The following is a 72089-nucleotide window of genomic DNA, read 5'->3' on the forward strand; positions in this document are numbered from 1 at the left end:
CTCCCACTAAACACTTTAAATCCAAGAAAAAGCCTTTCTCAATGCTTGTGGCATTCGCACTCCGAGATTTGGCGGGCAATCCTTTTCTTACCTCACCCCTTTCCAATGGAATGAACTATTCCTTCACGTTCGGTCCTGCACATACTTTGTTCAATTTTAAAAATCTCCTGAAGACCTGACTGTTCTAATGAGTATTTTTTGTTCTGTGTCAGATAGGCACCAAGATACATCTTCAAGTGTGAGTTGTAGCACTATATTAAGTTTTGTTGTCATAACACAACATGTGCGTAGTGTCCACCTGGATTAATGCTACATCACTCAAGCTGATTGTTAAAAAAAACTGAAGTTCTTATGCTTAACAATAACTTCAAAATCTATAGATCTGCCTGGTGGCCTCTGGCATTGGACCCTACACCCAGTCTAACCACTTCAGCAGTAATGTGCATATTCATTTTGATTCTTTACTTTCTTATACAAATCATGCCAATAAAATTAATGTGATCTTCTTTTCCACTATAAAATACTTTAGGAAAGTCATTCCATTTCTTCCTACCAATCTCAATTACCAGGTTGTGCAATCTTTTATACCCGCTAGGCTCTTTTCCTGTAACTCCCTTCTTTTAGGCTGGCCTGATTTCATTCATGTACATTTTAAATTGGTCTTACATTCCAGAGCTCATCTCCTCTTCAACCTCCCTTTAAAGTCCTTCAGCCTTTTCACTTTGGACTCCTTCCTGGCTTCCTACTTCTAAATCTATTATTTTTAAGACTCTCTGCATCCCCATCCTGGACTTCACAGAATAGCTCCTTTTTCTCTTCAGGACAGGCTTATATCCTATGTTCCCAACAAGTAGTTACATTCTAGCAAATCATTTTTGCTTCTGCTCTTTTGTAAGCTCATGAACCTTCAAGGGAGTATGGCCCTTTTACTATCTGGCAACTAAACATTAGAATGCCCTACCTTTTTTTTAACTCTGTTCCTGATCATCTTACATTTTGTCATCAAATTGAAACTTTTCTGTCCCAACCTGTCATCTGTTAATTTATTGACAATCACATTAACTTGATCCCTCAGAGCTAGCACACCCTAAGTGGTAACAATGCACCTTAGAAATGTCTAAACAAATGCAAATATGTAAACAGTCTACTGGGCTTCAACATCAGTGAGGGCTCGGTGGGACCAGTCATGATACCTTCACTACTCATCCTTCTTCCCATTAGAATACTTTTTTATATCTGTGAGTGTGTGGTGGTCTGTATCATGATGCCACTCATCAGCTCCCAAGCCTCTTTTAACCTCCTTAAAACCACCACCCACCTCTTTCCTCTCTGCATGATCCCTGACCTGTCACCCTTCTGTGTTTCACCCTACCCTATCACTTCAGCCCCTGTCTGTTCCCCATCCCATCTGAATTCTCCCCCGCCCCTTTGTGCCAGCTTTCCAGCTCCTTCAGCACAGTGCATTATGTTATATGCTGTCCCACCCCAGCAGCCCATCTGTGTAACCCCTGCCACTCCTGAATTCCTGTCTGAAATGCATATGTTTTTCCAGTTTGTAGGTCTAACAGCGAGAAAAGGCTGTTATTTTTCCTACAGAAAAAAACATTATGAGACAAACAGCCCAGACGACTTTGGGTGGCTAAACTGGAAGCTTTGTCGCTCTGTTCTCTGGAATGTTATCGAAATCCCTATATCTCCCAGGTTAATAGCTACAATATACATTCTATATTGTTTTTTGTGGGCAAAATAAACTTTGTGATCGTGACGTAAGGAGAGAGAGAGATAACATAAGCATTTCCTGGCAAGTTCATATTAAAGTCTAAACTTGTTATACTTTTCTCGTAGGCACTAGCTTTTCCAACAACACATGAATTTTTAAACTGGAGGCAAAATACCAAAAACGAATACATGTAACGTACATTGTTCTACAATAAATAAATAGACGCCGCAGGTATTGCAAATTAATGTCACCTTACATGGCCTAAGCAATTGCACAATATGTGGGAGGCTAAAAGACATATTATGAAACATATGCAACAGTACTGTTTTTTTGAAATCCATTAAAAAAGTTTTTTGTGTCCATATGTGGTAATTTTCAGTGTAAGAAATATGTGAAATAATTGCAAACAAGTTTTGAAAGGCATACCGAAAAGCGCCTATTTATTCAGTATGGAAATAGATGTACTTCTGCACATCTTTCGTGATCATACGATAGGGAGTATCTATAAGATTCACACAGTGTATAGATAACATCTATATGATGCACACTTCAACAGAGAAAAGTATGTTATTGCAACATGGGCAGGGTCAGACTGGCAATCAGTTTCTACCTGATGGGCAGCTCTACCAGGTCAGTGTGTGGGTCATTTTTAGGTCGAGCCTAGGCAGCGCTTCGAGACATGCTGTATTCACTTTATGGGATTACAGCCCGCCCATTGCTTTTTTATTCGGACCTTCAATTGTTGTTTAAAAATGTTTGCTTGCTAGTGGTTAATCCTTCGTCTTTGTCCCTCCGTTTTCTGTTTGGTTTCCTCCCACAGAGCACCGCCCAGTTACTGTTAACATTATGCTTTTGTGTTCATTTAGGGGACTCTTTTTTTTAAATTCCTGCTCGTGTTGTGGTTTGCCCTTTTTCAATTGCACCCGTCACTTAATCTCCCCGTCCTGTTCAAAAACCGAGATGAAATGTCAGATGCTTCAGATGCTTTTTAAAAAATTGCCTCCCTAATTTTCTCTGACTTCAAAGTATGTGGATTTCCCCCAAATCCCTCCATCTTCGCTGCGTGTTGCTTTAGCAAGCCTTTGTCACTGGACCTGCAGCAGTCCAACCTTGCATCACAGTTAAGGGCAAGACTTGGGCAACTTCCATTGCTTTTTCTCCGATACTTGTTTATATAATGTGAACTTGAGTAACCTGAAGGTGTTGGAGCACTTCTATGGGCGCTAGTTTCAGTACACAATATCCGATTCATTTTTTGGGGAATTATTATAGAGTGCAAACTCAACTGACCCAAAGGTATTGAAGAGATTTATGGCAGTGCTAGAACGTGCCTATTACATTACACAAGGTTAGATTAATTTTGTTTGTTTATAGGTGTATAGAGATTAAGAAATGCCAATGCCGCCCCTGTTCATTCATTATTTCCCCTCCACCTGACAAATAGGAGCAGAATTCATCCCTCCAAACGTCTCCTATGTGGGTGCATGCCCACCCCGCTGCCTCTTCCTGTCGTCCACCTCCTCTCAGAGCTCTAATTTTAAAGCACATTCACTGCAGCTCCCCGGGGACTATGAGGCATTTTTTAATATATAATGTGAACACAAGCAACCTGAAGGTGTTGGGGCACTTCACATGAGTGCTAGTTACATTATACAATGTTAGATTAATTTTGGGGCATTTTTATAGAGTGCAAACTTGACTGACCCAAAGGTATTGAATTGCTTCACAAAAGCGCCAGTTACATTACACAAGGTCAGGTTAATTTATTTGGTTTTTGGTGCGTGTAGGTTAAGTGATGCCGATGCCACCCCTGTTTATTTATTATTTCCCCTCTACCTGACAAATTGGAACAGCATTCGTCTCTCCCACCTCCTCCTATATTACTGCAAACCCGCCCCACTACCTCTTCTTGTTGTCCTCATCCTCTCAGAGCTCTAATTCCAAAGCACATTTACGGCAGCTTTCCAGGGACTGTGAGACATTTTTTTTATGATGTGAACTCGAGCGACCGGAAGGTGTCGGAGCTCTTTACATGAGCCCTAGTTACATTACTCAAGGTCAGATCAATTTTTGGGGCATTTTCATAGAGCATGAACTCGACTGACCCAAAGTTATTGGAGCACCTTACAAAAGTGTCAGTTAAATTACAAAAGGTCATGTTTATTGTTTTATTTTTTAGGTGCACGGAGATTAAGGGCCCGATTCACAGAACTAACTTAAATTAAGACAAAATCCTAAACTTACTACCATTTTCGTATTCACAGAAGGCACTTACTCATTTTGGTATTCACAGAAGACACTTACCCATTTTGGTATTCACAGAAGTTAGGAGTCCTAACTTTAGGACTCCTAAATGCCTTCTGTGAATACCGAAATCCTAAAGTTAGGATTTTTCTCAATTTAGTAGTAGTAAAGTTAGGACTTCTAACTTTAGGACTCCTAAATGCCTTCTGTGAATACCGAAAGTCTTAAAATTAGGATTTTTCTCAATTTAGTAGTAGTAAAGCTAGGACTCCCAACTTTAGGACTCCTAAATGCCTTCTGTGAATACCGAAAGTCTTAAAATTAGGATTTTTCTCAGTTTAGTAGTAGTAACGTTGAGAAAAATCCTAATTTTAAGACTTATGAAGGAGGTCTTAAAAGGAGGGCCATCGTCTCTTCCTGTCACAAGATGTAGCTAAAGCAACCGCTGACCGTCGGAAGAAATTCCTGGACATGCGTACCCAGTTGGGAGCTCTCAATGCCAGATATGGTCTCCTCTACCCATGTCTTTTTAAAGTCACTTACAAGGACAAGACTACCACGTTTGAAGATCCTGCAGCTTTACAAGAATTTCTTCGTCATCATGGAGCAGATGTTATGGACACCACCAGAAATGTTTAATTGGTCCATATACCATTGTGGTCTTGTTGGTTCTGCTCATTTTGTTGTTCCTGTTTTGATTTACTGTTGCCCTTATCCCTTTTCCATACCTTTGGCTCAGTAATGTCCTGATTTCATGTTTCTTCTTTTTTGTATAATACTATTTTATCTCTCTTTTTTACAGATGTTCTCTTCCCCTTCCTCTCCCGATTGTGTCACACTGTCTTTGTGATTTATTGAAGTCATTATGGCGGAGGTTTGGTGTTCGCTCTCGCTGTTGTCGCCGTCGTTTTTCAACGCCATCATCCCCTTCTTCGTTTGTCTCTCGTAAGTGTGTTTCTCAGTCGTCTGTTTTGGACATGTACTATCTTCTTATTCTTTATCTTGGTCTCTTCTTTACTTCTTTTTTCAATGACTCTTCTTTCTTTCTTCATCTATCCCCATCTTTGTTTTTATTCTACTCTTCCTTTTCTCTGTTCTCTTCTTTCACCCACTATCTCTCCTGATTTTCTTACTTACTTTATTCTTGCATTGTTTTTTATATTCTCTCCTTTCATTATTACGTAAGCGTACTATTGCTTTACATTTTTTCCTGATGCACCTTCCAGGTTACTTCTTGGAACGTTAAAGGTTTAAACAATCCAATTAAAAGGCAACGGGTGTTGTCCCATCTGGCCAGACCTAAGACTGATGTTGCCCTACTTCAAGAATCTCACCTTTCAGAGTCGTAAGCTTCGAAACTCAAACGTTGTTGGGTGGGGCATGTATTTCTTTCTCCTGCTGCGGGTAAGAAAAACGGTGTTGTGATTTTGTTTCATAAAAAGTTAAATGTTTCTAATGTTTCTCATGAATGCGATACTAATGGTCGTTGGGTAATTGTTAAATTACTTGTTGAGAAAATTCCTATCGTTATATTTAATGTTTAAGCACCCACTGGCGTTGACAAATCCTTTTGGCCTTCCATCTCCGACAAATTGACTACACTTTCTGATGACTATGTCCTTTTCGGAGGAGACTGCAACCAAATCTATGATCCTATCCTCGACAGGCACTCCAAAGTAAAATTTGCACCATCTAAAATGCATTCCCAATTCACCAACGCTGTTCAACATAATGTGTTAGTAGATATCTGGAGATTATGTAACCCCGACCTTCGAGAATATAGTTTCTACTCTCCTACCCATTACTCACAATCCTGCATTGGCTATATTTTTCTCAGCAAATCTTTAGCTCAACATGCCATACATTCTGACATTGGTTCCATTTTAATATCGGATCACGCTCCTGTCCTAGTTGATTTTGACCTTATCCCTTTTTCCCCTCATTCCGGCATATGGAGATTGAATAATTCTTTACTTCTCAACCCTAGTTTTTGCACACAATTTACCACTTTTGCCACTGAATTCGTTTTACTTAACCAAACTCCTGACACCTCTTATGTTATGGTATGGGACTCTTTTAAGTCAGCTTCTAGAGGTTTTATTATAAACTTTGTATCACAGAAAAAGAAACTTATGGAAGCTAAATCTGCTCAACTTCTTACTAAAAGTAAACAACTTGAACTCGCTTATCACTCCTCTAATACTGACTCCTCTCTTAAGGACCTCATTGAAGCCAAAATTTCCTTCAAAAAATTTACCACAAACGCCGCCTCCAATCTCTTATTAAAATGTAATTCATGGTACTACGGCGGTCAAAACGAAATGTGGAAACTACTTGCCAATTACTTGAAGATACAGAAAGAGCGTACGAAAATAGAATCGTTCCGGGCCTCTACTCTAAATGAATTTGTCCAATTTTTTAAGACTCTTTACACTCTGGAATCCATTCCTCCTTCAGCTGATCTTCTTTACTATTTTCAATCTATACCCCAACCCACTTCCGCTCATATGGATTTTGGAACTCTGGAACAGGACATTTCACTTGCGGAAATTTCCCAAGCTGTTTCGAAGTTGCGCCATGGGAAAGCCCCTGGTCCTGACGGATTCACTATTGAATTCTATCGCCATTTCACTTCCCTTCTTTTACCTAAACTTTTACTTTGTTTCAATCCTTTCTTGCCGCAGGTTTGTCGTGTGGTACGTTTCAACAAGCTTTAATTTGTTTAATTCCTACAGATGATAAAGATCACTCTTTATATAAGAACTATCGTCCTATTTCTTTGGTCAACACCGATTACAAAATACTGGCCAAAATTTTGGCTCTCAGAATGGATCCTTTCTTACCTGACTTAATTGGTCCTGAACAATCAGGATTCATTAAGGGCCTTCTTTCTTCGGATAACTCACGAGTCTTTTTCGACATTCTTAGCAGGGCATCTTCATTAGACCTCCCCTTAGCTGCTATATCCTTAGACGCTGAGAAAGCTTTTGATAGGATTAGTTGGGATTTCATGTTTCAGTCTCTTAAATGGGCAGGTTTTCCCCCAAAATGTATTTCTTTTATTTCCTTACTCTATTCTAGTCCTCAAGCATCCATTTTTATTAATGGTGCGGTTTCAGATTATTTTGAGCTTCAGAGGGGCGTTCGACAAGGCTGTCCATTATCCTCCTTATTGTTCGTCCTGGCTCTGGAACCTTTTCTTGCCAAAATTCGACAGGATAACTCTATTCCGGGTTTCCAATATGGCCCCCAACAAGTTAAACTTTTGGTTTATGCTGACGATATTCTTTTCTATTGTTTAGACCCTATTTCTTCTCTTCCTTCTTTTCTTCAACAGATTTCTTCCTTTTCCACTGTATCTGGTTATCGTCTTAACGCTGACAAATGTGAAATCCTGCCTCTAAACTCTATCTGTCAACGGCATCTTTTTGAACAATCTGGTTTTTCATGGCAACCATCTAAAATTAAATATTTAGGTGTTTGGTTTGCTCCCCTTCTATCTGACACTCTTAAAGGGAATTTTGATTCTATTTCTAAGAAATTGGATGCACCCATCACCCGATGGAATACTCTCTTCTTATCCTGTTGGGGACGCCTTAGTTCAATAAAAATGATGCTATCGCCTATTATACTATACACCATTTCCATGATCCCTATTCATATTCCTGACTACTACTTCAAAACAATTGATTCTATGTTACTGAAGTTCTTATGGAACGGCAAGCGGTCATGTATTGCGCTTTCTTCCTTACGGAAAGATAAGCCTCATGCTGGAGTCCGTTTTCCTGATTTTAGAGCTTATCACCATGCTTTTTCTCTGAAACAGGCTTCTCGTTGGCTCTCCACTGATCTTCCCTTTTATCCTCCTCTTTGGCTGCAATTGGAATCCTTTTGTATTGCTCCCTTTGATTTCCGTAAAATCCTATCTTTTTCCTCTACCCTTACTTGTCTCCGTAATCCTATTATTTCTCATTCTCGTAAACTCCTTCTTCCCTTCTTGTCCTCTTCTTATCCATCTCTTTCTTTAGCCCATGCTCAACCCATCTGGTATAATAAACAACTCAAGGTTCGTAACCGCTCCTTTTTCTGGAATACTTGGCACACCCGAGGTCTGCGCTGGATATCTCAACTCCTTTCTCATAACCAACCTCTCAGATCTTCAATTTCAATTTTCTCTACCCTCCACCTCCCGCTCTCAATATAATTTGCTACTCCCAGTACTTACTCAATACCTTCAATCTCTACCAAATTCCAATGGCATCCCTACTATTCATCAGCCTATTTCCTCTGCATTGGACTCTTCTCCCCCTGCATCTTTCTTCTATAAATCCTTTCATCTTTCCCTAGAGCGCCCTAAGACTAAGGTTGAGCTGGCTTGGGAACGAGATCTTTCACAAGATTGCTGGTCCCTTTTTGGGATAGGATTTGGCCTAAAATACATAAGACATCTAGAGCTGCTAATACCACTCAAACCCTTTATTTTATTTATAACCAAATTGTATTTACTCCATTAGCCTTGTCCACTTTTTCCTCTGACACTCCCTCCACTTGCTGGTCATGCCCTTGTCCCTCTGCAGATTTGAAACATATGTTATTTGATTGCCCTCCTATACTCCAATTTTGAAAACTAGTTTGGCTCCAAATCTAAAAGATTTTTCAATTTCGGGTTCCTTTCTCCCTTGCACACTTCTTTCTAGGTTCTCTCTCTTCCTCAACCACACTACACGCTTATTGATTTTTTAATAGCCATTGCTTTTCACCTTATTACCTTTAATTGGAAACAAGCTATCAATGTTACATTTCGTGCTTGGTGGAATGCGGTTTGCTTTCACCACCAATTGGATACTAATTCTGTTTCTCCCATCTCCCTGGCAATTAAAAGAGATCTCCTTTGGCTTCCTCTAGTAAATTATCTTTCCTCATCTGCTCCCTCAGTCACTACCTCCAATGTCAGATCTGTTGAAGTACGAAAACCTCCCTGAGTCTCTCATTGCCTTTTGCTTATTATCCCTTATCACTTGATGATTGATTTTTCATTGTTGTTTTTAATGCCTTGCATAATTTTGTTAGTTCTTCAATATTGCTATGCTTACGTTGTCTCTTCTGTCTACACATTTTGCTTGCATTTCTTATTTTATTCATATTTTATTCATGTATCTTTTGTAAAATATGATTCTTTTCATTACTGTATAATTTGATGGTTTATCACTTATTTGTTTCTTCATTTTGGGTTCTATTTTCTTCACTCATTAATAAACTAAAAAAAAAAAAAAAGATAGTATGACGAGCAGATTACGGCTGTGGAACTTGATGTTTAAGTCATCTGCAGCAGAGGATACTGGCACTATAGTAGAGGGTGAGAAATAGGTTATGTAAATTGTGTTCACCCGGCTGTCAGGTCCAGCCTGACAGCAGGCCTACCATTCCCTTCCTTCCTTTGAGGGATTGATACGCTTTGTATTGAAGGTTGTGGTATTGTGCCATGCACCCACATTATGCACGGCTCCTCCAATGCATGCTGATTCAAGTCCACTCAGCTGCCGTGAACTCTCTTGAAAATAGGCTACCTTTCACTGACAATTGAATATTTGTTTTTGACAGAAACACTGCTCCACAGAGGATCTGGCTCTGGCGTGCCTTTGATTCTTATGCGAGGTTCATTAGCATCACTGATTTCTATAGTGCTGCTAAGTCATGGACATCAATATTTACCAGATGTCATGATTAGGAGTAGACGAAATAATACTGCCAATTACAAGGGGGCGAAAGCCACCGGTTTATTTCAGTTTGCTGTTTGCGTTGTTCATGTGGTTCTCACAGAAACAAATGTTGACAGGAAAAACCACACAAACTTCACAAAAAAATACCCCAAACCCGGTTAGCTTACAGTTTGTGTTGTGACTATTAGATGGAATTTAGTTTTTTATTTCCATGGCAGGTAGAAATGAATCAGCGAAATGTAATGAATCTCCATATCGTTTGCTGATGCTCTGATAAAGAGTTTTTCTAATGGCTCACAAAAAATGCAGATCTACTTCATGCTCGAGCACAAATGAATCAACCTACAGATAAACAATAAAATCTGCAATGTGGATTCTGGAACTGCATGTAGGCAGACTCATTTGTAAAAACTCATTCACTGACAAAGGGTTTTGAATTTCATGGCAGCTGCGATTGAAAACTGAAAGGCAGTGCCTATTTCTGATGGCATGGCAGACATGTTATGATTTTGAGCTCAGCTCTTTAAGTAGTTTCTTTTGGATATGCAGCATCGTTATATTTTTTTGATGGTCTCAAAAAATGACGGGCCGTTTCACAGAACTATTCTGAGATAAAATCCTGAACTTACTTCTTTTGGTATTCACAGAAGCATTTAGTAGTAGTAAAGTTAGGACTCCCTAACTTTACTACTACTAAATTGAGACAAAATCCTAACGTTACCAATTTTTGGTATTCACAAAAGGCATTTAGGGCCATATGTATCAAAATATGATTTTGCGATTCTCAAAATGCGATTTTTAGCAAATCGCATTTTGAGAATCGCAAAACCCGATGTAAATAAAAGATCGCAACATTTTTGCGATTCCCCAAAATTTGCAGAATATTAATGCGAATACCTATTTTGCGATTCCTTGTTTGCGAAATCGCAAATAAGGAATCTCAAATCTGAGAATCGGCAATTCAGGTGCAGGTTGATGACATCACAACCAGGAAGTGTGACTGCCCATGGTGCACCTGATTGCCAGCAGCTGAGTGAGAGGCTGAAAGGAGAGTGAGAGACCCGTGCCCTGCAACTGGGAGAAGGAGAAATAGATACATAGGAGAAAGAGAAGCAGCAGGAGGAGAATGTAAGAAAGAGGAAGCAAAAGTTCAGTGAGAGGTAGCTGGAGGTGCTCATGCAGGAAATAGTAGTCAGCCATGAGCTCCTGTTTGGGAGAGCACAGTAAGAGGTGGCATGCCTCTATAAAGAAGGCAGCACTGATTGGGGCTACTCCCACTTCTCAATCCAACATTCGGGCTCCAATGATTTATTTATTAGGTTATCCTACACACCAACAGGTACACAATGAAACAACTTTATAAGTGTCCTTCAAACTAATGGTGTCCAACTGGTCAGTTCCTTGGAACTCCTTAGTTAGTTAATAATTCAATTATCAGTTATATGGCAAACCTTTCCATTGAAGCTGACATGGGTTACCATGAGATGCGAATGAGGGTCTGAACAAAGAAGACGTGATTCCAGATATTTGGCATATTGCACATTGAAAGAATCAAGTCGTTTCACACTTAGGGCCTAATTACGATGTCGGGTGGATATCATTTCAGTCCCGGTACGGATCGACGTCATGTTGGCTGTCCCAACCGACTAATTAGGATATGACCGCACACTGTTGGTTCACATTCTTTACACTGCGAGCATGCATTCTGACCGGAATGCGTGCTCTCATTGTAGAGGAGCGAGGTGCAGTTCATTCCTGCACCCCGTGGCAGGCACTTCCTGGTGCCTGCCACGGGGTACAGGGATTGACAGGGATTAACAGGGGGGCCCCAAAAGTTAACTTTCTACAGCCTTTCTAGGTTGGAAAGGCTGGCACAGAAAGTCTGTAGTAATCCAACAGTGTAATCCCTCGGGCAGAAAAAGCAGCCCTTGGCATTACTGAATTAATTCCAAATGGCGGCCAGTTGTAATGACCGGTAGGGTCCTTTCTGACCAACACCATCCTAATGGGTCGGTAGGAAAGGAATCTGACCAGCTGATTACGATTCGGTAGGAATGGCTCCGACCGATGGTCGGAGCCTTATCCTACTGCATCAAAATCAGCCCCTTAGTAGAGAATCTAGGGTCTCTTTTACTACCTTATCATGTGTATCGAAAATGTCTATTTTTTTTATTTCTGCCTCTGCTAACACAATTAAGGGAACACATTTAGCTATGATTTCTCTATTTAACACAGGAGGGAGCCTATCAAAATTAGCTTGCAACCTAAACAGACTTCTAGATTTTTGACATATCGTAGTTGTGCATGCCTTTATTACTCCATGTATAGTACCACTGCCAGCAAGTGAGTTTAAGTGCAAGATAGGTAGTGGCGGGGGGGCCTTTATAGATGGTGGTCCATGTGGGTGCACAGGTAAGGGGGTGCTGACAATAAGCACACTCTCCCTCTTGGGAAGGGTTGAATTTCACTTTATCTCTCTGGGGGACACAGGCCACGGCACCTGCTAGCCATCTCACACTCACTGTGAAGGAGAGCATCAGATCTAACAAGGACACAGATCTAAGGGAGTTGCTGGCAGTAGATGGTATTGTACCTGGCTAAACGTATCAATAAATACACATGCATCACCCGAACATTCCAAGGTAAGAGAGCAGAGGATTTACGAATACAACAAAATAGTTTTTTCCAAGACATTTCTTGCTCTTTGCTGCAACTGTCTGGTTTGTAGAAGGAATGAATGAATCAATCAATCAATCTTGACTTGTAGAGCATGGCTAATCACCACTGAGGGTATCTAGACACTGAGGATCTTGCTGCGGGGGCTCGAACAGTCCGGTCTTAAGTCTCTTCCTGAATTCCAGAAGTGAGGGTGAGGTCTGGAGGCGAAGAATGAGGATGTTCCAGAACTTGCCTGCAAGGTAGGAGAAGGCATGACCTCCAATGTGGCTTCGACAGATGCGTGGTGTGAGTGAGGTGAAGGCAGGAGGCAGAGTGAAGTTGTCTGGAGGTCTGGATCAAGTTCAGGCGGTGGTTGATGTATGCTGGTCCTTTGTTGTGCAGGACTTTGTATGTGTGGAACAGTATCTTGAAGTGGCATCTCTTCTGCAATGGGAGCCAGTGGAGCTTCCTGAGGTGGGGGATGATGTGGGTCCACTTGTGGAGGTCAAGGATGAGTCTGGCCGCAGAGTTATGTATGGTGTGTAGTCTCTTCAGGAGGTGTGACTTGATTCCTGCATAGAGTGTGCTCCTATAGTCCAGCCAGCTGGTGACTATGGCATGGGATGGTCTGTCTGGTGTTGACCAGGAGCCAATTGAAGATCTTGAGGAGCATGTGAAGAATGAAGAAGCAGGTGGAGAAGACTGCGTTGATCTTTTTTTTCATGGTTGTTTTGCTGTTCAGGATGGTGCAGAGGTTACGGTCTGTTGGCGTGGGTGAAAGACCCAGTTCGGAAGGCCACCAGGGGTCGTTCTACAGGAGGGTGTTGTTTCCGAAGATCAGTAGTTCTGTTTTCTCTGTGTTGAGTTTCAGGAAGTTGTCTTTTATTTAGTCTGCGATGATTATCATGCACCTGTGGAAGTTGGCCCTCAAGGTAGAGGGCTCTTCAGATTCAGGAGTTGGTGGTATTGGTTGAGCTATGTTTTGCAGGATGCTCGGTCTGTTGGTTACAGTTGCGTTTTGTATTCCTTAATTCTGTGGTATACCAGCTGGCCTCTTTGGAGGATCTCTTGGGTCTTGAGGGCTTGATGGGGTGACTCTGTTGGTGCAGTCCGTGACCCGGATGCAGAAGTTCTTGACAGAATGTTCTAGGTTGGTTGAAGTGTCCGGGTGGGAGTAGTTGAGAGTGTTGTCCATTTGCTCTCTGATACTTTGTTCCAGCTTTGGTGAGGGGTGCTGGGTGGTTTAGAGGTGGTGCTGATGGAACCTGTGATGCTGAAGTGGATGATAGTGTGGTCTGTCTAGGTGAGTTCAATAATGTGACTTTGTTGACTATCGCTGGCCTTGAAGATGGGGTCGAGTGTGTCTCCTTCCATGTGCATGTGGTTTGTAAATAAATGAGTGAGGCTGAGGGTGTTCATGCTTTAGAGGAGGTTAGCAGTATTGGTGTTGTCAGGGTCATCAAGGTTAAAATTGAGGTCTCCAAGGAAGATATAGTGCTTTGAGTTGATGATGAGTGATGCAATGAAATCGGGGATGGCATTGCAAAAGCTGGGGCAAGGTCCTGGGGGTCTGTAGGCAGCTGTGCCTTTGATGGTGGTTGTGCCGTTGGTGTAGATTGGAAAGTTGGGATGCTCCATGATTGAGGTGGCGTCATCTGCAGTGGTGGTGCAGTGTATGGCTTCCCAGTGGACAATGGCGATTCCACCTCTCTGTTTGTTGATGCAGTCTTGGTGTGTTATCTTGTACTCTTTGGGTATTGCTGAGGCGATGTCGGGCACCAATGTGGATTGAGCCAGGTTTCATTGAGGAAGATGATGTTGGGTGAGGGAGGAGGTGGTGTCTCACTTCTCCGTGGTATGCTTGAGGAGGAATCACATGTTGAGCAGGAGACAGTGGAGATGTTCTGGGGTAGACAACGTGTTAGTTGTTGAAGTGCTAGAGGGTGCTCCGGTGAGGCAGGTGAGGTGGCAGTGCTGGCAGGCGAAAGGTCCTACCCTAGATCAGTGCAAAGTGTGGCTGCAGGTGGCATTGTGGGCTCCAGTGTCCAGGGCATGGAGTTCGAAGGTGGTATAGCCTCAGTCTGATTAGTTGGTTACTGGACTAGGTTATCTATTGTGAGATATTTTGTTTAAAGTTTATCTGAGTTAGGGGGGCACTATAATGTAGAGTTGCTTAATATTCCACAAAGTAAATTCCTCATAAAATTATGGAATGTATTGTCATCAATTCTAGTTTTACACTCACAAAGGAATTCAAAGAGGGATGTATCAACATGTGTGCTGCCATTAAATCATTCATGTTCTGAACTCAGTTGTGGTCACAAATCGCTGCAAAAGTGTTTCAGGGTGACTTAAGAGCCTATAACATTGAATAGTACTTACCACCACCCATAGTTATTATCCACTTTTCAGTGAATGCATGTAGTTTCCTGTGAAATACAGATTTCATCTTCATAATGACAGCCCGAATGCCACTCAGTAGAGCTTTAACATTGCCAGGTCTACTAGGGCTGTGCTGCACGATGGACCAGATTATGTGGCAGGGGTAAACAAATTATGTGGCAAAAAAGAAAATGATGGCACATGTACTCTGGCAATATTATTTTATTAGTTTTGAAGCTTATTTATTTGTGAAATCTGTGCATTTTGAAAATATGTGGCAAATACACTAAATCCACAACTGTATGGTAAACAGTGCAATTAATATTATTTATTATTATACATAGTTAAACAAAAAGTAAACATGGTAATTCCAGTTAGTGCACACAGTTAACTGTTCTTTGAAGAAAATGTAGTACAAAAAAATCCATAGCGAGTAATGTGTAATAAGATCCCCTGTATATCTTTTAGGTACGTGGATGTCAAGTTAAACATATTAAATATACACTTACCTGTCTATATTCTCTGTCACAAAATAGGGGAAGTCGATATGCTGTGGATATACCATTTTGTCTGGACGCAGTCAAGAACTCAGTGTCCTGGAAGTACAACTTATGATATATGGTGAGAACTCAGATTGATAAATAGATATGATCTGAACTTGGTTTATGTAGGAAAGGGTTGAGATTGTGGAACAAAACTCTGTACTGAATATTGCACTGGGGCATCCATATCTGTCTCACAAGAAGTACAATTGAACTGCAGCATCTTAGGTTCGGACTGCCCCAACATTCTTGAAAATCATTTATGTGAAATGTCATCTAGAATCCTGTCTATTAAGAGATATTTACCTCTAAATATAGCAGAAATCAGTTGGGGGGGTTTGCACTATGACAAAGGGGTCACAGAGAATATATCAAACTTTTTATTGTTATGGACTCATTACAAGGACCATAAAGGATGCCCTTGGCATATGTAAGGATTGTACGATTGTGTTATCCCACCACTGCAAACTATTACATCATTTAGGAGCATATCATCAAGGCGTCGCAATAAAATTATCGCAGTTTTAGCATCCGTTTTTGGGTGAAAAGTGGCGATAATTTTATAGCACGATCAGAAAGGTCACTCTATCGCGTGAATCCATGCCTCAGCACCTGTTCCCTTAACGCCCAGCATCTGAACGCTAATGAGATGCATAGTAGGCGTTCCTTACTGAAATTACGTGAGAAATGTCGCTCACACGACTTTCTCCTATCATCAAAGTAGCCGCTAACCCGCGTAGCGATAATAAAAGCAGCGCTAGCCGCGTTTATCGCAGGTTTCTTTAAGCCTGATTTGAATCTGACTTAGCCATTACATCCTAAGGGAGGTGGATTGTATGGCTAAGTGCACCCTGCCCTATCATCAAGGATTTGCCTATCGCTGTGCGATTATAACTGGATTTCCAGCGATAATCGCACATTTAGCCGCTATCTCTGTATTTTATATCGCATTGGAGATAAGCGTTGATTATAACACGCTATCTCTGCAATAAAATCCAGCGATAGGTGTCGATAATTATCCTCGCGCTAAGAGCGCTTAGCGATAATTATCACTGGCTGTTGCTGATATGCCCCTTGGGGTTTGGCAAATCACTCAGTTTACCGGCTCACGCGGACCAGGCTGTTCAACTAGAAGAACCACCGGGCTCACGCTCCTGCGCCGGGATAACCTCACGGTGATAAGCTCCACTTTTAAATATCTACATTACATCACATTAAAAAAAGTTAGGGGTCCTCTCTGCTTTATTTCAATTGTCATAGAATATAATGCACTTGTAATAAGGCGGACAGAAGAGAACTAGCTATTTGTAAAATCTTGCTCATTGGTGGATGCCTGCCACCTTATAAAAATGGTAAGAGAAACAGAATCATGGAAGCATATTACAACATGGAAGTAGAGAATCCATTTTAACTATTGAACACCATAACATTACCCACAGAACCATGGAAAGCACAGTTATTAAAAACCTAAACGGTATGTTCATAAAGTAGGTTCTGTTATATTTAAATGTATATCATCACAGATGTGTGAACATATTTATGATAAGCGGAAGCTTCTTCTATGCGCTTTTTTTTATTTATAAAACACAATGAGATTCTTTTATCAAAATTGAAATTCTCTTTTCTCGTGAAGTATGACCCTGCCTCTAAAAAGAGATTTCTAACAGTTTTGAAATGGAGTTGTTTCTCAGAGCAATTGTCCTTTGAAAAGCATGCTACATGAATCATTGTTCTGAAATGCTCCTGAGAACGTTCCAATTTTGTTTACGAAGACGCAGACTAGTAAATGAAAACGATAAGCAGACGGGCTGTATTATAGGGAAGGGAGTGGGACAACGATTGAACGAATTTTTACCATCAAGTAGTTTGAATTACATTTCGTGATGTATTTAGATTCTGGTATTTGCTTGAATGAAACTATGAACAATAAGTAATCGATAAACATTCATTTGTCCATTCATATTTTATTTGTACATGTAATAAAATGCGAATTTTAAACTCGAGTGTCTGACGCTGACTCGTCGCAGGCCAGTAGCTCATAACCAGTGTGAGAGTTTTAGTGTCGTCTTCATGGCCTGAGAAGCATATTTTCAGTGTGCGGCAGGATTCTATTATTTCATGTTACAATTAAAGAGTTTGTGTGAGCAATCAGCATCTCATGGAGCATATACTTGCACATTAGAGAATGACGTCCAATTTCACTCAAGCATTGAATTGGAGAAGCGTGGCTCAGTGGTTAGAGGCGGCAGACCCGGATGCTGAGATCAGCCGTGGACCAGGGTTCGATTCCCCGGGCTCGGGCTAAAAAAAATTCCACGGACTCGACAATTCTCGCTCCGGTGCCTACTCGACTCACGGGGTCACACTCTGCGACTCTGGGCAATAGCTTGCTTAATCTCCACTACGGCCCCTCATGGCGGGATGCCTGGCTTTCACCTTGTGGATACCCTGCTGGGGTATCTCACAGGGGAATACCAGGACGGGTTCCCTAAGCAAGCGCCTTGATACCTTCGGGTGATACGTGCGCTATTATAAGTCGCAATACAATACAATTGGGGTTATCCATGCCAACATACTACGTTTGATTGGGAGGAGTCCTAATTGCTAGAACATCTTCAACAAAGACTGGGAACAGAAACCGGCCCTGGCAAACTGCTCAACCGCTCCCCCCCCTGGGGTGAGGGGGAGTGCAGCTGAGCACTTTGCAAGGGCTGATTTTGGCCGATTTTGTTACGGAGGGCCGATATTGCTGACCCCGGTAACAAAAATGATCCCCAGGTGCCCAAAACCGGCCCCCACCCTAGCAACCTCCCGGGGAAACGCCCGGTGCCCGCTATGGCCAGTTCGGCCCTGCCTGGAAAATTGTCTTTATTAGAGCTGCACGAGCTCCTCTTTTCTTAGTAAAGCTTAGAGGGTACCAATGGTCAGTGACATGAGATTTAAATGCCAAATCATGGGATCTTCTAAGGTGATTCCCACATTCACATTTCAACAGTGGCTCAAACCAAATAACTTTAAAAAGTGCTGGTATCTCAAGCATAACATCTGTTTCCAGCATATACCTTCTTATTTTCTCCACTCAAATACAGTGGGGCATATGTACAAGCCCCTGTCGCCACCACAGTGTCACTTTTATCGACGTTGTGGTGGTGAAAGGGACTGCGCCTTATTTACAAGGCAGTGTTTAGCCACTTAAAGTGGCTGAACGCTGCCTTGTAAATAAAGACCCTATCACGCTATGGTTAGCATAAAAGGGGCATGCAGTGAGTGTTGCAGTGGTCGGTCCACTGCAACACCCATTGTATTTGAAGCTGCCCCCTATTTTCAAGGGTGGCGTACATAGGAGACAGCGCCAATACTAAGACCAGAAAAGTTGGCGAAACGAGGAGAAATGCATTATTCCTCCACGTTTTTACTATTTCCATGTGTGCTGCCTTGTGCACATTGAAAAAGCAAAATGCCATGGATTGTTTCTGTACAGGAAGGTGTCCCCTCCTGTACATAAATAATCCTTTAAAAAAATGCTATTTTGTGACTTTCATGTGTGCTGCATGAAGCAGCACACGTGACAGTGACAGAGACAGAATGGCATTTTAGGATTGTTTATGTGCAGGAAGTGACACCTTCCTACACATAAACAATCCTCCCCTCCATGCAGACACCCGTGCACTATGATGCAAGGATGCCTGCATTGGCGCTAAGTTGCTAAACTTATTGCCATCGCAGGGAGAAATGCAGGGCTGCACCATATCCTCGTAAATATGGTGTAGCCTTGCGTTTCAGAAGAGACACATTAAGCCAGGACGGCTAATGCCTCACTCCGCCACTTCCTCATACATATGCCCCACAGTGTGAAAAACAAACTGCTATTTCACTGGTAAGCAACAGCAATATCTTGGCATTGGTCAAACTTATTAACTGGTGCACACCTAGTCTAATGCAAAATCTCAAAGGAACCCATTATAGAAGGGATGACACCTTTTAATTGCCATCTTTTGCCGCCACAATCTGCATTTCCTCAAGCTTGATCAATTAACTATTTTAATTTGCTTATTCATTTTTGAGTGTGAGGACTGTGTTGTAGGCCACCAGGTGTGCCACCCAATAATATCAATTCACCTGTAGAGAGAGGAGAGATGAACTATGCCTGCCCTTCATATCAAGGATAGAAATCAATCTCCTCCCAACAGCATCCAACATTTGAACTATGGAGAAGTTAAGCAGGGGGTAATACTAATACATATCTACTTAATGCCTTACATACTGTGCAAAGGTTCATCCACACATTTCCCATCCACCATCCTAATCTGAAACCATATATTTAAATGCAAGTTACACAGTATGGAGACCTGCCATAGTGACACACTTAGACAAGCAATCTCTTTCTACAGTCAGGCATGGTTATCTGGCAAATGTTTTGCAAATTTAAAGCACTGTATCACTTTATTCTAGGAAGCGCACCTTTGCCCTTATAGACCTGTGATGCTGCCATGTGCTTGCCTTGACCTCTATCACGAGCCTGACTAGGTATTGGGGATAATATTCTGTGCCTCAACACAACCAGGCAGATGAGCGTGCCATAACTTAAGACATTGTAAACAATGAAGGGCAATGCCTGATGGGCACCCATAAAGGGGCACAATACAAATACTTACAAAGGGGTCCAAGGGACAACTTTTTATAGTCCACGTAATATTCTGTCCCCAATCTACAATTACTATAACAAAAAGGATATCACTGGTCTCACTGAAAGGTAGTGTATGGCAAAATCAGAAACTATAGCATCTAGACCTGTATTAAGCTGGAAAGGAATCCCATCAGCCCACCCGATGGCAGAACTTCATCATCTGGGATTTGAGAAAACTGGTGTTTGAAAGCACCGCTCACCTTGTAAAATCGAGAGCTGTCCTAAATCAAAACCACCAGTGATGGATCAGGCCATGATGGTAAGATCTGTGGTGCTGAAAAACAATTTGCAGTGATACTAAATGTGAAGAAAAACAAAAGTGCAATATAAAATTGGCTACTGTGATAACAAAGGTCACTTTATTAGAAGTGTATCACAGTGGCAAGACTAAAAGCATAGTGTGGATAGTTTGTCAAAATAACTATCGTTAGTTGACTAGAAGGGTCTATATGTTTCAGCCATAATAGGTAACAATCAACCTCTGGCTTTCTCAGGACCAAAGACTACACTACTGCAAAAACGACCAAAAACCTGTGTTGTGAAAAATAAATGAATAATGATGATACATCCTACCATACTGTTATGGTTCGAATGTGTAGGACGAATATTCAGAAAGTTAGATTCTTTCCCATTAGCTCATGGTAGTACTCCTCACCTCTCCTGACAACTGCTCAGGTGATGAGGCCCCGCTCTGTCCGTCGGTACCTCGGGCTATGTCTGAGACATATTCGTCCTACACAATGGAACACAATGGAACCAGAGGTTGATTATTACCTATTATGGCTGAAACATGTAGACCCTTCTAGTCAACTACCGATATATATTTTGACAAACTATCCACACTATGCTTTTAGTCTTGACACTGTGATAAGCTTCTAATAAAGTGACCTTTGTTATCACAGTAGCCAATTTTATACCGCACTTCACATTTAGTATCACTGCAAATTGTTTTTCAGCACCACAGGTCTTACCATCATGGCCTGATCCATCACTGGTGGTTTTGATTTAGGACAGCTCTCGATTTTACAAGGTGAGCTGTGCTTTCAGACACCAGTTTTCTCAAATCACAGATGATGAAGTTCTGCCATCGGGTGGGCTGATGGGATTCCTTTCCAGCTTAATACAGGTCTAGATGCTATAGTTTCAGATTTTGCCGTACATTACCTTTCAGTGAGACCAGTAATATCCTTTTTGTTATGGTACACCCATAAAGGGGCTCTTTACCGGAGATCTTTTGTTCCTGCCGTTGATGCTGTGGGTGTGAGGGCCCTAGGGGAAGTGTAGATGTAGGGGGATAGTGATTTAAAAAACGTTAGATAATCCAGTGGATGAATTTAATGGTGTGGTAATCTACCTTATTAAAATACGTGAGGAGAGAATGCTCACTGGTGCAATGATCCAGGAGAGTACGCTCTACTTAGTGGTCACTTAAGACATGTAATTGCATAGGCAGTCAGAGTCAATCAGCAGGTTCCGCCATTTTTTATGAGCTGGAACTAAGACACCCCCCTTCCTAATAGGTATTCTACCTGTCCTTATACTAGAAGAATAAAATGAACCATTGTTCCAAGCCAATTTCCATTTTATGAATATTTTGTTGAATTAGTTGACCAGTTGTCAGCGCCGAGGAGAAATCTGACACATGTTTAATCAGATCATTGCTTGTAGAGTAATTGATAGTTTATATTGAAAATTCACCTGTCGCCAGAAACATTTTTCTCTAAATAGATGTAATTTGTGTAATTGTCTAACATTGTACAATAAAAGCTGAGTGGTAATAAAACCAGGTAACTTTGAAGCAAAAGTCTATTATCAATGATATCTTATGGCTAGAGATTCATAAGGTTTTAAAGTCTTCTGGATTATCTCAGTAAAATTGGAAATCGTGTTTTTTTCGCTTGAGAATCATAGCGAGCAAATGAAAGGTGAGGCAGGATTATTGCAACAATATATCAACACCTGTGAGACTTCTACCCTAGTTCTCTGGCTTGTTACAGAGCAGCAGAAAACATCATAACAGATGGAGTCTTGGCTATCGGAGTATTGAATACCAAAACCCAGGGTTCAAGTTTCATGTTTGTTGAAGAATTTTTTTCAAAGTTCTGTTTATTAAACAGCTACGTCAGACACCAATGAAAACAATACAGATATATGGCATAGTCTGGTGGAAGGGGACAGGAGGAACAGTTAAGTTTCAATCAACAAATAATTAACATTATCGGACCCTAGTCACACTTTGTGTAGACACCCTCTATGTCAACCCTCGCCTCCAACCCTGCACTCTTAAGTTCTGTATTTCTCCCTTGGGATCCAGATCTTTTCCCATTTTTCGGGACACCCTCTACTCTGGTAAACTACTTTCTCAGCTCGCTGAGACAATACTAGATCTTGTTTCCAGTCTCTGATCTTTGGGGGATCGGCAGCCCCCCATGTCCTAGCGATGTTCCTTTTTGCCACCCCTGATGCTAATATTAGCCAGACTTTAGTGTGTTTGGGCCATGTTGTTTCCCCTGTTACTCCCAGCAAGTGCAACCTTGCTTCCACAAGGACTTGAAGACCCACTACTATAGTCATTATCCGGGCCACTCCTGTCCAGTAACCCTGAATTTTGGTGCTTGCCCAGAAAATGTGGAAAAAGGTGCCCACCTCCCGCTGCCCTAGAGCATTGGCCAGAGTCACATTGGCCTGTCTATGTTGGAGTGTCCAAGAGGTGTACAACCTATGGAGGATTCAGGGTTGGATCAGTCTGAACCATGCTTTAAGCCCAGTCGACCAACATCTGGCTCCAATGCCTCCCTCAGGGAGTTGAAAGGATCAGGCAAGTTGTTCATTATCTTCTGGCATGTAAGAGAGATGGCCCTGTCTGCTGGTGGGTCAAGTAGCAATCTGTCTTCAAATGGGGACCAGTAGGGCAACAGTTCTCCATCCGCTATTTGGCACCATAGGGCATGTCTCTACTGCAGATAATGTAACCATTCTCCATCAGTCATCTGATAATCTATCGGCAGGTCTTCAAATTTATTCATTGCCCCCTTCCGCCAAACCTCTCCTAGGCGGTCTATCCTGATAAAGCCCCACCTGCCTTGTAGGCATCCCACTTCGCCCAACAGATCACAGTCCCAAAGTGGGGTTTGTTCAGTCAGTTTGGTCTCCCACCACAGTATTTTTGTGGCCATCCACCATGCCTGTATCACCATCCCTGTGTGTACAGGAAGAAGTTTCTCATGACCCCTGCGATACAGTGAAGCTGGGTAACCTCCGTTTCCTTTGGTGTGGCGGTCCACCCAGTACACTGGATCAGTGAGGGGGCAAAGACCCAATCATTGATATTAATGAGCTGGGACACCAGATAATAACTCCTGAAGTCTGGAACCACCAGTCCCCCCTTATAGATCCTCCGCTGCAACTTGCACAATGCTATACGTGGGCTGCCCCCTCCCATAACAGTGTGCGTAGCTCCCCCTCAATCGCCCAAAAGAATGCATTCAAGATCAGGTATGGAATATTCTGAAACACATATAACTGCGTGGAAGGGCCATCATCTTGAACAAGACAGACCGGTGAACAGGAGCCACCTCCAGTGGCTTACATCCCTTTGTAGCCTCTCCAGTTGGAAGTGTAAATTCAAAGCCAGGAAATTCTTCTATGGCTTGGTTATCCAAATCCATAAATATCTGAATTCATCTTTCTGTTTCAAGCCCGCACAGGCTGATGTAAGGGGCGGGATCTCTCCAGCCAGGGGAAAAACTAACGACTTATCCCAATATATCTGGTAGCCCGAATAGCTGCCAAATGTTTGGAAGATATGGGTGAATCTTTGTGAAATTTCTGGTGAGGCTTATGTGCATAGATCAGGATATCATCTGTGTACAGGGAAATACGTTCCGCCCAACTGCCCTCGCAATGCTTCACTGTTGCCTTAAGACTGTATGCACCTGGGGGCAGATTTATGAGGCACTTGCGCCACGTTTACGCCGCTGTTGCGTCACGCAACGCGGCGTAAACGTGGCGCATGCCTACGAATGATTTACAACGTGACGCATCTAGGCAGATGCGTCACGTTGTAAAGCCCTGCGCCGCTTGTGGGCGTTCCGGCGCAGGGTGGGCGTTCCGGGGCTGGTGCGCCTCGCAAAAGTGGCTGAGTGAAATCTATGAGATTTCACTCAGTCACTTTCTACGCCAATTCCTTACGCCTGCTTGAAGCAGGCGTAAGGGTGACGCAACATGCATTGAATAGGAGGCTCCTGTGCATTGCAGGAGTCATGTCGCACTTGCGACATGACTCCTGCAATGCGCCGCCCGTGCGCCGAGAGATGCGTCACGCATCCTCACTGTCTTGCACCATGGTGCGCCGCATCATAAATGCGGCGCACCATGGGTGGCGGAGCAGTGGCGCACTGTGGCGCATGTTAACTGGCGCATCCCTGGGGATGCGCCAGTTAACATAAATCTGCCCCCTGGTCTTTTCCAGAGCGGAGGGAACTAACATAGAAGTGTGAAACTGATAGCCTCCAATGTAATGACCATGATCTTGTGTCTTTGCAACCTTGTATGAAAAAGTTGCTTGATTCTTCTGCGTTTTTTCTAGAAATATGAACTATTCTTCAGTCACCCGTGAAACCAGTACAGGACTTTCTGCTGTGCATATGCATTTTATAGGTGAAGTAGTACAATGTGTGCACTTTATTAAGCTTATGTATTCTATGTTAAACAACCAAAAGTCACCTCCGAAGTAGTATAGGAAAACACACAGTGGATCATCCTATTAGGATTCCAGACAGCATCTGACTTTCTTTAACCAAAATAATGTTACACTGATTAAAAATCTTTCTATTCAGCCGCACATTTAACGCTGCATTAATCTACCTGCTTGAGGATTACTCTTCCAAATACAAGCTTCTTTTGAGTGCCCTTAGTGATCAAGTGAATGCATGCAATGGCATGATTTAATTGAAGGTGGTCTACAGTAATCAATACAGTCAATATAAAAAAAACACATGCTCACTCGAAACAATTCAGTGTTAATATGTAAGCCAACAAAAATGGCTGCATGGATCCAATTTCCTTTTAAAATAGATAAGAAATAACTAAACTGTGCTATATTCACATGTGCTCTGACCGTAGGAACACTGAATAGATGTTTGTTACTGGGAGAAAGCAGATCAAAAAGCCAGATAAAAACACATGAAAATGAGTGTCTCAAGAAGGTGTGCATAACCGAAGTAAGAACGTTCAGTTTGAAATAAAGTTACATTTTAGCTCAGTATTTCAGCATCACCTCTCAGCTGATAGCCCTTTTAAGGAGATTCCTCGTATTGTATAGTCACCCTCAATTTTCTGGGCTGAAGCTGCTGTTTTTTCAACTATGAAAGTGCACCGAGACCTGCCATCCAGACCTCAATGTAGGTGTTCTGACCTTAAAACGTGTCTGTCGAATTGGCTTATTCCCAATTGGCATAAGCTAACTTGCATATAAGCCCCTGGTATATGGGATCCAGGAGGCCCATGGCCTGTATGTTACAGGGTCACCCAAGGTATTGCAGCATTAGTTTTGCCAGCCTGGCTGTGACAAAAGGAAACATGTCTCCGAGTCTGCCACTGCAGACTGGAAGAGCAGTGTGTCGAGGCTATCCCAACTTTGCCATTTAAAAGTATGGCAAAGCCCAAACCTCTCATTTTAATATTTGTAAGTCACTCCTATGGCAGGCCCAAAGGAGCCCTAAGACTGGGTGCATAATAGGTAGAACATGTATTTTACATGTTTGAGCAGTAAAAATGGCAAACTGTCATTTTTGCTGTGGATAGGCTTATTTGCCCCATTCATGAGTGCAGGGTAAGGTTGCACGATGACCCCTCAACTGTGATAACTCCTGATTGATATGAACAAAGATGATACTCCAAGGTGTCAACCAGCTCATTACATTAAGTGCGACTAGATGCTTAAGTCAAAATTAAGGTAACATGTTGTAATGTGCAACTTTTAAAAAGTTACCTCTGTGTTGCCTTTAGTCTCTTTTGCTCTTAACGGTTGCACACAGAGTTTGTTCCTGAGACAGCTTTCTGTCCTTTTGGGAAGGCATGCAAATGATTCCCAGGGAAGAAAACAATTGAAGCCTGCACAGGAGAGATGTGTTACCTATCTCTTACAGAAAGCACACGTGTGTTAGCCAAAATGTGAGCTTCAAAGGAGGAGCCACCTTTGAAGGGCAAATGGCTAAAACTTGGGGAAGGTTGCTCCTCTATTATCTAGGTAGACAGATTGGTATTAAGGACAGGAAAGGGGAAACCCGCTGCCAAACCAGTTTTTCAGGGGTGTTTAGCTCCCTTGCTAGCCACACCTTTGTGCTGGACTAGGGAGCGCCGTACACCAAGAGAGGGGTACAGTCATTTTGAAAGTGGGAAAATGGTGCATCCTGAGATAGCCAAATGCCGCACTTCACAGGAAGTGGTAATCCAGTGGAAGGGAACCTCGAATCTCATTGGCCACCAACCGCATCCTACCCTGAAGGCATTTCTGAGCATAAAAGGGGCACCCCTGGCACCAGAACTGAGATCTTGGTTGGACTGGAAGAAGGTCTACCCTGCTGCACGAGCAATCAGTTGAAGAGAGGCCGCACCGGTGTGGACTGCAAATGCTCATCCTGGTGGCTAGCAAAGGAGAAGGCACTGTTCCCACTGTGTCCTGTTCATGCAAAAGTCATTCCTGCGCCCAGCCAAAGAGGGATCAGTTGGCTGACCTCCTATTTGCATCACAGGCCCACACCCCTGAATAAGCCTGCTGGAGAGAGTTGGTACCCAAGATCTTCACATTGCCGCACCTCGTCGCTGTGCAGTACCAAGTACCAGGAACTGATGCTCAAAGTTGCACCCAGGTCTGCTGGACCCAAGAGTGTCAATGGAGTGCAGCTTGGTTGCCCAGAAGGTGAGTTACCTATCAAGGAAGGATTTCCTGTGACCGCGATACCAGATGACTGATAGCCCAATGGCGACTGGACATCTGCAAGGCTCAAGAGGACTTCGAGTGACTTTGCCCTCCATGGCCTGGACCATCCCAGTCGTGGACAGAGGAGAAGCTGCAGGAAAACCCTGTCAAACTTTTTATATCCACAGCATTCTTGAGGATCTTCACCATCCTTTATCCCTTGCATCGGGACCACTTACTTTCGAGTCTATAGCAAGGAGATAAAAGTGCCTGGAACTGACTACAGATATCTGAGGCAACTGTTTTTGAGGACCTTGTTGGTGCCCCTGACTGGCTCCTTGCCAGAGTTGGTCATCCATAGTAACTCTAGGTAAGTGCATTGATACCTACCCAGGTTTTTCTTTAAAAAGTTTCTACGTTTCAAATTCATTGAATTTGACAGTACTTGTTCATGATTAAGGGAAAAAGTGCATATTTACTATACCTTGTAATTGCTGGATCCCCCAAAACCTCTGGTGGAGCCTTTTCATTTTGGTGTTTAAATATATATAAAAATCTGCTTTTCTATTATGAATTAGTGTCGGATTTCTTGATTTTCTCAGTTATTCCTTCTTCAATTGTTTTGGTGCTGTCTAAATGCTCTACACTTGTCCCTTTGTATAGGCCTTGCTACTCTGAGCCACAGCTACTCAGGGTTGAGCTAGGGGGTTTACCAAATGAAACCTACGGTCCTAAAGGGGTTGGTAAGTGTATTACACCGTGAGGGCGCACAACCGCAAAATATATTGCATCCCGTTTCCTCACAACCCTGAAAGAATTTAATACAAGTTCCTCTGCTTATAAATAGTTATATTTCCAGGATTAAAATATGTTTTTGCGCATGTGTGCTTAAAGTGATAATGCTTTGGGGGTCATTTTCTGATAAGTGTCAGAGATAGATCAGAGATGCATTGAATTCCAGCCTGTCTTTGAGGCCTTTATCAATGCTAATCCATCTATTTAAAATTTTACCAAGTGGTGGGCTAAGTGATTTCTTCTGTCTATTGCACACAATGCAACAATAGAGGTTGACACCATCTTCCTCTGCCTCACGCAGTTCATTCCAGATGTAATGGGTAAACTTACATTAATTATTGCCAGGACGCTGACAGAATGGGCCACCTAAACCTAATGTCAGCCATCTGTGATGTCAGGTCTAAATTTAAAGCAATTTAAAGTGGATCTGAGTTTCATACAGACAGACAGATATACACACACACTCAGAGACACACACACACACCTACTAAGAGGATTAAGTAGTAGGCAATGAAGGTGTTTTGTGTACACTACAGAGTGGTAGGTAATAATGGGGTAAACCCTTACCTAATCGACCTGGGTCAGTGCAACGTTATAAAAAGAGGGGTGGTCGATTACAAAACAGTTAAACACAACATTACTTCAACAAAGAGGTACATCCACCAAGTACGTGTCTTTTGAGTTGCATTTAATCCAACTAATCGTAGTCATTTACTGCAATTAAACATATATTATATTTCATATTCATACAATACATGGTAAATCATATAAAATTATTCAATCAGTGCTCGGTGATTATCAGAAAAGAAAGGGGTTTTAAAGGGGGGGTAGGGTGTGTTTGGAAAAGAATAAGGGACAAAGAAAAAGGAATTGTGTCCATAAACAATTCTGTCCTATTCACAGAACATTTCCAGTCATATTACAGATCACAGTTGTTCCCAAAAAAATACACTATACACAGGAGCTAAGTTTAGCAGGTTTGGTAGGGCGTGTATGTGTTGAAAATGTTGTCGACGTTTCGACCCCCAAGTTAAGGGCGGGTGGGTCCTCAGTTTGGGGTCTTCCTCAGGACAATTAAAAACAGTAGCAATGAGCACCTAGGAAAACAAAAATGTGTATCACTAGACGGAATCAATTAAATTCTTAAAAACAGGGCAAAATGCAAGGTGTACCTACATGCCCAGGCGTTCGGGAGATGTTCCCTTCTGAGTTGGGAATCGCGCCTGTAGCGTAGTTCTCTGGAGAAAATGGATTACGGTTAGGAAGGATAATGTGGGCAGGTCGTGATAAGTTAAATCAAACAAGAGGAGTTGGACTTACTTAATTAGCCCGTTCTTTGAAGAGCAAATAGTCTCTTACAAATGACGTGGATGCCGAAGTTCGGTCTGTCCAAGGGTGAGGCAAGCGTCCTACATCCAAAGGGCAGTGGAGTTCGACGTGTAGGTGAGTTACACCGTCTGGAAGAGCACAAAGAGAATGTGTTCCTAAGCATATCCCCTATATCATTGTAAACATAGTTCAATTGGAGTGTGAGGAAAATCCTACTGGTAGTTATCAAGACCACATCCAACTACGGAGGGCCGCTATCTCATGTGATTTAGGGTCGAAACACAGGTCGAAACTCTCATGAAGGAAATTGACATACTTAAGTCTGAGATCTAGAGTCACAGTGCTTTTGCCAACGCAAGAGACACTCTAGAGAAACTTGAGAAAACTCTGGATTCATTTGACATCGAAGCCCAATCCAAGAAGTTGGACAAACTCAGCAAAGACATCGCCAACTACGACAAAAAGAAGACCTACCCCTACTTAGCGGAAGACTATTACAATCAAGACACCCAAGGCAGGTTCACCAACAGGGGAAGAGGCGGCTACAGGGGTAGACGTAAGTTCACCAATTTCTCAGACTCTTCCTACAGCTCAGGCAGTGACTCAGGAACCCCCGGCCCTTCAACCTACGACAATTATCAGGATCAATGGTATCAACCGCAACCAGATTGGCACCCTTTTTTAGGGGGAAATCAATGGCGACCGCCCCGTGGACGAGGCAACTACCCGAACAGAGGCAGAGGCCAATCCTGGCCAACCCGAGCCAGAGGGGGAATGACCCAGCGTCCAGAGAACCCACAGAAACAGGTCCGCTTCCAACCGGAACCTCACGGAGAGATCAGCACGAGACGCAAGACTTACAGGTGGTAGGTCAATCAAGCCCTATTGTCAATCTCTCGCAACATGTTCTCACACTGGAGGAATCTAGCGTGTTGAACAAAGGACTATCTTTTGTACCTACATCCTACCCGAACCATTTCAACATAAGATCGGAACTGACCCGTTTTTTCCGGAAAATCAGGCTGAAGCATTTCTTCCTGCACTCTCCCATTCCTACTACAACCTCAGCGACTGGACTACGACCCCCCTCAACCTTCACTCCCAAAACTCACCAGACACCATATCGGATCCTGGCGTATGAAAACATGGTGATGCGGGAAGTAATGGACATTTGTACCACACGCACCTATGTCAAGCACAATATCACACAAGGAGAAAGACAAGCTCTGGATAATCTAAGTAATAACAAACTACTGGTGATCAAACCTGCGGACAAAGGAGGGGCCATAGTCCTCCAAGATGTCCAGAACTACAAGGATGAGATCTACAGACAACTTAGGGATGGTGTGAGTTACACTGCTACCAACGCCGATCCCACAAGAGACATTAGGAGAGTGATACAAGAGATCACAGGGAAAGGCCGTGAGGAGGGTTTCCTGAGCCAGAAAGAATATGAGTACTTGAACGTCGCACAACCACGAACTCCGACGATTTACACATTGCCCAAGATACATAAGGATATGACAAAACCTCCGGGACGCCCCATTGTATCAGGCTGCGGATCCCTTTTGGAACCGTTATGTAAATACATAGACACTTTTTTGAAACCTTTAGCCACAGGGACCCCCACTTATGTCAGAGACACCATGCAGATCATCAACCAAGTAGATGAAATCGCCTTTGATCCTGATAAACAAATCATGGTCACACTAGACATAGTCTCTTTATATACGAGTATTCCTCAGGACCCTGCTCTGGAAACCATGAGAAAGGCATTGGACAGAAGAACCCAGCCTACCCAGGTACCTACTGATTTCATCATTCAACTCCTGGAGGTGGCGATGAAGCGAAATTTCTTCATCTTCCAGGATGAATTTTTCATTCAGAGCAAGGGAGTAGCGATGGGGGCGGCCTTTGCTCCTGACCTAGCTATACTGTATATGGCGGAATTTGAACGGGACCATATCCTCACCGTGAGTAATCCATATGAAACCAACATTTGGATGTGGCGCAGATATATTGATGATGTGCTGATGCTATGGACTGGAAGTGAAGTGGAACTTAACGGATTCTTTACGTGGCTTAATAACCAATCTGAGGACATTCAGTTCACCATGAGTATGAGTAAGACCTCTATCGACTTCCTAGACATCAGCATAAAGGTCCATAATGGTCACCTCCACACCACCCTCTTTCGAAAACCCACTGAACGGAACAGCCTTCTACGATACACAAGTCACCATACAAGAAGCCTACGGGACAATCTACCGTTTGGCCAGTTTCTCCGGATAAGGAGGAACTGTTCACTCAAAGAAGATTACTTCTTAGAATCAGATCTCCTGATCAGGAGACTAATGGATAGAGGGTACCCAAGACGACTGGTTACAAGAGCAAGAAAGAGAGCTTGGTACAGCCCGAGGGAGGACCTCCTTAAGCCCAGAGAGCGTCCCGAGGATTCGGAAAGGATTATCTGCGTTACCACTTTCTGCACGAAGAGCAACCTGATTAAGAAGACGGTGAACAAACACTGGACGATGGTGGCGGATGTTATCAACCATGAACAACTGCCAATGCATGCGTTCAAGAAGGCCAAAAACATCAGGGATAAAGTGGTCTCTTCCTACCTTGGAACCCCGGCCCCCCCCACTCTGCAAAGCCTATGGAACCTCCCCCAAGTGGTCGGCCATTTCAAATGTACGAAGTGCAAAGCGTGCCCACAGGCAATGGAAACCAAGGTCTGGAACTATCGTAACAATACAGTAACTTTGAAAACAATGACTAATTGCAACACAAGTGACGTTATCTACGCCATCATCTGTCCTTGTGATTTGGTATACATCGGACAAACCAAACAACATGTCAAAAAGAGGATCTTGCAGCACTGCAGCAGGATAAGGTGTCAAACACCGGGCTCCCCATTGGTGGAACACTTCACGTCCAAATCACACACTCCTGAATCCTTCAAATGGCTGGTAATTGAAAAAATCACGGTGGGCCCCAGGGGGGGTAATTTGAATTCACTATTGAACTTGAGGGAGTGTAAATGGATGTACACTTTGGACACTGTTGACAATGGCCTGAATGAACTTGATGCAACTTATTCGCAATTAGCTGGATTGGCACCCGATCAATAAGATGCTTAAACTTCATGTATGTAACTTCCCAGACAGGTACCCCTTCTGAAATTGTACATTTGTATCAACATGTTTAAGATATAGCGATGCCGGTTGTGTAAATGTATGAGCAATCTGCACATAGGGAATATTGGATTAGATCTTAATATATCTCTCTTGTTGAGTGTTGACATGTACACGTACACTAACACTATTATATGATATACCGTCATGGGTCCCCAAATACGAATGTCACCTCGCTCCTGAGTACCCATGCCGAAAAAAAACCCCTTTTTGTGCGTGTGACGATACTGATAGAATCTCGATCACCGGCGCTATTACTGCGTTTATCTAATGCCCTTGGTTCCTTTTGTATACACACAGATGGGTTTAGAAATATTCCGTTACCAGCACGTTGTTTCTAAACACAGTAGCCTTGGTTTACCGCCCCTTGTTTACCTAAACAATGAGGTCCTGAGTTAGTCTTCAATACAACATTCAGTAATGCAGATCGACCTCCCGAGTCCGGAGGTTGAATAGTGGCTCGATTCTGGCGCATGCGCCCCACTTAGTCCTCTAGCCGCGCAGCAGCCAGCGGCAGCACCGCGAGGTGCCGGGACACGCCCCCTAGAGACGCGCCATAGTAACGCCTCTTACTTGTATGGGCTGACGTGCGGCTGCGAGCTGTCACTGTGATTCAATCGACAGCAGTAACACAGGTATGCTCGCTCCGCGCCCCCTTTTTAGAATTTACTGTATGAGACGCTTACGGTCCTGGTTAACGCAGGCGGAGGTATACTCTCTCTTTTTTTGAAATGTTGCCATAAACTTCCCTAATCGTTACATTTCATAACAAGTATACTAGAACACGATCTTTTTAGATTTAGCTCGCCTTCACCGCCCGTAGTCTGTTGCCTACTATTATCTTTGCGGGCACACCCACGGGTTTAAATATGAATGTTTGCTTTCAGTTTTTAATTAAATCATATGGGCGGACGTGCGAACTGCCAGTGTGATTGATTCGGCAGATGTCACACAGGTATACTCGCCCCGCGCCTCTTGAGAATTTACTGTATTAGACGCTTACGGCCCTGGCTAACTCAGGCGGCGGCACACACTTTTTTTGAAATGTTGCCATAATTTGACAATAAGTATACAAGAACACGACCTTTATAGATTTAGCTCCCTTTCACCGCCCGGAGTTTGTTGCCTACCATTATCTTTGCGGGCGCGCCCACGGGTTCTAATATGAATGATTGTTTGCTCTCAATTTTTTAAATAAATCACATGAGATAGCGGCCCTCCGTAGTTGGATGTGGTCTTGATAACTACCAGTAGGATTTTCCTCACACTCCAATTGAACTATGTTTACAATGATATAGGGGATATGCTTAGGAACACATTCTCTTTGTGCTCTTCCAGACGGTGTAACTCACCTACACGTCGAACTCCACTGCCCTTTGGATGTAGGACGCTTGCCTCACCCTTGGACAGACCGAACTTCGGCATCCACGTCATTTGTAAGAGACTATTTGCTCTTCAAAGAACGGGCTAATTAAGTAAGTCCAACTCCTCTTGTTTGATTTAACTTATCACGACCTGCCCACATTATCCTTCCTAACCGTAATCCATTTTCTCCAGAGAACTACGCTACAGGCGCGATTCCCAACTCAGAAGGGAACATCTCCCGAACGCCTGGGCATGTAGGTACACCTTGCATTTTGCCCTGTTTTTAAGAATTTAATTGATTCCGTCTAGTGATACACATTTTTGTTTTCCTAGGTGCTCATTGTTACTGTTTTTAATTGTCCTGAGGAAGACCCCAAACTGAGGACCCACCCGCCCTTAACTTGGGGGTCGAAACGTCGACAACATTTTCAACACATACACGCCCTACCAAACCTGCTAAACTTAGCTCCTGTGTATAGTGTATTTTTTTGGGAACAACTGTGATCTGTAATATGACTGGAAATGTTCTGTGAATAGGACAGAATTGTTTATGGACACAATTCCTTTTCTTTGTCCCTTATTCTTTTCCAAACACACCCTACCCCCCCTTTAAAACCCCTTTCTTTTCTGATAATCACCGAGCACTGATTGAATAATTTTATATGATTTACCATGTATTGTATGAATATGAAATATAATATATGTTTAATTGCAGTAAATGACTACGATTAGTTGGATTAAATGCAACTCAAAAGACACGTACTTGGTGGATGTACCTCTTTGTTGAAGTAATGTTGTGTTTAACTGTTTTGTAATCGACCACCCCTCTTTTTATAAAATTGTGTACACTACAGACCCCTGAGTATTTTAGCTGATTTCATTCAATAATGGTCCTTGTAACCCTGAACCTGTATTTTAAAGAGGCCTCAGGCAGAGGTTGAAGTGATCAGGAACTAATGGAATTGGTGTTCGTATTCTTTTTTATTAAGACAACCTCATTCTTATACTTTATATAGAAGAATAAGCATTACGAAAGTGAGCAGACCTGAGCAGCTCCAGCTTATTAATTTTCTGCAAAGCCTGAAATTCTGAGGTGACAGAGCAAAGGATTGTGGCTTTTTAGATATACTTCTGTTGCAGAGGTTATGGCAGGAATAATAGGAGGCTCTTATCCCAGGATTTGAGAATAGAAAGAGAGCAAAGCACCTGGGACCTCTCTTTGCAGTAGGCAATACATTTTATTTGCAAGCCCGTTGTTCTAGATGAGTGTAAGTGCTTGAGCATTAACATATTTAAGTGTACAATTTCACTTGAAAAATCCATGTCTTCCACTACTCTGACCCATCTTAGATTTTTTTCTAATATTGTAGTCTATTCATTTTGAAAACTGTAACTGCTATTTCACATGTAATACCAAGGTAGGCTGCAGAATATGAGCTAACAAGCTCACCTAGGATGCACCTTTGTGCTCGTAGAGTGGTACTGTGACCTGTGAAGTCTTGGGCAGCATTTCAGCAACCTTCTATTACTTTCCCTGCTTTCTGCTAATTTTTCTCTGTACTGATGAAGGGCTAAATCCAGAAACACATGTCTAGAGATAACAGCACTACCTGCACCATTTTTGGTGAAAAACTACAGAATTTTGAAGTAAGCATACTGCATTTACCAGAATACAATTTGGTGAACTGTGCTGGGTTGAGAGGCAGTGTTATCCCTCCCCCCTTGTGTTTAAAAGACTCTGTTGAGACAACAAGCTGACAAGCTCACCTGGGATGCACTTATGGGCCTGTGGAGTGGTACTGTGACCTGTGAAATCTTGGGCAGCATTTTGGCAACCTCCAATTGCGTTTTCTGCTTTCTACTACTTCTGCTCTCTACTGATGAAGGGCTAAACCCAGAACAGGGACACAACAAGCTGCAAGAAGGCTTTTTCCTGAAGTGTCCAGCTGACCAGTAGCAACTGAACCTGGATTGGATTCTGCTGTTTGCCTCTGGCACCAGAAGAAAGTTTAGAAACTTCTGAAAACTCTCCAGAGCTTCAGTAGGACCCGTCTAACCAGCAGTTCCATGGCATCAATTTCAGTTTTGTCCCTTTCAAGGAACACAGCAGTTCTTAAAAAATGACTAAGTAGCATTCTGCGGTGGGTTTTTTGAGCAAGAAACCTCCAAAGCTCCAGAGATCCAGCAGAACCAAACTGCTGCATATATCCGTCCTTTGGATCCATTGTGGAGGCTACAATTTCAGAGGCGGCCCGCTCAGAGAGGGTTTTTGTTCACAAACAGTGACTAAGTCCTTTTCAGCATTAAGACTTATAAGTAAGTTTCATGCTTTTTAAACAAAAAAAGTGGCAAAGTGCTTTTATAAGTGGATCTTAGATACTTTTTCCAATTTTTTGACTTGTAGGATTTTACCAGGACAAATCCACGTATTGTATCCGACTAGGAATCCATTGCGGCTGGCCTCATATTGCACCAAGGTCCCAGTCTACCGCTTTTGTAGACTATCATTGAAGTTTTGTGCTTTTTGGCGCTATTATCCCTTACATTTAAAAACAAGCATTTACAATGCAATGGTTTCGCCTTTGGAAAAGTTTGAGCTATTGGCATTGTAAATGACAATTTTTTTATTTATGTGTTGGTTTTGAAAACCGATAAATAAATGGCATTGTCATTTACGATGCCAATAGCTTAATCTTTCGCAAATGCGAGACCTATTGCATTTGCACCCACATGCACACACACAGAAAGCCACACACAGAGCCACCCACACTATTCCAGCCCCTCAAAACTAAAAGAAAGGCTTAGGGGGCAAAAATGAGTATTTTTATATGTACATTGCATCAATAAATAACTGTTGCTGTGCTCATCTGTAAATTAGACAAAAGTCACCTCCATGTGACAGACTGATTTAAGTGCAAGTGTTGACAATTAGGTGACGATGGTTAGCACCAGCAACCACTGGCTCAAATTAAGCACTGCCTGGCTCTGAAGCACGTGATGGTGTAACACAGTAAGCAGTCAAGTATGGTGTACATAATCATACTGAAGATTGACTCCTATCGTGATCTGTTCCAGCGTAGCTACCTGAGGCAGTGACAGGGAGGGAGCTACTGTGGATTTGTCCACCCCAAGTATCATACGGAGATCCAAATTACAACCTGCTCCCCCATAAAAATAAGCGAGGGGGGTACAATCGAACAGACGTCAGTGCTTGTTGCATGCTACTTGCCCATCGCCACCAGAGGGCGCCAGTTATCATCCAATCGGTATCAGCTATCTGCTGAGATTGCTGCCAGAGAGAACAAATGAGTGGGCTGTGTAGAAACGTTCAGGAAGGTGGGGGTGGCGCAGGGGAACAGGGAGTGTGAGGCGTTGGTCGAACGTGTAACGTGGGGAAACGTGTCAGAATAGATAAAATAGGTGAATTAGAAAAGAGGCGATCGAACAGGATGCTATAGAGAGACAGAATGAGAGGGCGCAGAGACGGGGGTGGAGATGGTACATGACAGTGAAAGAAGCTGGGCAGTGAAGGGGTAGATTAAGGGGGGTTCGGGAGGGGTGGGGCGATGGAGTGGAGGAGGGAAGGATGAGCTGCGTGCCACTGAGTTGGTGCACACAGACGCCTGGCGCTGTAGTGTCTGTGTTATGTTGTGCTTGAATACTCAGCTTTCCAATGTTTCGCTTTATCATGTCCCCTGTGTAAGGGGCACGGGTCGGTTGCAGGTTAGTGGCTTGTAATGGCGGCCTTTTTCCGGAGGGTTATGTTAATGTTATGTTAATTTCGATTTATATAGCGCCAAATCACCGACAGGTCTCTTAGCGCTTGCTTTGGGAACCCGTCCTGGCTTTCCCTGCGAGATTACCCCTACTGGGCATTCCCAAGGTGAAGACCAGGCATCCCGCCGCGGGGGGGCCGTAGTGGAGATTAAGCAAGCTATTGCCCAGAGCTGCAGAGTGTGAACCCATGATTCGAGTAGGCACCGAGGCGAGAATTATCGAGTCCGTGGACATTTGGGCTCAAGACCCTGCCGCGTCGGGAATTGAACCCTGGTCCCGGGTCTGACCTCTGCATCAGGGTCTGCCTCCTCTAACCAGTGAGCCACACTTCTCCAGGAGGGTGGGGGAAGGATGCAGCTTGAGCCGCGAAGAAAGCAGGCAGCTTCCACGGACATCAATCATGATGTGCCGCTGCCTAACAAAGTTTGTTTTTTTAGTCTTCATTTTTCAAAAGTCTGATGTCTCCCACCCCCGCCCCCCCATATGCCAAAGCAAGCAATTATTTCATTAAATGCCTTAGACACATGGCCGCGCTGCGCATTAAAGAGGATTATTAAAGCCCAGCGGCTCCTCCTACATTTGCCTTCGTAAGAATCGTAAACCGCCTGTAATCTCTGCAGCAGGGCGTCCAGGGCCATGTCTCCGGGTCTCGGCCAGATCACACCCTCTTGTGAAGCAGAGCTGCAGGGCGAGCATGCCCCTTCCACAGCCACCTGCTCTGCGGCAGTGCTCCGCAGCCCTGCATGGCAATGACTCCCCTGGCTGTGGCACGAGGTGCAGCCGAAAGCGCAGGCAGGCAGTAGCCTTTTCCTCTGCTGTGCGGCGCAGGCTGCGCTGCCGGGGGATGCGCTCGCACCGGAATCACTGCTGCGGCGTCACCGGGCACTGCTGGCCTGCTCCCCAGCAGGGACGGAATCGGGGCTGTGCACACGGGGTGAGCTGGCATCGGACGGTGGTGTCGTGCTCATGCAGGGGTGGTGGGTGCAAAGTGACACTTGCAGTAAATACCAAGGAACCGCTCTTATTATTTCAAGGCTGCGGGGGGGTGAGGGGGGGCGGGGTGTTGTCCAGTTTCAACAAACTACCGCATTTTTTCCTTCTAAAGTAGTCCAGGGGCTTGTGTGATGCTTGGAACAGCTTCCCCGAAACTTCGCTTTCTTTCTCATCCTGAGCTATTTTGAGCTCCTTGTCCAGCTTGCCTTCGAAGAAGCAGAGCTTACCCTCGTCTGTGAAGCCGTTCTTTTTGACGAGGCCTTCTTTCAGCTGCCCGCCAGAGTGGACACTGATGCCGATCTCGTGCAGCTTGCCCTCCGTCCTCTGCCATTCGAACTCAGTCTGTCCGAAGTCTGAAGTCCTTCGGGCGTCCATGCGGGTGTGTCCTGACGGGAAGCTCTTGGCTGGCCTGCTCTTGCACAGCGGGCTGTACTCGGCAATAAATGTCCCTGTTCTCGCTTTATCTTTCGTAGATGTAAATGATCGTAACAGTTTAATGAAACATTTCAGAAACAAGACAATGTGTGTGCGAGGCGGGTGAAGCAATATTAGGTGAAATTAAACCCCGTTCTACTGCCGGATCTATAATCAATTTGTTGCATGCGGTCTAGTATTGAATTAACTACGTATAAGCGCCCTGGTCGACTCGGTTCCCAAAAGATGTAATAGGCTGTGGTACGTTAAAATGGAAGGCAATGAGAGAGCGATCTTAAAGAAGTTTGATGGGAAAAAAAAACAAGTCAGGTCCCGGGCCGGCAGCCAATCAGAGCGCGGCCCAGGAAATGACGTCACGGGGGTGTCCCGGGCCAGCAGCCAATCGCAGCGCGGCCCGGGACAAAGGGGCGGGGCTTAAAAAAAGCCTAAGAAACGCCCCCGAATCGCGTTTTCCCCGAGAAAGCGCGATTGACACACTCTGTCTCCCAATGGCTAGCCTCCATTTATGGAGCTAGCCAATGAGAGACAGAGGCGGGTCATCGATCGATATAGAACTCAAGAGGTTTTGCTAGCGCATGCGTACTTCGTACGCATTGCCGAGGCAAAACCTAAAAATCATGACTCTGGTTCCCCTTATTGTATTTTTGTCATTTAGGTGTCATTTTGCTAATTACATATTTCACTATTTTTATGAATTGAAGTAGGACTTTTATTGCGTTGTGTCATTGCCTTTTAAGCTGTTCTTGTGCCACTAAATGCTTAACACATTTTCTCTGAATTAAGCCTATTTGTTGTGTAGCATTGCTAACAGGGGTTGATGGCAGTTTTAAATTATGAAAACGTTTGACTGGACCAAACAGGTTATGGACTTTATCAATTGTGGTGGACTACCATCCACCTAAATTAATAACTCACTTTCTTACAGGTATTTATTTATAATATATAAAACTCCAATAACTTAGGTGGAATGCTATTTTAAATATTTAACCCTCTAGTGTTGTAAGCATGGACATTTTTGTACTCTTTTCTTCCTTTTAGATTGCTCTTATGATGCTCATGCTGTCAATTCATGTAATTAATTAATATTATACTGCTTCATCCCAGCTATTGTCAAACTAAGCACTGTCACAGATATCAAGTCTAATTACCTCCACTATGAAATACTAAGAATTCAGTGCAATCAGTTGTTAGGCTTTGCCCTTACCTCCTACTCCGATGACACACAAATTGTTGTTTCTCTTGCCAATGACACATCAGTTGTAGGACCCAATTTCTGAAACTATAAGCAGGCATCTATAAATGGAAGGCAGATGAATTCGGGAAAGACGGAGATCCTGCTCTTAGGCGCGCAGCCCTAATTTTGGATGCCCACCTGGTGACCACAGGACATGGGTGTCCTCCCGTCCCGTCAATAAAACCTGTAACATAGGTGTTTTGATCAACAACCTGTCTCTCACAGATCAAGTCAATGCAGTAACTTCCAAAGTCTTCCATACCCTTAGGCTCAGAAAGAAGAGACTCCCTTTCATCCCCCCTCATTTTCAGAAGATGGTAGTGACTTCCCTTTCTCCGTCCCGACTAGACTACTGCATTAGTCTGTATCTAACTGCACACGAACATGTGATAAATAGGCTACATAATTTGCAAAATGCAGCCACTTGGCTCCTCTTTAAAATTCCTATATATAATTTGGCGGCTAAACCTATGAGCAAGCTACACTGGCTACCCATCAGTCAGAGAATTGCTTTCAAGGCTTTATGTATCGTCCATACAGCCCTACATGATCAAGGACCCCAATCCCTTAAAAACAGATTCTACTGGTACCTGCCTAACAGGCCACTAAGATCCTTGTCTGCCAGATTCAATTGAGTGACCTCGGGTGGCCACAGCTTTGTGCAGGGGGCCTTTCTAGCACAGAATGAGCTTCCTCTACTAATCCAAGCTTTCCCCAATCTCCTGATATTTAGAAAATCCCTTAGGACCTGGCTTTTTAATTCCTCATTATGGGGATCACTTACTTTCCAGAGCTACAGCGCCAAGACATCCTGGGGTAATCGAGCACTCAAAAAAATATAAAAACATAATATGATGCTGTTGGTTGTATGCCCTGAAATACTAATGTCATGCCTGTATCAAAGTCGCAGTTTATAAGCACCCAAACCAACTCGCTGGACATTTCGGGCAAATTTCCTACAATGATTACAACAAGTTTGAAGGAACCTGCTACTGATTGCTTGCATGTTGATATAGCTTTTTATATGAATGCAACATTGCCAAAATGACACCTGGTCTCTATCATTGATTAATATCACAACCTATAATCAGCATTTGGGTAATGTTGACATGTTGCTGTTTCCCATGGGTGCATACATTTACACACAATTTTTTTCTAAAATCTCAAACATGTCATGATTATCTGGACGTTCACAAGAATTAAAAGCAAACTGCAGAGAAAATCTTTTCATTAAACACCGTCTGTGGAGGAATTCTCATAAAAGCTTTTTTATTGCAAAAAAACCTCACTTACAAACCCAGCTTAAACTTGGCATACTTTTCAAACTATGTAATGTGTTAAGACTTTGCCCACCACTATTGGTTAACAGAGAAACCTATATTATTACCATTAAAATCTAAGAATCTAAGATTGACTCACATAAATACATCTTAGGGGAAGGTAACTCTGGAAAAAAAGAGGAAAACTTTGTCAACAGAGACCCTGGACGTACTGTGCCTAGTATCACACATTGTATTCCCCCATATATTTTGGACCACAAACCTGAGCCCAGAACAGAAACTGAGAAATATTATAGGTGTGAAGTGAAGACATTTTAGGGGCTCCCGCAGTACCATAAAGTACTACATGTGATTTAAAGAAGTGAATCTACACAGCAAATAGGCATCTCCATCTTCCACCACTGGTGATGCCCCCTATAGCACATGGAGGCTTTGGTGTGATTCCTGTCGCTACACAGTTGCTGGAGGTTCTCTTTTAATTATTAGCACAACATATCTTACTAAGATCATCTAGAGAATGGAGACATTAAACCTTATTATGAATGTAGTATTAAAAGAACTCCATAGGCACAGTCTGAAGTGATGTCTCCGTGGAGATATCTATTTTTTTGTCTAAAATGTATTGTCTCTGCTGGGTATGTGAATAAAAAAGTGCAACAGCTCTGGAAAGTATTTTTGGATTATGGAAAATTAAATAAAATGTGATAAGTGCATTCTGCTTTGAGAATTAGTTATGCGCAGCAGTCGATGATTTGACTGCAAAAAGGATGAGAGAATTATATTGATTAGAACTCCAGCATATTATTCACACTGCAGCATCAACTCCTGTGGACGGTTAATTTCTAAAGGCGGAATATGACTATCTCAGAATAAACATCTTGCTATGCTCCTAAGCGTACATAATGGGGGGAATCAATGCTATATTTATGAAAAGCAACAGAACAGGACGACATCTGGCAATGTCAAAATCAACTCTACATTCGTTTAATCTTTAGACCCCAGAATGCTATGATGTGTAACTATGCCAAGTACAAAGTAGCAAATAAAGTTACTCGGGTCGTTAAATATTTATCTAAACTCTATAATGCACTTGAGTGCATGTTTCTAGTTCAGACTAAAGTTATAGACCCAGAATGCTTCGGGTTCACATACTTTTTATTCCTAATTCCCACCTCATTTATTTGGTTTGTTTTGCTCACTACTAATGAATTGAACACATTCATGTTCATTGTTCAAAGTATGCAGCCAGGGTTCTTAGATCTCTAATATGTTCTTTCAATCTCATTTTAAGTGGTCTTATTATGCAGACCATATACTGTTTCCCAATATACATTAATAATGTACACACACGTCCCTGCTTCTCCGAAGTCGATAGTACGCAATTAAGATGACATGAAACAAGTTTCTATGCCATGGTTGTATGAGCTATTGATGAGTTTGATAAGTAAGGAACTATGATTTTGCTGAATAGTTTGAGGATTTACCATTCAAGTTGATCTTCTGAAGATCAGCATCCGTCATTGGCTGCAATTTTCTTTGTCATATCTGGTGACGGCTATTTATTAACATTATTAGTTTTAAAATGAAGATAGTAACAATGTCATTGTATCCACTGCTAGGAGACTATATCTGATTCAATCAGATTATTCATATATGTTTTTAAGCAATCTTGCATTGTCTCAGTAGTTTTTCTATCACGGTCCGTCGGCCTTTGAATGTCATTGGAAAAGGATGTCACCTCAGTTATTTTCAATGCTTCTTGGGGATTTCAAGTCGGAGTTTAGATGTTTCTTTCTGTTTGAAGGAGGCCTGGTCATTCGTTAATGAAGGTTAGAATTACTGCCAGATTCAACTATTTCATTGATATCAGCTTGAGAAAGTGAGCTTTGTAGTGTGGCAGTGGAATAAAAGGTGTGCTGGTTTGTGTTTTAATTAGGGATTTGCTAAAAATCTCTTGTTGACTGTGAAAGACTTTGCATGATGAGCAGGGCCGTAGCAACGTGGGGCCTGTGAAGGCCAGGCCAGCCTTTTTTTATATTTGCCCCCCCCCCCCCCCCGCCCCCAAATGACCTTGCCAAACTTTCTTGGGATAAATACCTATTTCCCTTAAGGCTTTTTAGGTGTGCAGATTAATTTCTTATCTGTTCCTGCCAGGAGCAACAAATGATTTATGACACTCACAGGTCTAGCTTGTGTCACACATTTGACTAAGGAAAGCAGAAAGGCAATGGAGCTATATGCATTGGTCCAAATAATAAACTCTTGACATAACAAATAGATCACAGTATTTTTTGATAATAAACAATTATTATGTATAAATATGGTGTATTTTGTTTATAATTTTGTAACATCACATGCTAGAAAAGGATTCAAGCTTTCTACAAGAGTGCTTCTGGAACACTCTTTTTAAAGTTCTAAATCTGTATCCATGTCAGTTGTTAAACCCGAAAACATAGCGTTTTGCCTTTTTTAAGTCTCCGGCCCATATAGAGTTTGGAAAGATTAACACATAGTGCTGTGTACATAGTGGAATGTATGTTACTTCATGGCAATCTAAAGTGGAGAGGCCAGGTATTGTAAGTTTATGCTATTTCCACCGCCACACCCCTTCCCCCAACTTTTCTTCCCCAGTAGATATCAGGCACACTGATGGGCAGAGTGGGATGCTAACTTCTCTTCTTAGCAGATCGTGCTATTAAGTCTTTTTCTTTTTAAACTTTATTAACATTTTCTAAATAACAAAAAGACATGACACCATACATTATAATGGCAGGGTTGTGCAAAAGAAAACCAATCTCAGCATATCACCTCACAGTCATTCTTATCGACTATTAGCTTACCATGTACATTATCAGCAAGGACCGCCAGTTCCAGCGACAGTTTTATAATCTGATTCACAGTATAGTCCACTCTCATCTTAACCCAGGGCGCCTTGGTACTCTCCCTGCCTGCTGACATGGTAGTGACTAGTAGACTTGCACGCCGACCCCACCTTTCTTATTCAGGGTAATTTCCCAGCTATTACACCTAAACCTCCTTTTCATCACATGTAGAAGTATCAGCCCTTACGGTCGCATTATCTTTTGTCAGCAGGTGTGTCTTATACAACACCCAGAAGCTTTTAGGACGACTGCGCAGTGTGAGAAGTTAGCTATTTAGCTCGGCTTGCGTGCTGTAATACATCATGTCCCCGGTCGAAACCACAATTGTAGGAATCAGGCCTTTCGACCAGCATATCGCCACTCTACGCCTAGCAATTAACATACTCATATCTACCAGTCTTCAAACTGCCTTTGGGAGTGGCTTGGAATACCCAAACAAAGCAAGCATGGGATCAGGTGTAAGTTGCATATCTATAATGTCGCCCAACTCTCTGAACACCAGGGCCCAAAAAGTAGTTATCCCAGGACACATCCAGTGCAAAATATCCACCATTCTTTCTTCACAGCGGTCACACTTAGCCGTGTCACATAGACCATATCGACATAACCTCTCCGGTGTGTAGTACACCCTTTTTAAGAATTTAAAATTAATGAGCCTATGCCTCCCATTTAGCGAAATCCGCTTCAAGTTTTCGCAGCAATACCTCCAAGTTGCGTAATCTAATTCTCCATCTAAATCAGTTTGCCAAGCAAGTCTCTTCCTTGGTATAAACATTTTCCTGGTACCCCAGTGCGGATTTGTATATTTTGGGCACAATGAGGTTTGGAGTGTCGGTTTAAATAACGTATGTGAGTGGTGCTACTTGCGGCAGTTCCTCTAAATAACTTCCCAAGATTCCTGCCAGTGCATGTCTCGTTCTGTGAAATTGAAATCTGTGTAATAGTGTTGTCTTGAGGTTGGGCTCCTCAAATGCTTCCCATGTCTTAGCTTTCCCCTCAAGGAATATATCACCAATCGTCACCACATCCATAGAGCTGAGCGCTCCCTCACTCCCTTGTCTCGGCACCACTCTAAGGGAGCAGGCGGGGAGTACAGTATCGCTCCAGCTTGGTGCTTCAGCAGGTGTTGCCATGCTTGTCTAGTCACGTTTATGGAATCTAGAATCCCTGTCCTGCGGTCTGGCGGTGTAAACAACATAGCGGTTAACGGGAGTGGTGAGACTGCCACCTTTTCTATCTGAATATGCTGCGTACCTGGTAGGCCATGCATCCATTGATAAGCATGGTCACTTTGTGCCACTCTATAGTATAAGTCAAGGTCAATCAATCAATCAATCAATCAATCAGGGGATTTGTAAAGCGCACTACTTCCCCGCTAGGGTCTCAAGGAGCTGGGGGGGGAGGAGCTGCAGCGAGTGGTAGAAGAGCGAGGTCTTGAGCAGTCTTCTGAAGGCCGGGAGATCTGCTGTCTGTCGTAGGGGGAGGGGGAGGGTGTTCCAGGTCTTGGCGGCGCGGTGGGAGAAGGATCTGCCCCCGGAAGTGGTTCTGTGGATGCGCGGGATGGCGGCCAGGGACAGGTCGGCGGAGCGGAGTTTCCTGTTGGGTGCGTAGAAGGAGAGTCAGCTGTTGAGATAGGCTGGGCCGGTCTTGTGGAGTGCCTTGTGTGCGTGGATCATGAGTTTGAATGTGATTCTTTTGTCGACGGGGAGCCAGTGCAGGTCTCTCAGGTGCAGGGTGATGTGGTCCCAGCGTGGGACGTCTAGGATCAGGCGTGCGGAGATGTTCTGGATTCTAAGGTGTCTGTTGATGAGTTTGGACGGGGCTCCGGCGTAGAGGGCGTTTCCGTAGTCGAGGGCGTGGGTGACGGTTTTTCGTGTGTCCGCCGGGATCCATCTGTAGATCTTGCGAAGCATACGGAGGGTGTGGAAGCAGGAGGAGGAGACTTGGTTGGTCTTGCTGAGCTTTGAGTCGAGGATGACTCCTAGGTTGCGTGCGTGGTTGGTTGGTGCCGGGGGGGTTTCCAGTGATGTTGGCCACCAGGAATCGTCCCACGCTGAGGGGTTGGGCCCAAGGATGAGGATCTCCGTCTTGTCCGTGTTCAGCTTGAGCCGGCTAGCCTCCATCCAATTGGTGACGGCCTTCATACCCTGGTGCAGGTTGGATTTGGCCGTGAGGGGGTCCTTGGTGAGGGAGAGGATCAGCCGGGTGTCATCAGCATAGGAGATTATGTTAAGGTCGTGTAGTCTGGCGATGCGAGCGAGGGGAGCCATGTAGACGTTGAACAGCGTCGGGCTGAGGGAGGATCCCTGCGGGATGCCGCAGATGGTTTTGGTGGTTCTGGATTGGAACGGGGGAGGCGGACTCTCTGGGTTCTGTTGGAGAGGAAGGAGGTGGTCCATTCCAGGGCCTTGTCTCGGATCCCTGCGTCGTGGAGGCGTGTGCATAGTGTGTGGTGGCAGACGGTGTCGAAGGCGGCGGAGAGGTCCAGGAGGATGTGGGCTGCTGTCTCGCCATTGTCGAGTAGGATTCTGATGTCATCTGTGGCGGCGATGAGGGCGGTCTCGGTGCTGTGGTTGCTGCGGAAGCCTGACTGGGAGGGGTCCAGGATGCTGTTGTCTTCTAGGTGTGGGACCAACAAAGGCTTGGGTCTGATTCCTACTTGCCTGGACGACTCTAACTGGATAAACAACAAAAATGACCAGGTACATACATTCAAAATATTAACATTAGCACCACACATAGCCAATAATCCTAAGCGGGCAACGTTTTCATTCTGATCGTTTTTTACTTGTTTACATATTTTTTCAGTTCAAAAAATGTGCGAAAAAGAGACACTATTGTCAAAAACATTGGACACCATCAACACATATTACAAACAATAAACACATGAATAAATTAAATACATTCATATAACAACCAATGAAACGTAATGAAAAAACTTTAATGTAGACACCATATATAAACACAAGGGGGGGATGCCTCCAAATATTACATTTATGGGGCACCAGTCCTAATTTCATATGTACAAACAAGCGGCCAGCTAGTGATTTTCATAGGCCTACCTGGCAGCTACACTGGAAAACAGTTCGTTTATCAGGGTCTCATTTGCAAGAAAGGATTATTTAAACTGTATTTCTGCAAAACCCATAAAAATTCTTATTCCAGCTTAGAGTCAACGCGTTTTGAACCCTTACAACACTCGGGGGTTCTCCTCAGGACAGGGACTGGACGTGGCCTGTGTGTCTTTTTGTCTTCCTTTCAGGGCTGAAGTATCCCATTCACAGTAGCGGCGGGAAACCCTATAGCTCGAATCCTTGCTTTATGGCGGGGTCCCTTCTCTCATTGGTAGGTCGCATTATGTTTTGCAGATGGTAGCGCTGCGCTTGAAACTTCTCGTATCGTCAAGTTCAAATGGCGGAATGCAGCATGACTACCTCAATTTTCGGATGTACGGCAAATATCTTCAATTGTTTTGGGGGCAGCCGGGCTTGCTCTGACTTCCGTGTTCACTTCCAACGGCATAGCCTCGGCTATCTCAGACTTAAAGGCTGTATTTAACAGTGAATGTGGGGGGAAGCACCAGGTGAAAGGAGGTACATGTTTCTGTGGAGTGTCTACAACTAGAAGTACAGGGGAGTGGTCTGAGTAGGTGCAAGGGAGCACTATGCAGTCGCGTACTCGAGCATAAATATTCCGAGAGGCAAGCATGTAATCTATCTTAGTATGCAAGTCGTGGAATGTAGAGTAGTGTGTGTACCCTCCCCTATATGGGTTCTGCTGCCGCCAAACATCATTTAGTTCTAATTGCATCATCGCATTTGCAATAGCACGGGCCGCCGCAGTGGTATGCCGTTTAGGTCCCCCGGATCTGTCTAGATGGGTTCAGTACACAGTTAGAATCGCCTCCCCAAAGTTGAATTCCCCCGTATAGTTCAGCATCGTTGCTGTAAGTGAGGCATAGAGTTTTGGGTTATCATAATTAGGGCCATAGACATTAACTAGAATCAGGTCTAAACCCTTCCCCTTGCATTGTGATATTACATACCTGCCCTCCTGATCAGAGTCATGTGGCTCTAGTGTGAGATTGGATTTTGGATTCACACAAGTGATCACCCCTCTCACATGTGTAGTGAAGCCCGCCCCATGGGTTGTCCCCAGAAGACTTCTGCTGCGGAACATGCTGCTATTCAAGGGCAATTGTGACTCCTGGAACAATGAAACATCTACCTTATGCCGCAGCAATTATGCCATTATCTTCCTTAATTTTCTATAGTCATTTAGGCCCCGGACATTCCAAGTCAAGACCCTCAGCCTACTGTGTATGTCCATGTTGCGGGCACTATGAGTCGACATCATAGAATCTGTGCAATCATTTGTAGACTAGACTGTGATGTATGGCCGAAATCGAGGCTACTCCTGTCCTGACTAAACATAACAACTCTAAGAAATCTGCAGTGCCTCAGTCTCAGTTTCCCGCCTCCCCCCACCCACGCCAAGCTTCCCCCAACTTTGCAATGGCGAAATCCCCCACATAATCCCCAGATATCATAGCAAATTCACATCCAACAGGGTTGTTTTAGCAGTAATGGAGGTGAAACCCAAGTTGTGATACACACCCGTAGGTGGATGTTGCCTACCCCTGCTGTAATTTAACTTTGTTGGGCTAACTGCCCTTTACTGTCCGGCATCAAGTTGCATGAGGCATCTATTCAAATATCTTAATTATGCCCGATAATTCCTTTTTAAGATGTTCCACCTCTCCCAGTACATATCTTACAACCTAGCAACAGTCACAGCACATGATAAGTGTACCAAACCTTCCTGTAAGCTGTATCCCAACTCTTGCCTTAAGCTCCACAGCAGAGCATGCCATATCTTATTCATGCTTGAGACACCCTCCACATGTCCCCATCTTATCTGGTAGTCTGGGTAGGTCGCGTGCTAGTCCTGGTCCACTAGGTTGCCTCCAACCTCACCCTCCAAATTGTACTGCTCCAGGCTTCTTCGCCGCTCCTTTGACCACTCCTTCTGGGCTTTTTGCAGCACTTTGGGGCCTGTGAAGATCCTGGATTTTTCCTGCCGGTTCACACGCAACCTCGCCCGGTACAACATGGCATAGTCAATATTTTGGTTCTGCAGCTGACGCTTGAGTGGTGCAAATTGCTTGCGTGCCTCCTAATCGTGAAGTCTAGGTATAGTGAAGTATTGGATCCCTCAAACTGCAGGGACTGCTTCTCCCACGCCACTCAGGCCTGCATCTCGGTCCCAGTAATTTAGAAGCTTAGCAATAATAGGTCTTGGTGGAGCCCCCGGAGCAGGTCACGAGCCCAGTGAGCAGTGCGCTCTCTCTACCACAAACATTGAAGAAAACATGTCAGAGCCCAGCAAGGTGTGCAGCATTTTATCAACAAATAGCTCCATGTACCCCACCTGCGTGGATTCTGGTAAACCCGTAGTTCATATGTTACATCTTCAGAAATGGGCGTCAAGGTCCTCCGCCTTATCTTGCTAGGTTTTCAGCGCTCTACTAATCTGTTTTTGTGTCGTGTCCATTTCTGTCTGTGACTCTTCCACTTCAGTCACCCTCGGTTCCGCCATGTCTATCCTCTCTGCCTGCTTGTCCATACGTTCCATCATTCTATCCATCTCGTCCGACAGAGAGTCCAGTTTTGCATCAATAGCAGACAGACTGTCCTGCAGGCTTTTCTGCATGGCTGCGAGCATGACACAGATATCTCCCTCCACCTGCTCCGGTGTCTCCTCTTGCGCGCTGTGGCTCCCCTCTGGGGTATTATCTTTGGTCCTGGATTTTTGCTGCTCAAAGTTGAGATTTGGCTGTGCTTTATCAACTTTACCCATTGTGGGTGCCTGACGTCTGCTGCAGCAAGACACTCTACTGCTGTGCAAAAGTTGGCAGGACAATCTTCTCCACTGACTTCTGAGAGACTATTCTTCCCAGTTAAGTTACCACCTCAAATGAGCTGTTATCAGTATGTCACAGTTCTTCCTAAATCAGGATGGCACGCTTCCCAGCCAAATCAGCTCCAATGTTGGTATAACAAACTGTATATATACAATTGATGAGTCACCTCTTCAGTTCACTGCTGACTCTATGGCTGGTGGGTTCGTACCACTGCAGGTAGTAGTCTGGCCACATGCTCCCAGGTTTGCGTATTTAATCCTCCCTTGCATTCCGGGCATCTCCCTTTTCAATGGAGAACCAGTACCCAGAGCGAGGGAATCACAGCCGGTATTTTCTCTCCTCAGATCCACTCCACCGTCTTGAGAGCTACTGTGGAGTGCTGAGCCCTTGAGAAACTCCCTATCAAGCTGCCCATTTCATTGTGGCCAGGCGCCCCTCGCAAAAAACTGGCGCACTGTACCGTTTCTGTGCGGGCATAACACTCACCGTGTCTGCACCGTGGTCCCTCAAATGGCCAGGCCTGAAATTCAGCGCATCACCAGGTGCACCGCCGAGAGGTGACCACAGCTTCCACTGCTCCGCCGGAGCCCCGACTCAAGCCTACCCAGGAATCCGTTGCAGCCAGATTACGCCGCCATGCAATATGTAGGCTCTTCTCGATCAGCCAGGCCAGAGTGCCCAAGGCACAGCTGTTATTTCCTGGAGCCGGCTCAGTCCGTATTAAGGGGCCAGGTGCAAGCGCTTCACAAGCGCACTTAGGCACCGCAGCAGCCACCATCACAGGCCCCTGCAGCTATCCGGGACACACTCTTCCAAAAGTCCACGCCCGCAGCTCTGTATCAGTGCCTCCAGGCAGAGCGCCTCTCAGGCCATCTCGCTAGGCCCCCTGACACAGCTCCCGTCTCCAGATCTCTCACCGCATAACTTCGGTCACAGGCTACCCCCACAGTCCCATATGCAATCAAGATGTGGAGCACACTTTCCAATGCACGTGGCTATGCAATTGTGGATACTTTATTAATTAATGGATGGCTCGACGGAGCACTCGGTTTAGGCGGCTATCTTAGGCTCAGGCAAACTCCACCCACCCAGCTGCTATTAAGTCTTAAAGGAACAATGCTCATGCTTCTACATTGGGCACATATAATTTGATTGTGTCAGCACTTCAAATCATAACTGTTATTTATGCTTTGATTGGGACAAAATACATATTTCTTTGAAGACCATTACTCTGCAAACTTCTTTCATTTGGTGCTTTAATGCCTTCAATAGCACTTCCCCCAGTGCTTTAAATGGGCAGGTACTATCAGGTACTCAATACTTGCACTTCTTTAATTTGGAATGTATTGTACTGGCACTGAAAAGGAGTTCCTGAACTCCTACATTTTCATTTCAAGCACTGACTTCCCCTGGAAGGCTTGCAGTACTCTTAAGCATGGAGTACTAACACTAATTGAAATTTCCAGCTAAAAGGCTGCAAATTGAATTTGCAGTCTTTGTTTCTTTCTCACCTTTAAAATCATGAATAAAGACTTTAATTGTCAACAGGTATAATGACTATAATACTGTGCGGGATATTTAGTCATGGTGCTCACAAAGGAACAAATCCCTTCATAAAATTTCCAATGACATACATAACTCGTGTGGCTTCTATTGTCCTGATCCTACCATCTTTTAGAGGCCATGTCCAATGAAAAAATTTTACCTATTGCCACATTGCATAATTCCTTTGCTAATCAAGTACAGCCGGGCCAAAATCACTCTTTCATTTGACTGGCACTGCTCTAGTCTACAGCCTTTTCTGAGGTTGATTAATATCCCTGCTACCAAATCATTACATGGGGCGTTATTTTGAGTGACCCACTTAATTGTGATATGTGCATAACACCTGTTACAGCACATAATGTAATTATGAGTTTTGTGATAAATATCTGGAAGTCAAACATGGTGATATTAATCAGGGGAAAATGCTTGCCCAGTATTTACAGGAACATGCAGAGTTTGGTCCACTAAGCACCAAAATCCGCATTTTTATATGCTGTAAACTAAAATCTCTGTCGTATGATTTTGCATCCACTGTGTTTTTTAGGTCAAGCCTACCAGACAGTGCAAGCTGTCTAGTTGCAAAAGACATATTGTGGGCTTACCAGGAACATACAGGTGTTTGGTACTGTCAATTGCTTACCATTGGGTGGCTTTCCTGTCATTCTCATGTCACTATTTTTATTTTTATACCTTTTTTGTCAATCTTGTTTTTTCCCTCTCATGAAACATTGATTCTTTACCATCTCTTTGACCGTCTAGCTTCTAGGCTTCCTTTACTTTCTTTAGACAATGACTCTATGACAGTGCATGTATTGTCCAGGTGTCTTCTTCATGTGCTTTTCGCCCATGCTCACTGTCTCTGCCAATATTCTTCTCTCCAACCTTGTGTTGCTTTCTCTCACCCGTGTTCTTCTGTCTCCATCCATGCTCCACATTCTCTCTTTTGCCTGTGTTCTCCTTTGTCGCGTCTCCTCCGCCCTTCTGTTGTGTTGCTTCTCCTTTATGTAACATGTTGCTTCACCTCCGTTACCAACCCACTCATCCATTATAAGTTTCTTTTTAAAAGTGTTTTCATTCCAAGTTTTTAAAACAGAGCTTTCTGACAACTTTTTGAAATTTACTGATCCATCTTAGATCAGTAAATAAAAACAATATTGTTCCTTTGTATACGCATGCATGTGTGTTGAATGCATGCCATTACCTACCAAGTAATCGTGTCATTGTGTCTGTTTACTTAAGCCATGCTGTACAGCAACTGTGATGTTCTATCTACAGCATGTATAAAAACATTAGAAAAGTCAATAGAACTTGAAGGCAAGACCTTTTGGCTTTGGCAGTGCTTATTTTATTTAAATGTATTGGCTAATGAATAATGATGCATTTATGTTTATGATGAATATATTGCTTTTGCAATGTCCTTTGTAACTCATTGACTGCCAAATAATTGGTGAGCATTTATGTACATATGAACTTGAGCTATAACTTAACAGATTTGTGAATATTATATGTTAAGCATGTATCATATTTCTCTTTCTTCCTTTCAAAAGCCCATATAATGATAAATGTAGTTCCAATTCAGAAAACAATGATAAAAACACTGAACTAGACTGGTGTTGTCAAACTTTTGCATGAGTACGTGTGATAGTTATATTTAAATGAAAACATCAATGTGTTAGGAGTTCTTAAGAAATGCAGCTAGCTAAAAAGATTGAATTTAAGCACTTTAACAACCTTCACTGATCAGTAATTTGTTGAAAAAACAACAGAAGACCATTCTAGAGCTGTGGGGCAAGAATAGAAAAGATCATACCACCAAGCTCAGAATGCTTGTTGAAACATAAGATTATCAGCAAAAGCACAGTGCCATATCAAAGTGACTGGGGGTGCCTTGCTGAGAAAGTTTGGCATGAATACATTTAGAACCCTTCTAATAAAATACCTGGTGGCAACATTCATAGCATTCAAATTGATTAACTACTCAACAGGAAGCTGGGAAACTTAAGAGACCTTTATGAAGTGTATATACCAACCTAAACTCAATAATATTGATCAGCTGCAATCACTGAATTATTTCAGAAGGTAAGCACCAGCATAGTCATCCATTAACAGAATTTCTGCTCCCATCACAAAAACATGCAAATGTTGACAAATCAAAGCAAGGCTCTTTTTCAGCAGTCACATTTGCTGAAAACTTGAAGGGTTACAGAGCTCACTGTTTCCCCAAAATACAGCAACTTATCAAAGTGAAAGCCGGACTCATTATCTTGTGGACTGGTGAGGAGGACCTATCCATATTGCTTGGCCAAAAGGCTTGGTTTTACAGCCTCTTCTGGCCCAGAATCTTATATCCGCCTTGTTGGCATTGAGCTTCAGAAAGTTACTAATCATCAACCCCTCAATTCCAGAAAAGGAGGAGTGGATAGTGTGTTGAAATGGAGACTAAGGCAGGTTAAAGCGCAGGTTAAGTTGAGTGTAATAAGCGTAAGAAAGGTAGCTCACACTGAAAGATTTAATAAATGCTTCAGCAGTTAGATGTTGGAAGAGAAGAACCAGTGAAACTTACAAAGAGAATGGTGACTGTTCAGAATGTAATTCTAAGATGGAAAATACCTGGTTCTGACTAGAAAGAAAAGCGAAAAACTGGATAGGGCCACTTCATGTAGGCCTACTGCCACCTGATTATGGATTAAAATGAAGAGATCCATGGTGTGAATCAGTGATTGATAGTATGTCAGGGGGAGAAACAAAACCCAATCCATGGTAGTTAGCAATAGATAAACCAAATTCCAAGATGGACTTTCTTTGGGAAAACACAGGAACTTCTCAAAAGAGCTGCAATACCAGCACTTGTCAGAGAGGCCACTGAGCTTTTATTTAATTTTTACCAACACTTTGTATACAGTCTACAATATTTTTAATTTGATACTTAATCACTTCTCTGCCAGGTTGCTATACTTGGCATTAAATAGAACTAGCATTTCTCAGTAAGGTTAGCAAATCTCTATTAGGCAATGCAGCACTTGCCGAAAGGGCTACTATATTTTTAATAGAAAATGAAAAGGGGATTTGCAACAGGACTGCTAAACTTTAGTGGAACAGTTACAGCTCATCTCTGCACAACTGTCTTTAATGACACATTGCAAGCTCTCATTAGCAGGCCCTGCCACACTTGATACTCCTCTGACACTGACACTTCTCAGCAGGACAGTTCTACCTCCAACTGGACAACGTACCTCTCCCAAGACAGCCACTGTGGAATTGTTTGCCCCTTCTCATGAGGGAATGTCATACATTTTTTAGCAGATTATTGTTCAGCAGGGTTGGCATTTTTGTCAAGTAAAGATATCTAACATTATTGAAAAGTCCTGCAATGGGCAATTCCTGGAGATTCTATGCTTCTTCTTTTCTCTAAACTGAGCATCAAAATGCTGCAGAGTTTGCTAAATTGCTACACTGCGCAGTTTAATTGAATAAAAAGCATATGCCTTGTTAAGTCTGTCCTTGCCATGTTATGCTGTCTTGATCCCTTTTCCTGAATAACAATGTGCTAAATAGTTCAGCCTGTTCTTGCTAACTGTAGCATGTCTTACAGCTTCTTTTGGACATACAGTGGCAGTTTTGCTCTTTGTGTCCATTCCAGCAACCATTTAAGGATTTGTATACCTCTGATCAGGAAAGTAAAGTAAGAAATGAAGGTGAGCCTGCACCATTTGATAACTGTTTTAGGCTTGTTTCAATTCAGATGCCATATTTGAGACATCCTAACATATTGAAGTCATACAGTTTATGAGTCCATTGCCTCCCCACCGGATCACACTTTTATAGGAAACCAGTGACCAGGGCTGTGTAGGAGAGGGAAATCCAATGAAATGTTATATTGCCTTGTGGTTTTGTGAAATTAAGATTTCAGGGTTGCCCTTTTAAATTATATCAGTTTTATTCTACAAATCAATGTGACTTCTTCCAGATAAAGCTCTCTTTGGATAGAATTAGAAATAATAGTAATAGAAATACAGGTGGAGCATACTTAAGGGAGAGGGGGCACATGGTGAAGGAGACAACGGGAGGGGGTCATAGTGAGAGAAGGAGAATTCATGACACTTAGAAAAGGTGCTAGGGATAAATGGGAGAAGTAAAGAAGACACAAGGGGTGGAAGCAAGTGGGGAATAAATTGATGAAGGGAGATCAAGCACACTAGAGAGTGTGCAAAAGTAGCCCAGAGAAAGATAATAGATATAAGAAAGGAAGAACTAAAAAGTATAAACATATAGAGAGGAGAAATGTGTGTAAATAAGGTTAATTGCAAGAGGGAGGGAAAGTGGAAGTTGAAGTACAGGATATGAAAGCAATGCAAGAGATAAAGAAAGAGTATGATTTAGAGAGTTGAAGAAAGAATAGGACAAAAAGACAGCAATACAGTGAAAATGAGTGAGGTGGGGAGAACATGAAAGAGTACCAGTGAAAGAGGCATCCACAGAGTAAAGCAAGAGAGATAGAGCAACAAAGGAATAAACTTTAAGAGGAACGTTGATAGAGAAATAGGAGTGAGCATAAAGCAAAATGAGAGACCAAGAGGGCAGTTGAATATAAGATACAAGAGTCTTTGGGCTGACTTGAATGTTTATCAGGTTTGGAGCAATGTTAGTGCCCAATGCACTTTCAAATGAAAAAATGAACTCAATTGCTAAAAAGGGCTGTAGGCTATTACCCATAACTCGCCTTGCAAAGAAATATTTAAAGTTATCTTAAAGTCTTACCAATGACACTTTTCCAACAGTGCATTTTGGCAATTACCTTAATAATGGCACTCTAACTTCCCATGTTACTTGTTAGTATACTCTCTTTATTTGAAGTGTTGCTGCTCTCTTTCTAAAGTTTCGCATTCTTGCTGTGAAGAGTTGGTATTGTCACTGAAAGTTACAGCTGAAATCTTGATAAGCTGTGGATTTTACAGAGTTGATATGGTGGATTTTTAATTGGGATTACAACTTGGCAGCCAATCAAACTGCTTCATACAATGACTTCTGTCAATGGCCTTTGTTACTGTCATCTGTCATACTGCAAGCCCATTTTCTTATATTACCAGTACAAGTGACAAATCCTCACTCTTTCTACATTCACCATGCAGGAATATATGTGGCTATACAAGCAAAGTTAGCTGTTAAAGGCTACCACCTTGGGGTGTCTAAGCAAGGATAAAGCTGCATATGAATGAGAGAATGGTGTCTAGTTTTGTAGAAGGTGGATACATTTCCAAAGGAAAGGTATCCTGCAAGCAGGAATAAAGTGATGCTGAGAGGTTAGCATAGAGAAAGATCCTTGACCATAGCTGTGAATTCCCTACTCAAGAGCAGAGTCTTTGGGCCGGTGTTTCCCCTTAGCCCACTCCTGTTTCATTCCCATCCAAGTCGCTGGCCTCAAATGGACCTGCCCCAGCCTCTTGCAGTGACCCACCTGCACTCATGTTTACTTGTCATGTTGCTGACTGTCTGAGGAAGGTCTCATATTTTACAGCCTCACCAGATCAATTGTCTTCCTGCTTTGATGGGGCATGCCTGTGTCGCAACAAAGGCCATGATTAAGAGCTTTGCAGATGGGTACTCCATCACAACCATGACGGATATCCCGTCCTTTTATTGCAAGTGCACTTTTTTAAACACAGATATGTAAAATGCCAAACTTCACTCTTCTCTAATGTGGCTAGAGTTCCCCAGACTTTTTCTCTAATCAAAGTTTAGCCCCTCAGCCATGATTTGCTGCAGCAGAAATTCCCACACACAAAGTGCAGAAATAGCTAAAATTGCTTTGAAGTAAGAAATACAATAAACCTACCATTGCATTAAAAAAGAAGGTCCTTAAACCTACAAGTCAGCCAACTTACACGCTTCTAATTTCAATCACTGGTTGCAGTATAGATTGTGGGTCTATTGTCAACATCTGCTAAGTTAGCATGAGCTTTGCAGCCATAAGGCTGCTTTTGCACACAACACTGCATGCATATATTTCGCAAGAATATGTGCCCTTTTCACATGAGAATTGTCTGCTTTTCGCGTTCTCTGCCGTGCTCTGAGGTTTAGCTTGCACACAATGTACAAGGTCAATCAACAATGCCCCTTGTTATTCTGTTCTGGTCAGTCCCTCGCACCTAGACATAAGATGACACACACGGATGCACTACTGGAAATCGAATGCTTTAAGAATTCAAGCTAAGCATCTTGTTCACACACTTGGAGAGACACCTTTCCAGAGAGAAGAGCTGTTCTTGTCCTGAGATGTAAACCTTTCATCTAGGCCTTGAGGTATGGGGTCTGCTGACAAAGCCTAGAGATCTTTTTTTATGATAAACTATTTCTTACCACGGAGAGGATGGTTAGGTATTGTAGCCTTTTCCACTGTCTTTATAAAATGATATCCCCGTTTGTATTCTATGGAATTGTGAAAATGCTGACTTTATTGTGTTTATGCATTTTGCTGCTAGTAATGGCGTGTGTACTGTACCATAGAGCGTGTTAGTAAAAATAAACATTTTAAACTAAACCACGGCTCTGATTACTCGCATTGTGGACAGGTAGGAGTGTGTGAGCGAAAGAGTTGTCTGGCTCCCACAATTCCTGAGAGAGTCGGGAGTGTTGTGTTCTGGGTTGTCTAATCATTGGTAGCTTTGCAGTTAGTCAGAGAACAAATGAGACGCTATAGCTAGTCCGTTTGGGATTATGGGTACTAATGTGGTAGGTTGGTACACCCCTATTCTCTGAGGTCCTGTTTTCCTGCGCATAGTTCTGTATATGTGCAGAATCCCTGCAAAAGTCAAATCTGCTCCTTAACCCCTTCCATGCTCATGACGAGCTGAGTTCGTCATGAGTTGAGCCGCTCGCATGCTCATGACGAGCTCAGCTCGTCATGTAACGCGTTTTTTTAAAAAATGCCGCACAGTGCGAAAAAAGCCGCCGCACATATGCGGTTAAGGTACCTTTATTTGAAAACCCTCTATTTGAGAAGAATAACACCAATGGTTCATAGTATGCTTTAAGGCCTATACTTATTGCCCCTATTCTCTCCAAAGTTATCAGTTATAGTATCCACCCCCAGGACGCCTCTTTTTAGGTCTCGTCTGAGCCAGCACGCATATGCTGCTCTGTGAGACATTTAGTAAGGGCTTTAAACTTTGGAACACACGTTTGTGCATGTGCATTTGTTTTCTTCACCCGTTATTGGCCTTTGCATGTGTCTTTCTAAGAAAGACAGCACGCAATTAGCCAAAGGCGGCTGCATGTTCCGCCTTTTCTCTGCCATGGCCTAGGGTCTGCGGGAGCAAGCGCGGCCTTCCTCCCTTGTCATGGCTCATTAAGCACAGCGTGCACTTTCAGGTCCAAACGCGGTCATTTTCACTTTCGCGTACCACGCTTGTATTATTTATTTATTTACTAGAGCGCCGTAATGCCTTTCTGCACAGAACACCCCTCCCACCTCCCAAACATCAACCAGAGCGATGCCGTCCACCACCACCTCATCCACCACATCCACCACCACCACATACACCACGTCCACCACCACCACCACATCCACCACCACCAAGTCCACTCCATACGTCCTCCACTACGTCTACCACCACCACGTTCACCACGTTCACCAACACCACCACCATGTCCACAGCCACGACGTCCACCACCACCACCACATCCACCACCACCACCACAACAATGTCTACCACCACCACCACATCCACCACCACATCCACTACCACCACATCCACAACCATCACGTCCACCAGCTACGTCCACCACCACCACCATGTCCACCACCATCACCACGTCCACCACCAACACGTCCACCACGTCCACTACCACCATGTCCACCACCACGTCTACCACCAACACATCACCACCATGTCCATGCCACCACCAAGTCCACCACCACCACCATGTCCACCACCACCACCATGTCCACCACCACCACCATGTCCACCACGTCCTCCACCACCGCGTCTATCACCACCACGTCTACCACCACCACATCCACCACCATGTCCACCACCACTACCACGTCCACCACCACATCCACCACCACCACGTCCACCACCCCCACGTCCGCCACCACCATGTCCATCTCCATGTCCACCACCACCACGTCCACCACCGTCACGTCCACCACCACCATGTCCTCCACCACCACGTCCACCACTACCAGGTCCACCACCACCATGCCCACCACCACATCCACAGCTACCATGTCCACCACCACCACCACCACATCCAACACCACCACCACCATCACATCCACCACCACCACATCCACCACTACCACGTCCACCACCACCACTATGTCCACCACCACCACCACCATGTCCACCACCACCACGTCCACCACCATGTCCACCACCATGTCCACCACCACCACATCCACCACCATGTCCACCACCACCATTTCCACCACCATGTCCACCACCACATCCACCACCACCACATGCACCATCACCACATCTACCACCACCATGTCCACCACCACCACATCCACCACCACCACCACATCCACCACCACCACCACGTCCACCACCACATCCACCACCATGTCCACCACCACCACCACATTCACCATCACCACCACGTCCACCACCACCACTATGTCCACCACATCCTCCACCACCACATCCACCACTACATCCACCACCATGTCTACCACCATGTCCACCACCACCATGTCCACCACCACATCCACCACCACCACATCCACCATCACCACCATGTCGACCACCACGTCCATTACCACCATGTCCACCACCACGTCCACCACCATGTCTACCACCACCACATCCACCACCACGTCCACCACCACCACCATGTCGACCAACACGTCCACCACCACCATGTCCACCACCACCACCACGTCCACGACCATCACCACATCCACCACCACCCGCACCCCCACCACCACCACCACCCGTAATGGGTAAAGTGTCACTGGAGGGCAGGGGTAATAGGAGTGTCAACCCCAGCTGTACATGGGATATTTAAGGATGCATTGGGTGCGAGAAGACGGGAATAGGGGCTAGAAGTATTACACCAGACTGAATATACATTTTGAAGAGGCGCAATGTCACAGGGGCTCCTGTAAAAGCACTTGCAGCGTCTCTACCACACAGTGGCATACCTGCAAGAGCCACTCACTCAAAACAAGCATTGGCATAGCCAATAGGTCATGCCTTTGGGACCTTATAAGTGTTTAGCCATGCAACAAGTTGTTGTTGCACCTAGTATATTGTGCTGGATAACCAAACACTTATAAGGTCCCAAAGGCGAGACCTATTGGCTATGCCAATGTTTGTCTGTCTTGTCATTACTGGAGGCCTGGCACCCCAAAACATACACTCCTGGATATGGGGCTGATGATGAGGTGACCAGACAACTTTACAAGGGCAGCGTAAATAGGAGACCAGGAAAAACCTGGTCTTAAGTTGGCAAAACAAGGAGAAATTTCCATATGTGCTGCCTTGTGCTGCCTTGTGCTGCACACATAGAAAAAGCAAAATGCCTTGGATTGTTTATGATCAGGAAGCTCCCCTTCCTGTAAATAAACTATCTTTAAAAAACTGACTTCTATGTGTAGTGCATTAATTATTTAACACCCATAAACATTTTTTGAAAACACTCACAGTCTCTGGATGATGTCATCAGTTATGTCATCAGTGATGTCATCAGTGATGTCACTGACCATATCATGAGTGATGTAATATGTAAGCTAATAAGCAGTGCATTGAGGGGGCATGAGCTGTAGTTAGCTCAGCTAACTATAACTGCAGAATTTCTCTGATTTTGTATGAGTGAATTCAACCTAACTATAACGTCCCTGTAGCCTTTGATTTTTATCAGTAAATTTCTAAGATTTTTTAAAATCTATTACCTAACTATAACGTCCCTGTAACCTTTGTTTTTTTAGTGAATTTCTACGTTTTTTTTTTTATTCTTTTCGCGAACTATAATATCCTTGTAAATTAGTTTTTTTCAGTAAATTTCTAAGGTTCTTTAAATGTTAATTCATAACTATAATGTCCATGTAACCTGGCTTTTGTCAGTAGGCAGTTATATTTAGGATAGAGTTTATACAAAAAACGTATTTCAGTTGCCTATATCTTTGACGCCGCTAAATGAGTCTTCATGAAATTTGCCCAGTTCTTTAGGTGCTGTCTGGAAAGTTTCAGGTTAGTTCGCCATGCGAGGGCTGAGCAAAAAAGTGGGTCCCAAAATGCATTTTTCCCATGTTAATGCCCATTGTACCTTTAGACGCGACTGTAGCCCGAACCGCTGGATGGAATGACACCAAATGTGGCAGGATGCTAGATGTTGGTACACAGATAGTGTTATTTGTGATTTGGTGTAAATCTGTTCAACGGTTTGGAAGATATTAACTAGGAAATACATTTGTATCCTCAGTGGATTTAACAGTCTCTGTGCTGTAATCTGATTGGCTGTCAACACTTCGAACAGGAAGTTCTGCCAGCCATCGGTGGACATGGCTTGAGCTGTGTCAGGTCAATTTTGGCCCTGGGGACCCTCACCCACCCAAACAGCCACTCTCATGGCCATTCACCCCCATAGAGCCACTCCCAGACCCACTCACTCATCAAAACAGCTACTCACACAGCCACTCACTCACCCACACAGCTACTCACACCCCCACTTATACACCCATACAGCCACTCACATACCCATACAGCCACTCAGAAACCCACTTACACATGGGTACACACAGTCACACAGACAGAAGTAGTATCACTCATTAATCGTGCACCCAGTTTACCAATCTAACTTTTGTAGTAGGTTAGTATATATCTTTATCACTCACAAACTGTTAAAAAAAACTGACACTCAGTGGATGATGTCATCAGTGTTGTCATTTGAAATGTCATCAGTTATGTCACTGACCATGCCATGAGTGATGTAATATGTGAGGTCATAAGCAGTGCATTGCGGGGGTGTTCATTATAGTTAGCTCAGCTAACTATAACTGCTCAATTTCACTGGTTTTGTACAAGTGCAATCTGAGCCTATCTATCAAGTCCTCTAAACCTTTTTGTTTTTTTGCCGTTCAGGAGGTGCTGGAGGGTTTTTGCTGTCAGATATATGTATAGGTATATATATATATAGATATATATATATATTTATATAGGCGGAGAGGTTGCAGCGGTCAAGAAGGGGGACTCGAGGGGGCTCTGAACTGCACTTTGGCCTCACCTCCCAATGAACTCTGAAGGCTGCGTCCATCACGAATACCGGCTCCATAGTGATTTCCCCACAGCACTTTCACGTCCACACGAGGCATCACACTAGCCTTGTGGGAGTTGTAGTTCCACCACACGGGACTACACCTGAGAGCTGATCCACACCCAGTGGGAGGAGCCAGGTGATTGTATACAGCAGCGTGATGGGACGACGCCTCGCAGCACCAGGAGCAGTTGGAGAGGGGCGCTGAGGAAGGCAGTAATAGCCGAAATGCATCCGCCTGAGCCCATGGTGTAATAAAGTGCTCCTGAAAAGTCTCTCTTCTGGGATACGTCTCTTTTCTTGCGGAAGGGGAATGTGGCAGACATTGAGCGCCTTGCCATAGCGCTACGTACGTGATCCCCCGCTGCACAAGTGGTTTGGACTTACTGGCCAGCTCGTCGGAGCAATTTTGTTTGCATTGCGTCAGCAATGGAGTCTAGCACCCACCAGGACGCTTGGTGACACAACGCGGTCAGAGGGTATTTTATCCTCTTTTGGGTGACCGGGATTCCTGTGCCAACCCCCGTAATGGTAACCAGGCGGAGAGGTTGCAGCGGTCAAGAAGGGGGACTCGAGGGGGCTCTGAGCTGCACTTTGGCCTCACCTCCCAATGAACTCTGAAGGCTGCATCCATCACGAATACCGGCTCCATAGTGATTTCCCCACAGCACTTTCACGTCCACACGAGGCATCACACTAGCCTTGTGGGAGTTGTAGTTCCACCACACGGGACTACACCTGAGAGCTGATCCACACCCAGTGGGAGGAGCCAGGTGATTGTATACAGCAGCGTGATGGGACGACGCCTCGCAGCACCAGGAGCAGTTGGAGAGTGGCGCTGAGGAAGGCAGTAATAGCCGAAATGCATCCGCCTGAGCCCATGGTGTAATAAAGTGCTCCTGAAAAGTCTCTCTTCTGGGATACGTCTCTTTTCTTGCGGAAGGGGAATGTGGCAGACATTGAGCGCCTTGCCAGAGCGCTACGTACGTGATCCCCCGCTGCACAAGTGGTTTGGACTTACTGGCCAGCTCGTCGGAGCAATTTTGTTTGCATTGCGTCAGCAATGGAGTCCAGCACCCACCAGGACGCTTGGTGACACAACGCGGTCAGAGGGTATTTTGTCCTCTTTTGGGTGACCGGGATTCCTGTGCCAACCCCCGTAATGGTAACCAGGCGGAGAGGTTGCAGCGGTCAAGAAGGGGGACTCGAGGGGGCTCTGAACTGCACTTTGGCCTCACCTCCCAATGAACTCTGAAGGCTGCGTCCATCACGAATACCGGCTCCATAGTGATTTCCCCACCGCACTTTCACGTCCACACGAGGCATCACACTAGCCTTGTGGGAGTTGTAGTTCCACCACACGGGACTACACCTGAGAGCTGATCCACACCCAGTGGGAGGAGCCAGGTGATTGTATACAGCAGCGTGATGGGACGACGCCTCGCAGCACCAGGAGCAGTTGGAGAGGGGCGCTGAGGAAGGCAGTAATAGCCGAAATGCATCCGCCTGAGCCCATGGTGTAATAAAGTGCTCCTGAAAAGTCTCTCTTCTGGGATACGTCTCTTTTCTTGCGGAAGGGGAATGTGGCATATATATATATATATATATATATATTATCCCCCAGTTATGCCTGTCTCCACAGGGGATGGTGGGAGGATGTGGTTCTACTGAAAGAACACACAATGTGTGTTGAAAACAACAAACAACATTAAAGTTTGGAGGAGGTTTATTGATGATCTCGTTCTCTTATGGCAGGGAACAAAAGCAAAAGCGTAGAAATTAATTGAAGGGCTAAATGTTAATCAGTTCAATTTGCACCTCACATCCTCAATAAGCGCAACTAGTATACATTTTCTGGATGTAGAGGTCTTCATCAGAGAAGTTAAAATACAAACCAAACTCCACAGAAACCCAATTGCTGGGTATTCTGTATTACGCGCCAGGAGTGCAGATCCCTGTAACTTAATTCAAAGTATCCCCTATGGAGAAATGCTCTGTTTAAAAAGAATATGTAATTGCGACAATGATTTAAGGATTGCGCAAACAAAGTGTAAGATCAGATTTATGGAAAGGGCTTATACGAAAAAGTGCATAGACACAGCAATCAGAAAAAGCAACACGCTCCATAGGGAAACAATCCTCACAAACCAAACTAAGATTGATGAGGTAAGGGCACAGGACACAGAAGCCGTCATGTTTATTTTAAAATTCAATAAGCATGAAAAGACGGTCAGAAACATCATAAAGAGAAATTGGCCCCTAGTGCTAGGCGACCCAATAATAGGACACCTACTCCCCAACAGACCAGCCATTACCTACTGTAGAGCTCCCTTTTTGAAGGATGCCCTGGTCCAAAATGATCCAGGAGACCCACAAAAGAGCACATGGCTAGGCCAGAGAATGGGGTTTTACAAATGTAAAGTGTGCAAGTCTTGCCAGTATGGGGTAACGAGAACCTCCTATTCTATGCCCTTTCGCGAAAAAGATGAGATCATCAACAAGGTATTAACTTTCAAATCGGATCATGTGGTTTATGTGCTGGAGTGCCCTAGCGACCTGAGATATGTGTGCATCACCATTCTTCAGGGACGCAAAAGGGTATTCCAGCACATAAGGGCGATCAAAAACAGTGACCAGGCTTACCAGGTGGCACTACATTTCAGTGAAGTACATGGTGGCAACCCCAAGGATTTCAACTACTTCCTGATTGATTCCATTCCTCCCAACAAAAGTGGGGGATAGGGAAAAAGCCCTCAGACAACTCGAGATGTGTTATATTCTGGATTTAGAAACATAGCATCCGGGAGGTCTGAACGCACCGGAGGAATTATATACAATGTCTGTAAAGCCAACCAGAGCAATTATTGAAAAGAACAGGAGGCAACAACTGAACAACAAATAAATAATGTACATCATTAAACTTAAAGATAATAGGAACATTAGGGTTTGTAACTGAAGCCGCCAAAAGAATCCTACTTTTTAATACACACGGGTTGTGTGGTTTGAAACACCTTTTTTAGAGGTTAAGGAGGTAGAACTTTTTTACACACTTTTTTGCACTAGCAAAAAGGCACTTTTAATCAAAAGATTTACAACAATGTAGTTATATCATAAGTACTGTGTATACACTAGCACTTTTTCTAGTGAAGAAAGTTAATTTAATTTCTTCAATAGCAAATTGAGGGTATTTACACCTGGATGATCTCAGTAAATGGCAAACTAAAAAGTAAGAAACATTCTCTCTCTTTTTAGTATCATTAAGATTTTATAAGCCTTTTACTTAGTTGCAGTACTGTAGTGGATTTTATGGTTTTAGAAACAATGTGATGGAGATTTGAACTATTTACATTAATCTGGTATTTTTACCTATATTGTTTTATATATATGTGTGTATATATATATATATATATATATATATATATATATATGTTTTGTCAAACCTGTATTTATTGTGGACTCAAACCATGAAAAATCTTTCTTTTTTCGTCTATTGTCGGACCTGACGATTTAAAAGTACATGTCACTTTAAAAATAAGAGAAAATGTAAAAAACAAATGGTTTATAAAGAGCCCATCTTCCATGATGCATGTCATGTCATCAAGACCCTACCAGGGTCGAAGCGCGTCATGGCTGCCATGGTCTTGTGAAGCTGAAATAAAGACTATGAAATGAGCAACAAATTGTGGTCTGTGCTCTGAAAAAGACTGAAAGGTTGAAACAAGTCAGTCATCGGAATAAATTATCGGTGTCCTGATCCCTGGAGTGCCAACTTGCTCTTTGTGGTGGAATTACAACAAAGACATTGTTTGCAAATTTAACAAAAATATATATATATATATATATATATATATATATATATATATATATATATATATATATAAATTCGAATCAGGAACTCATTCGGAAGAAAGCCACACGATTAAATCAGCTCCAACTTGTTTATTTGGCATCTTGCAATCAGGCTTCAAACCACACTGTTAGCTTCGATAGCATAACGCCCCACGTTTCGAGATTCCTCCTCTCTTCCTCAGTGGCGTTTTTGAACAGGTACGGCAGCGCTCTTGCAAAGCTCAGGTTATAACTCCAATTAGTTCCTGCCCTCATGGGCGTGGCCCCTTCATGGGCCTTCTGGGATCTGTAGTCCTGGCATGCGTGTTACCCATGTGGGTGCGCTGTCTATTACTGCATAGTTCACATTTGATTCCCCAGTGGGATGAAGATACAGCCTGGCAAGGTCTGCTTCCGCTTTACAAATGCCAAATGGGAGCATATTTGACATTCCCCTGTGGAACGCCAAATTCTTCGTTCCTCATGCTGACTCTTTGGTTGTCAGCTCGGACCCGCCACAGCGGTGGGCTCCTTCCACGACCGAGCCAGCCGTTTGGGTAAATAAATTCGAATCAGGAACTCATTCGGAAGAAAGCCACACGATTAAATCAGCTCCAACTTGTTTATTTGGCATCTTGCAATCAGGCTTCAAACCACACTGTTAGCTTCGATAGTATAACGCCCCACGTTTCGAGATTCCTCCTCTCTTCCTCAGTGGCGTTTTTGAACAGGTACGGCAGCGCTCTTGCAAAGCTCAGGTTATAACTCCAATTAGTTCCTGCCCTCATGGGCGTGGCCCCTTCATGGGCCTCCTGGGATCTGTAGTCCTGGCATGCGTGTTACCCATGTGGATGCGCTGTCTATTACTGCATAGTTCACATTTGATTCCCCAGTGGGATGAAGATACAGTCTGGCAAGGTCTGCTTCCGCTTTACAAATGCCAAATGGGAGCATATTTGACATTCCCCTGTAGAACGCCAAATTCTTCGTTCCTCATGCTGACTCTTTGGTTGTCAGCTCGGACCCGCCGCAGCGGTGGGCTCCTTCCACGACCGAGCCAGCCGTTTGGGTAAATAAAATCGAATCACGAACTCATTCGGAAGAAAGCCACACGGTTAAATCAGCTCCAACTTGTTTATTTGGCATCTTGCAATCAGGCTTCAAACCACACTGTTAGCTTCGATAGTATAACGCCCCACGTTTCGAGATTCCTCCTCTCTTCCTCAGTGGCCTTTTTGAACAAGTACGGCAGCGCTCTTGCAAAGCTCAGGTTATAACTCCAATTAGTTCCTGCCCTCATGGGCGTGGCCCCTTCATGGGCCTTCTGGGATCTGTAGTCCTGGCATGCGTGTTACCCATGTGGGTGCGCTGTCTATTACTGCATAGTTCACATTTGATTCCCCAGTGGGATGAAGATACAGTCTGGCAAGGTCTGCTTCCGCTTTACAAATGCCTAATGGGAGCATATTTGACATTCCCCTGTAGAACGCCAAATTCTTCGTTCCTCATGCTGACTCTTTGGTTGTCAGCTCGGACCCGCCACAGCAGTGGGCTCCTTCCACGACCGAGCCAGCCGTTTGGGTAAATAAATTCGAATCAGGAACTCATTCGGAAGAAAGCCACACGATTATATCAGCTCCAACTTGTTTATTTGGCATCTTGCAATCAGGCTTCAAACCACACTGTTAGCTTCGATAGTATAACGCCCCACGTTTCGAGATTCCTCCTCTCTTCCTCAGTGGCATTTTTGAACAGGTACGGCAGCGCTCTTGCAAAGCTCAGGTTATAACTCAAATTAGTTCCTGCCCTCATGGGCGTGGCCCCTTCATGGGCCTTCTGGGATCTGTAGTCCTGGCATGCGTGTTACCCATGTGGGTGCGCTGTCTATTACTGCATAGTTCACATTTGATTCCCCAGTGGGATGAAGATACAGTCTGGCAAGGTCTGCTTCGCTTTACAAATGCCAAATGGGAGCATATTTGACATTCCCCTGTAGAATGCCAAATTCTTCGTTCCTCATGCTGGCTCTTTGGTTGTCAGCTCGGACCCGCCACAGCGGTGGGCTCCTTCCACGACCGAGCCAGCCGTTTGGGTAAATAAATTCGAATCAGGAACTCATTCGGAAGAAAGCCACACGATTAAATCAGCTCCAACTTGTTTATTTGGCATCTTGCAATCAGGCTTCAAACCACACTGTTAGCTTCGATAGCATAACGCCCCACGTTTCGAGATTCCTCCTCTCTTCCTCAGTGGCGTTTTTGAAGAGGTACGGCAGCGCTCTAGCAAAGCTCAGGTTATAACTCCAATTAGTTCCTGCCCTCATGGGCGTGGCCCCTTCATGGGCCTTCTGGGCTCTGTAGTCCTGGCACGCGTGTTACCCATGTGGGTGCGCTGTCTATTACTGCATAGTCCACATTTGATTCCCCAGTGGGATGAAGATACAGTCTGGCAAGGTCTGCTTCCGCTTTACAAATGCCAAATGGGAGCATATTTGACATTCCCCTGTAGAATGCCAAATTCTTCGTTCCTCATGCTGGCTCTTTGGTTGTCAGCTCGGACCCGCCACAGCGGTGGGCTCCTTCCACGACCGAGCCAGCCGTTTGGGTAAATAAATTCGAATCAGGAACTCATTCGGAAGAAAGCCACACGATTAAATCAGCTCCAACTTGTTTATTTGGCATCTTGCAATCAGGCTTCAAACCCCACTGTTAGCTTCGATAGTATAACGCCCCACGTTTCGAGATTCCTCCTCTCTTCCTCAGTGGCGTTTTTGAACAGGTACGGCAGCGCTCTTGCAAAGCTCAGGTTATAACTCCAATTAGTTCCTGCCCTCATGGGCGTGGCCCCTTCATGGGCCTTCTGGGATCTGTAGTCCTGGCATGCGTGTTACCCATGTGGATGCGCTGTCTATTACTGCATAGTTCACATTTGATTCCCCAGTGGGATGAAGATACAGTCTGGCAAGGTCTGCTTCCGCTTTACAAATGCCAAATGGGAGCATATTTGACATTCCCCTGTAGAACGCCAAATTCTTCGTTCCTCATGCTGACTCTTTGGTTGTCAGCTCGGACCCGCCGCCGTGGTGGTCTCCTTCCACGACCGAGCCAGCCGTTTGGGTAAATAAATTCGAATCAGGAACTCATTCGGAAGAAAGCCACACGATTAAATCAGCTCCAACTTGTTTATTTGGCATCTTGCAATCAGGCTTCAAACCACACTGTTAGCTTCGATAGTATAACGCCCCACGTTTCGAGATTCCTCCTCTCTTCCTCAGTGGCCTTTTTGAACAAGTACGGCAGCGCTCTTGCAAAGCTCAGGTTATAACTCCAATTAGTTCCTGCCCTCATGGGCGTGGCCCCTTCATGGGCCTTCTGGGATCTGTAGTCCTGGCATGCGTGTTACCCATGTGGGTGCGCTGTCTATTACTGCATAGTTCACATTTGATTCCCCAGTGGGATGAAGATACAGTCTGGCAAGGTCTGCTTCCGCTTTACAAATGCCAAATGGGAGCATATTTGACATTCCCCTGTAGAACGCCAAATTCTTCGTTCCTCATGCTGACTCTTTGGTTGTCAGCTCGGACCCGCCACAGCGGTGGGCTCCTTCCACGACCGAGCCAGCCGTTTGGGTAAATAAATTCGAATCAGGAACTCATTCGGAAGAAAGCCACACGATTAAATCAGCTCCAACTTGTTTATTTGGCATCTTGCAATCAGGCTTCAAACCACACTGTTAGCTTCGATAGCATAACGCCCCACGTTTCGAGATTCCTCCTCTCTTCCTCAGTGGCGTTTTTGAACAGGTACGGCAGCGCTCTAGCAAAGCTCAGGTTATAACTCCAATTAGTTCCTGCCCTCATGGGCGTGGCCCCTTCATGGGCCTTCTGGGCTCTGTAGTCCTGGCACGCGTGTTACCCATGTGGGTGCGCTGTCTATTACTGCATAGTCCACATTTGATTCCCCAGTGGGATGAAGATACAGTCTGGCAAGGTCTGCTTCCGCTTTACAAATGCCAAATGGGAGCATATTTGACATTCCCCTGTAGAATGCCAAATTCTTCGTTCCTCATGCTGGCTCTTTGGTTGTCAGCTCGGACCCGCCACAGCGGTGGGCTCCTTCCACGACCGAGCCAGCCGTTTGGGTAAATAAATTCGAATCAGGAACTCATTCGGAAGAAAGCCACACGATTAAATCAGCTCCAACTTGTTTATTTGGCATCTTGCAATCAGGCTTCAAACCCCACTGTTAGCTTCGATAGTATAACGCCCCACGTTTCGAGATTCCTCCTCTCTTCCTCAGTGGCGTTTTTGAACAGGTACGGCAGCGCTCTTGCAAAGCTCAGGTTATAACTCCAATTAGTTCCTGCCCTCATGGGCGTGGCCCCTTCATGGGCCTTCTGGGATCTGTAGTCCTGGCATGCGTGTTACCCATGTGGATGCACTGTCTATTACTGCATAGTTCACATTTGATTCCCCAGTGGGATGAAGATACAGTCTGGCAAGGTCTGCTTCCGCTTTACAAATGTCAAATGGGAGCATATGTGACATTCCCCTGTAGAACGCCAAATTCTTCGTTCCTCATGCTGACTCTTTGGTTGTCAGCTCGGACCCGCCGCAGTGGTGGTCTCCTTCCACGACCGAGCCAGCCGTTTGGGTAAATAAATTCGAATCAGGAACTCATTCGGAAGAAAGCCACACGATTAAATCAGCTCCAACTTGTTTATTTGGCATCTTGCAATCAGGCTTCAAACCACACTGTTAGCTTCGATAGTATAACGCCCCACGTTTCGAGATTCCTCCTCTCTTCCTCAGTGGCCTTTTTGAACAAGTACGGCAGCGCTCTTGCAAAGCTCAGGTTATAACTCCAATTAGTTCCTGCCCTCATGGGCGTGGCCCCTTCATGGGCCTTCTGGGATCTGTAGTCCTGGCATGCGTGTTACCCATGTGGGTGCGCTGTCTATTACTGCATAGTTCACATTTGATTCCCCAGTGGGATGAAGATACAGTCTGGCAAGGTCTGCTTCCGCTTTACAAATGCCAAATGGGAGCATATTTGACATTCCCCTGTAGAACGCCAAATTCTTCGTTCCTCATGCTGACTCTTTGGTTGTCATCTCGGACCCGCCACAGCGGTGGGCTCCTTCCACGACCGAGCCAGCCGTTTGGGTAAATAAATTCGAATCAGGAACTCATTCGGAAGAAAGCCACACGATTAAATCAGCTCCAACTTGTTTATTTGGCATCTTGCAATCAGGCTTCAAACCCCACTGTTAGCTTCGATAGTATAACGCCCCACGTTTCGAGATTCCTTCTCTCTTCCTCAGTGGCGTTTTTGAACAGGTACGGCAGCGCTCTTGCAAAGCTCAGGTTATAA

The sequence above is a fragment of the Lissotriton helveticus genome, chromosome 6 (assembly GCF_964261635.1).
Source record: "Lissotriton helveticus chromosome 6, aLisHel1.1, whole genome shotgun sequence".
Classification (NCBI taxonomy): Eukaryota; Metazoa; Chordata; class Amphibia; order Caudata; family Salamandridae; genus Lissotriton; species Lissotriton helveticus.